At 38.9% G+C, this 70657-nt stretch overlaps 7 protein-coding genes, 1 long non-coding RNA gene and 1 other non-coding gene across 18 annotated transcripts; 5 read left to right on the plus strand and 4 right to left on the minus strand.

The window, feature by feature from the left end:
* Positions 1-64: 64 nt before the first annotated feature.
* Positions 65-2344, minus strand: LOC135628627 (uncharacterized). Its single transcript, XM_065135413.1, has 6 exons — positions 1653-2344; positions 1324-1477; positions 964-1248; positions 714-885; positions 354-435; positions 65-254 (listed from the first exon to the last, which is right to left on the minus strand). Exons 1-6 carry the CDS (start codon positions 2189-2191, stop codon positions 65-67), a joined length of 1422 nt encoding a protein of 473 aa, XP_064991485.1. The 5' UTR covers positions 2192-2344.
* An 18195-nt stretch (positions 2345-20539) lies between these two features.
* Positions 20540-26454, plus strand: LOC103999876 (ubiquitin-conjugating enzyme E2 36). Of its 2 annotated transcripts, XM_009421775.3 has the most exons (8): positions 20546-20775; positions 20960-20987; positions 21087-21173; positions 23920-23978; positions 24892-24933; positions 25002-25075; positions 26007-26104; positions 26254-26454. In XM_009421775.3, the coding sequence occupies exons 1-8, from the start codon at positions 20560-20562 to the stop codon at positions 26289-26291; spliced, it is 642 nt and encodes a 213-aa protein (XP_009420050.2). In that variant the 5' UTR covers positions 20546-20559; the 3' UTR covers positions 26292-26454. The 2 variants fall into 2 exon arrangements, with proteins under 2 accessions (XP_064990807.1, XP_009420050.2); XM_065134735.1 differs by lacking the exon at positions 20960-20987 and having other exon boundaries at positions 20540-20775.
* Positions 26455-29260: 2806 nt separating this feature from the next.
* On the plus strand, positions 29261-34100 carry LOC103999849 (interactor of constitutive active ROPs 4). Of its 7 annotated transcripts, none has more exons than XM_065137012.1 (6): positions 29261-29518; positions 29600-29692; positions 31016-31108; positions 32423-32496; positions 32583-32730; positions 32810-34100. In XM_065137012.1, the coding sequence occupies exons 4-6, from the start codon at positions 32483-32485 to the stop codon at positions 33812-33814; spliced, it is 1167 nt and encodes a 388-aa protein (XP_064993084.1). In that variant the 5' UTR covers positions 29261-29518; positions 29600-29692; positions 31016-31108; positions 32423-32482; the 3' UTR covers positions 33815-34100. The 7 variants fall into 7 exon arrangements, with proteins under 7 accessions (XP_064993084.1, XP_064993083.1, XP_009420022.2 ...); XM_065137011.1 differs by having other exon boundaries at positions 32435-32496; XM_009421747.3 differs by lacking the exon at positions 31016-31108.
* A 1918-nt stretch (positions 34101-36018) lies between these two features.
* On the plus strand, positions 36019-38145 carry LOC135628314 (pentatricopeptide repeat-containing protein At3g58590-like). Its single transcript, XM_065134921.1, has one exon. It carries the CDS (start codon positions 36065-36067, stop codon positions 38048-38050), a length of 1986 nt encoding a protein of 661 aa, XP_064990993.1. The 5' UTR covers positions 36019-36064; the 3' UTR covers positions 38051-38145.
* Positions 38146-38978: 833 nt separating this feature from the next.
* LOC135629433 (uncharacterized) lies at positions 38979-40282 on the minus strand. 2 transcript variants are annotated; one of them, XR_010493224.1, is made up of 2 exons: positions 40011-40282; positions 38979-39940 (listed from the first exon to the last, which is right to left on the minus strand). It is a non-coding gene; the product is annotated as an uncharacterized LOC135629433 (long non-coding RNA). The 2 variants fall into 2 exon arrangements; XR_010493223.1 differs by having other exon boundaries at positions 38979-39943.
* LOC135629432 (callose synthase 12-like) lies at positions 39541-48068 on the plus strand. Of its 2 annotated transcripts, none has more exons than XM_065136774.1 (3): positions 39541-39921; positions 40508-45997; positions 47782-48068. In XM_065136774.1, exon 2 carries the CDS (start codon positions 40617-40619, stop codon positions 45993-45995), a length of 5379 nt encoding a protein of 1792 aa, XP_064992846.1. In that variant the 5' UTR covers positions 39541-39921; positions 40508-40616; the 3' UTR covers positions 45996-45997; positions 47782-48068. The 2 variants fall into 2 exon arrangements, with proteins under 2 accessions (XP_064992846.1, XP_064992845.1); XM_065136773.1 differs by having other exon boundaries at positions 40533-45997.
* Positions 43621-43701, plus strand: LOC135630097 (small nucleolar RNA J33). The gene has a single exon (XR_010493622.1). It is a non-coding gene; the product is annotated as a small nucleolar RNA J33 (small nucleolar RNA).
* Positions 48069-49388: 1320 nt separating the features above from the next.
* On the minus strand, positions 49389-52408 carry LOC135628236 (protein DEHYDRATION-INDUCED 19-like). The gene is made up of 5 exons (XM_065134819.1): positions 52144-52408; positions 51858-52018; positions 50836-50913; positions 50469-50746; positions 49389-49711 (listed from the first exon to the last, which is right to left on the minus strand). The coding sequence occupies exons 1-5, from the start codon at positions 52223-52225 to the stop codon at positions 49600-49602; spliced, it is 711 nt and encodes a 236-aa protein (XP_064990891.1). The 5' UTR covers positions 52226-52408; the 3' UTR covers positions 49389-49599.
* A 1417-nt stretch (positions 52409-53825) lies between these two features.
* LOC135628985 (protein NUCLEAR FUSION DEFECTIVE 6, mitochondrial-like) lies at positions 53826-57025 on the minus strand. Its single transcript, XM_065136036.1, has 3 exons — positions 56754-57025; positions 56533-56654; positions 53826-54186 (listed from the first exon to the last, which is right to left on the minus strand). Exons 1-3 carry the CDS (start codon positions 56894-56896, stop codon positions 54179-54181), a joined length of 273 nt encoding a protein of 90 aa, XP_064992108.1. The 5' UTR covers positions 56897-57025; the 3' UTR covers positions 53826-54178.
* Between the last annotated feature and the right edge of the window lie 13632 nt (positions 57026-70657).

Here is a 70657-nt window from a genome sequence, read left to right on the forward strand (position 1 = left end):
TCGTGGTTATACAAATTATGACAATTTTAGTTACTTGACTACTAAATCTCAACATACAATTGTGTTAGCAGATCACCTCTCTACTTATATCTGCTCCCAGGTTGAGAAGCTTCGCTTCAAAGTTCTCATAGCCTCTATCCATATGATGGACACCCACAACTTCTGTGACTCCTCTCGCGGCCATTCCCGCTAGAACCAGGGCAGCTCCACCCCTCAAATCAGCTGCTTCAACTTTTGAACCAGAAAGAGCAACACTGGAAGGGAAGAGGCGAACCGTAAGCAACATATGTTCCAGGTGCATTCTCAGCATAAGTTTATGAACATGGACATTAAAATGCTGGAATCAAACATACTTCCTTTGTGTTGTTCTCCCTTTAACAAAGGCTGACCTCCCATGAACTTCTATTCTGGCACCCAGCTTTTGCAACTCCTTCACTGCAAAATGAGAACCAAAGAAAAGGAAAGCCAAATTTGTAGGTAACAACAAGCCATTTTAACTGCATTATAGAGTTTTTTTTCTTCGATATGAAGTTGGTTAAACAGAGAAAATAAATCAAATTTGGAATTCAAGAACAAACCAATTGGATTGACAAGAGAAGAAATCCAAGTGGTAAGATGAGAACGGAGACGCTCAAGATACACCATGCGCTACATGAAAGGTGTGTGAATTTAATGCTGGTAAAACGAAGAGAACAATGCAAGAATAAGCATACCGTGGTGCATTCGGTTCTCAAAAACAGATTCTTCGACGATGCTTGGTCCACCACAAGTCGTCAACAAGGCCATGAACTGAGGTTGAAGATCCGTAGGAAAGCCTGGATAAGGCAATGTCTTGAGATACAACCCTCGAAGATCACCACCGGCGGTTGCCGTCGCAGCTGAAACCTGCAAGTAGTTATGACTCAAAACATCAGGCATAAGCATGGAGAGAGACGAGCAGCAGCAGACCCAGATTTCCCCAACCTCAAGAATGCCATCTCCCTTCTGCGAAATCCTACAGCCAACCGCAGAGAGCTTGTCGATGATGCTGGTTAGATGACAAGGGATGACAGGGGACAACGAAACACAAGATCGGGTAATTGCTGCTGCAACCATGAAAGTGCCGGTTTCTATTCTGTCCGGTATCACGGTGAACTGAGCTCCATGCAACGACCTTCTACCGTCGATGACAAGCGTGCGAGTGCCAACCCCTTTGATCTGCGCCCCGCAGACGACGAGGAACCGAGCGAGGTCTGCCACTTCGGGTTCCTGGAGAAGGAACGAGTAGTAGCCTATTTTAGTCGGGAGATACAACGAAAACTTGATGTGTTTGAGAGTTGGAACCTGAGCTACGTTGGTGAGCACGGACACTCCCTCTGCCATTGAAGCCGCCATCATGAGGGTTTCACTTGCGCCAACACTCGGGTAATCGAGATGGAACCGTCCTCCGGTGAGTCCTCTGCCATTTGCTGCCTTCACATGCACTTTCCCATGCCTGTTCAAGTGCAAAAACGCATGTCAGATGCTTAATGGCTTAGAAATGGTTTGGGATTTCGTTCTTGATTTCATATATTTTCTTGTTGATGTGAATTGTGGCAATCCTCCCTCGAAGTGCTATGAAACACAGCAGCTATAGGTAATCACGAAGGCAAAGCCAAGAATTGACTTAACTCAGTTCCACGACAGCGCCGAGAGCGGAGAGGCCACGGAGGTAGAGATCAACAGGGCGCGCTCCGATGCGGCACCCGCCCGGCAGAGCGACTGCCGCCTCCCCAAGCCGCGCGACCAGGGGGCCCAGCACAAAGAACCCCGCCCGGATCTTCCTGACCTCGTCCGCTGCCGGCTCCGCCGAGCTCAGCGCGGTGGAGTCCACCGCCAACTCCCCGCCGCCCCTTTCCTGCACCTGCGCCCCCAGGGAGCGGAGGATCGCCACCATCGCGCGGGCGTCGGAGATGTCGGGCACGCCCCGGACCACCACGGCGCCACCGGAGCAGCAGAGGGCGCCGGCCAGCACGGCGAGGGCGGAGTTCTTGGAGCCGCTGATGGGGACGTGGCCGGAGAGGTGGCCACCCCCCGAGATGACGAGCTTGTGGTGGTGGTGGTCGGTCGAGCGGGGGAGGACGGGGACGGCGGGCGCGTCCGCGGCCAAATGCGAGGGCATTGGGTGGAGGGAGACGGGGGAGGGGATGGAATGGGAGAAGGGGAGCGCCATTGGACAGGATCGACGTGGTTTAGGGTTTGAGTTCCTCGATGATGATAATGATGGTAAGGTGATTTGGAGGCAAAATAAGTTCGAATTAGGCGGCAAGCATAGAAATCGGTTAATGGGATTTATTGTTCGGCCTTTTCAAGTAAAAAACTCTTATTTAGTTTGGTACGTTTTTTATACTGGAAATTGCTGCTATTCGCAACTTTTCTCTTTTTTTTTCTGTTTACGATCCATTGCTTCATATAATTATTTTAAAAATAATAAAATATAATTTTATTAAATAATTTTTTATTACTAATCATATATTTATTTTTCACAACCTCTCGATTGGTCCAGACGTCCGTCTTTTAGGTTTATACAGATTGATCCAAAAGATTACATCTTTCTGAAAATATTAGGAATATTATCTTTTTGAATCTAAATCTGACGTCTTAAATCTAAAAAATATTAAATCGATCTAACAAACATAAAAAATTATTTCTGACATTCTCATCTATATTCAAATTGTTCTATTTGATTATCCATATTTTTCTATCATTTTAATCATAAAAAATGAAAGATATTCGACTGATATAAGTTTGTTGGAATTAAATGATAAGTTCAGAGTATTTAGAGGAATATTTTATAATTATTAAAAGTTTTTAGAATGTGATTATAAATAGTAAAAAAATTTATCAATAAAATTCTCCTTCCATATTTTCTAAGGGGGTATATTCATCTTTTTATAATTTTTAAAATACTTCCAACATGATCAATTATATTTTTCTATCCCAACACTCTATGATACAGGTCGATGAACCCTAATATCTTATGTAATTTTGATATGTTTTTTAATACATATATATTTTTCTATTTGAACACCTTATATGTATATTTCTATTTGAACACCCTATGACATATTTTTGAATAGGATTATAGTAATTTTGATATCTCCACCAAAACACTATAAGTTTATTTAAAACTATTATAAGTGAGACAAATTGATTCAAAACCTGATATAAACTAGCTTATATATAAAAATAAAATTTCAACTAATCATCCTTATTGATTTAGGAATAACAACAATCAAATAGGGAGACTTTTGTATCATTTATTTTTTAATATTTTTTTGACACCAAATAATGTAAACTTATCTCAAAACCAAATAGAGACCAATTTATATGAAAAAAAATATGATTTCAAATAATTATTGTTTGAAGAATATATTGACAATTCTTTTTTTTGCTATCTATAATCTAATTTTAAATTTTTTAAATATTTCTAGGATACTCGTATGCAAATATATGTAAATGTCCTCAACCTATTACTTAATTCAACTAGAAGATGATATTTAAAATATTTCTACAATAGCTCGAAATATATTATCTTCTATGTCAATCTAGGTTGACTCAAAAGATATCTTATTATGAGTGAGTCAATTAAATAAGGATATGATTAGTAATTAAAAAAATTATTTTTAATAAAATTATATTTTATTATTTTTAGATGATTTTACAAAATAAGATGATTGTCAATAGTAATCCCCTTATCCTTATTAGTTATTAGTTTATGAACATGAACAACCAAATAAGGAAGACTTCTATGTGATATTTTTTTTAAATATGCTTAAAGTATTATTGGTATCTCCATCAAAATATTATAAAAATATTATAAGTATATTCAAAAATATTATAACTAAAATAAATGGACTCAAAACCCAATAAAATTTAACTCATATAAAAAAATAGATTCCAAATACATATCCTTATTAGTTTAGAAAGAAACATAAACAAATATAGAAACTTCCATTCGATTAGAGTATTTTTGAACAGATTTATAGTGTTTTGGAAAGTATTATATGTCTATTTAAGAGCACTATAATAAAAGAATTGGATCGATTCTGATCGGCCTAAAATCGATGACCTGATTTACTCTATGATCACTCTAATGACAAGAGTATTCCTAGGGTTTATAAAAATGTGGGGGATCACTTGCCGTTTATATCCATAAAAAATTTCAAAAAGAGAGTTTTCTCATTATTGCTACCATTTTTGTTTATATATACAGGTGAAGTTTACGTAAGGAAGATTTGACGTGACTTGTATGTCAGTTATGATTATTTATTAAATAAGTTTATAGTATTCTCGGCATCTCCAATAAAATATTATAAAATAAAATTAAGATATATTTTAACTCTTATGATTTTGGACATGAACCCAAACTCTTATGATTTAGTTATATCTAAAATAAATTTTATATTTTAAAAATATAATATATAGGCTTCTCTCGTCAAGTCTAAGTTAATAGACTTTACAGTCTACTTACATGATATGTTAGCTCATAATAAATTATTAATATAATGATATACTTAATTTAAGTTTAAAAAAAAAAAATTGAGACCCTCATCAATGGCGGGAGGAGACATCGTCATGGAAGCAATCACCAACAACAGCACCATGTCGCTACTATCTAGCAGGGCATAATACGCATGCAACCTCTCCCACGCCGATGACGAGCTCAAGAGTCTCCGGCCATGTCTAAGGTGAATGTGCGTCGACTAGTCCGACATTAGGCATGCAGTGATCTCTTGATCCCTCTTCCTCCTCCTAGGTGCCTTCGTCCCCACCTCCTCTCACTTTGTCATCTCGTGTGCCCCCTCCTGTCGTGCCTACAATGTGGTAATTCAGCTCTCCCTCACCTCCACCTCCAACCTCTCCTAGCTCTACCTCTCCGCCTTCATCCGTCACTATGGCCTCCATCGCTTGCTCTTCCTTGACAAGCTGGTCGAGGAGAGCGAGTGGGTGTAGGAGGGCTACATGGACCAATTCAACCATTCTTTTCTGCTCGATCTCTGTCTTTGTAATGTTATGCTTCACGGGAGAGATGGCTTATAAGGTATGGTAGTACTTGTCGGAATCGAAGCAAGTGACATTCACAGTGGCATGCAGCGCTATGGTTGGCGAAGTGGATGTTGAATCTTGAATTTTGATGATAAAATCAATTGATAAGTTTATGATCTAATATGCGTTTTGAGTGACGCAGGACTAGCTTCGATCATGAAGAGACAATTTAATTAAAGTAGAAAGAATCAATGTTTGGCCGAAGTGAAACATGTCAAAAGATTGGATGTCGAGCCGAAGGATCGGTCGACGTGTCGGCATAAGGCTTCATGCCATGAGTTTGGGCATCGTGTCACGAACGGTCATTGCGCACTCGCAACAACTTCATTCAACGAACCGTTCGTCACTTTTGCATGCTTAAATAGAGACATGACAGCATGTTTTGCCTTGGTTTTGTGTGTTTTGCTTGTAAAAATATATATTCGAACAGGTTGCAGCGCTGTAGTGCGACCGCTCACCGTGCCAAGCCAAAAAGCCCCAAAATGGCTCCATTTTCGTTTGTCGTGGGCTATTTTCTGTAGCCCGCTGCAGTGCCCAAAATGTTAGCCATCTCAACACCCTGGAAACCCCCGGGTGGCATAGGGCAAGATAGGGCACCCGGTGAGAAGTTGTTTGTGGACTTGCAACTGTTCGTTCTACCTTCTAAAGTCCTTGTTTTCCTCCTTCCTCTCTTTTCTCCTCTATACACAAGGTGTTTGTTGAATTGCTTATAAAGCTTCCTTCTTCGCGAGATGTCAGGACTTGTCCATCGCTCATTTTCAATCTAATCAACTTTCTGTTTTACAGGTCCTTTGGGACCTGTACAAGGTTGCAACTAGGATGAACTTTGCGGATACATATGTCCCAAGGGCGCCCCATGACTTAGGCAATCCCAGCTAAGTCCAAGAAGTTAGCGCAAGGGTGCATCGTGACTTAGGCAACTCAAGCTAAGTTCGTGTCTTTGCCGCAAGGGTGCCTCATGACTTAGGAAATTCTAGCTAAGTCCGTGACATTATGGTATCAAAGTGAGCAAGCAGCGAAGGAACTTTACAATTTTTCCATGGCAAAGCATCATGGCGAATCGAGTAAGGCGGAGCAAGCCAGACCTTTGCCCCAAGCTACCACAGGTGGGCTGTAATGCAAACTCGCTCTCATGTCGTTGGAGCCACTTTGGAGGATTGTGATAGCGAACATGATGAGCGAGAAATTGGCTACTCTTCATGAGCGGACGAGGCACAATCTAGAGCGCCAACCGGGAAGAAGAGCCATAAGGAGAGACTCGCAACGGCAGAAACCCGCTTGGATGTTCTTAAAGTGAGCTTGGAGGAACTCTACCAAGGCCAGCAAAGGCTTCTTGGGGTAGAGAGCTTGCAAGAAGAAACTGAATCCCGAATCGACAAGGTCGAGGCCCTAGTCGATCAACTGTCGGATGATACCAAAGACTCCACGCAACATCTACAGGAAGTCGTGACAGAACTCACTTCTAGGGTGACCATCCTCATAAGGGCACTGAATGCAGGAGGAAGCAACACCTGCGTTGCGTCACCACAAAACTTAAGGGCACTCGAGCTGTATTATTATGGAGGTGTCCGAGATACTAAATAGCTCAAGAATTTTCTGTTTGACATAGAACAATACTTTCGAGCTATGAGGCCTGAATTTGAAGAGACTAAAGTTTCAATAGCAACCATGTATTTAAATGGGGATGCAACAAGGTCGTTGTTGGGTGGACACATGGGAGGACTTAAAGCGAGAGTTGAGAACTCAGTTTCTACTTGAGAACAAAGAGTTCATTGTAAAGAGGAAACTAAGACAACTCCGCCTTCATCCGTCGCTATGGCCTCCACCGCTTCCTCTTTCTCGATAAGCTGGTCGGAGAGAGCGAGTGGGTGCAGGAGGGCTACATGGACCAGTTCAACCACTTTTATATGCTTGCTCTCCATCTTTGTGATGTTGTGTTTCATGTGAGAGATGGCTTACAAGGTATGGTAGTACTTGTCGAAATCGGAGCGAGTGTCGATGTGCTGAAACGCGCTATGGTAGCATGTGTTGAATATCAGATTTTGATGATGAAATTTATTATAAATTATTTAATATAATCTATACGTTGAGAAAAGTGTGTAGGATTAACTATGATAGCAGTAAGACATAAAGCAAATGTTGTGCTAGAGTCAAGATCGAGACTTCATTAGGAGTTCAAGAGTTCGTCGGAAGTTCGGACATTCATCGAAAGTTCCATCGGAACTGACCGAAAAGTCTGGGAGCTTGCCAAAGAAGCTTGTCAGAACTCGCCAAGAAGATCATCGTAAAATCCAAGAGCTTGTCGGGAGTCCACCGAAACATTGCCGAGAGATCGTCGGAAGTTTGCCGGAAGCTCGCCGGAAGAACAATTGACATACCGGAACAAGAATGCTTTATTAAATGTCTTAATTATTATAGTTAGACCTTAAGTTGAGTTAGGATTGGGAGGTAATCCCAATAACTCAGTTAAGGGTCTATTGGGCCCTTAACAGGGCTGAATTGGGCTAGTTGAAATAGCTCATTCGGCACCTGAAGTCACGAGTGGCGGTAGCACCGCCTGGTGACCCAATCTCCAGGTGGTCTAAGCGATGGTACCACCCAGACTAGGTGGCGGTACTGTTGGCAGTTAATACTGCCACTATGGTTGGCGACATAGTGGCATATGTTGAATCTCGGATTTTGATGATGAAATCAATTATAAATTGTTTGATCTAATCTATATGTTGAGAAAAGTGTGTAAGATTAACTACGATAGCGGTAAGATATAAAGCAAATGTTGTGCCGGAGTCAAGATCGAGACTTCGTTGGGAGTTAATGTTTGTCGGAAGTTCGGACATTCATCGAAAGTTCTGTCGGAACTGACCGAGAAGTCCAGGAGCTTGCCAAAGAAGCTCGTCGGAACTCGCCAAGAAAATCATTCGTCGGAAGTTCTGTCAAAACTGATCGAGAAGTCCAGGAGCTTGCCAAAGAACCTTATCGAAACTCACCAAGAAGATTATCGACATATCGGAAGCTTGCTGGAAGAACAATTAACGTACCGGATCGTCGAGTGGTGGTACCGCCAACAGTTAATGTTGCCACTATGGTTGGCGACATGGTGGCATGTGTTGAATCTTATATTTTGATGATGAAATCAATTATAAATTATTTAATCTAATCTATATATTGAGAAAAGTGTGTAGGATTAACTACAATAGTAGTAAGACATAAAGCAAATGTTGTGCCAGAGTCAAGATCGAGACTTCGTTTGGAGTTCGAGAGTTCATCGGAAATTCGGATGTTCATCGAAAGTTATGCCTGAATTGACCGAGAAGTCCAGGAGCTTGCCAAAGAAGCTTGTTGGAACTCACCAAGAAAATCATCGTAAAGTCTAGGAGCTTGTCGGAAGTCCGTCGAAATATTGCCGAGAGATCGTCGGAAGTTCACCGGAAGCTCACTAGAAGAACAATTGACATACTGGAACAAAAATGTTTTGTTAAATGTCTTAATTATTATAGTTAGAACTTAAGTTGAGTTAGGATTGAGAGATAATCCCACTAACTCAGTTGGGGGTCAATTGGGCCCTTAACAGAGCTGAATTGAGCCAATTGAAATAGCTTATTCAGCACATGAAGTCACGGCCGGCGATGGCATCGCTTGGTGACCTAGTCTCCTAGGTGGTCTGGGCGGTGGTACCGCCGGTAGTTAATGCTGCTAACTATGGTACCACCCCTATCAAGCGGTGGTACCGTTAGAGCTTGGTCTCCGAGCTTTGTCAGGCGATAGTACTGCCCAACAATGGTGGTGGTACTGCCAGTACCCCGAAATCCAAGGATGTGACACTTTTTGGCTCCAATTTTGAAGTCATTGGGGCCTATAAATACCTCACCCTTTTTGCATAAAAGGGCACAAAAGTAAAAATATAATCTTGAATTCTTGGGGTGTTAAAGTGTTGTAAAAGTACAAGAGTCCTCCTCCTACCTTTATAAGAGTTGAGATCATTCAAGAGAGGTGTGAGGCTTGTAAGGGTTATCTCCTAAACCCATAAAAAGGAGAAAGCACTGTAAAGAGATGGTTGGTCTTCGCCTACTGAAGGAAGACTATTAATAGACACTAGTGACCTTGATAGAGGAGGAATCAAAAGTGGATGTAGATCACACGAACAGAACCACTATAAATTCTGATGTGTTCTTTCCTTACTACAAACTCTCTTTATTGCATTCAATTTTATTACATTGCAAACTACCTAACATTTTTTTCTCTATTTATTCAAAGAGAAACAAACGATTTGAGTCGAAACCGATTTTTATCGTATGAAGTCTTTCGAATTGACGTAATTTTTTCGCTGTACTAATTCACCTCTAACAATTGGTATCAGAGCAATATCACTCTCATTTAGTTTGAAACCCAAGAGAGATGATATTTGTCGATAACCAAGAGGATCATTCAATCACATATCCTCCAATGTTCACTGAGATAGATTACACATATTGGAAAACTAGAATGAGGATCTTTCTGATTTCTATGGATTTTAAGCTGAAATATTATCGAAAATAATTTTCAAAAGTCTTCTCTTCCAATGAACGATTGGAATGAGTTGGAGAAGAAGACTTTTGCTTTAAATGCCAAGGCTATGAATGCTTTGTTTTATGCTTTAGATAAAAATGAGTTCAATCGAGTGTCTATTCGTGAAACTACTTTTGATATTTGGCATACTCTCGAAATAACTCACGAAGGAACTAGTAGAGTAAATGACTCAAAGATAAATCTTTTAGTTCATACTTATGAATTATTTCGGATGAAACCGAGCGAGACTATTATAGACATATACACCCATTTTACAGATGTAGTCAATAGTCTAAAGGCTCTTGGTAAATATTTTTCGAATTTTGAACTTGTTAATAAAATCTTGAGATCCCTTCCTAAGAGTTGGGACCCTAAAGTAACGGTCATTCAAGAGGCTAATGATTTAAATAACTTTCCTCTCGAAGAACTAATCTGGTCACTAATAACCTATGAGATGACTTACAATACTCATGAAGAGCTTGAGAACAACTTTCCGATTAATAGGAAGGATATGACACTAAGAACTCATGAAGACCACTTAAAAGAAAATTCAAGTGATGAGGACTATGATGATGACTTGGCACTCTTGACAAGAAAGTTCAAAAAATTTATAAAAAATAAATAAATTTAAAAATGACACTAAAAATAAAATTGAACCCAAGAAAAAACAAGTTATATGCTATGAGTGCAAGAAGCCGTGACATTTCAAAAATGAATGTCTCCAAGAAAAGAAGAAGCAACAAAAAAAAAAGAAGGCTCTTAAAGTAACTTGGGATGATTCAAGTGCATCCGAAAAAGAGGAGCCAACCAACACAGAGCAAGTTGCTCACTATGCACTAATGGCTATTGGAGATGAGGTAAGCAATTCATTATATGCAAATTTATCTTTTGATGAATTACTAAGTACTTTTTATGATTTATTTGATGAATGCATATTAGTTAGTAAAAAATATAAATTATTGAAAAAGGAGCATGCTTCTCTTGTTAGCGATTTTGAGAGGCTAAAAATTGAGCATGGTGATAGTTTAGCTCCTTGCACAAAATGTAATGAATTAGAAGCGTTTAAAACGGAAAATTGCTACTTAAAGAAACCTTAGAAAAGTTTGAGGTTGGTAGCAACTCCTTGAACATGATCTTTACTAATAAGGGTTAAGTTCATAGAAGAGACGAAATCAGATTTGTGAGTAGCTCTCACCAAAATCCAACCACCTTTATTAAAGGCCCTACCTTGCATGTATCACCCTACACTAAATGTAACTTTTGTTACAAACTTGGACATATTGCCTATAAATATCCACTTAAAAGATATAGTCCACACAAATTGATTTAGGTTCCTAAAGGAACCATAAAGAACTCTATGCAAAATGAGAAGTTAAGTCAATCGATTTTTGAGACACCCAAGGTCAAATGGGTAACTAAAAATCATCCTTTTTTTAAGAAATATTTACAATCACAAGCTAGGAGCAAGAGATGGTAACTTGACGGTGGATGCTCAAAGCATATGACTGAAGATCCATCTCAATTCGCTAAGCTCAATAACCTAGACGAAGGGTATATCACATTTGGAGACAACAACAAAGGTAAAATCATTGGCAAAGGAACCATAGGTAACAAATCCAACTTTTTGATTGAAGATGTATTGTTAGTTGATGATTTAAAGCATAATCTTTTGAACATTAGTCAATTATGTGATAAAGGATATATCATTAGATTTAAATCCAATGCTTGTATTATTGAAAAATTATACAAAAATACATCTATAATTGCCCTAAAATAAAATAATGTATACACTATCGACATTGATGATCTTTATAATAAAATGTGTTTTTCAGTTTTGAGTGACGATGCTTGCCTTTAGCATAGAAGATTAGGTCATGCTAGCATGAAACTAATCTCTCAAATCTCATCTAAAGAACTTGTAAGAGGTATTCTTCACATTAGTTTGTTAAAGATAATGTGTGTAATGCATGTCAACTAGGAAAACAAATAAAAGATAGTTTCAAACCAAAGAATTAAATAAGCACATCTAGACCATTGCAATTGATCCATATGGATTTGTTTGAACCAATTGATACATTAAGCCTAAGAGATAGCAAATATGTCTTTATAATTGTGGACGATTATAGTAAATACACTTGGACATACTTCTTGGCACACAAAAGTTATTACTTTAGGTATTTTTTAAAGTTTTGTAAACTTGTTTAAAATGAAAAAGACTTTATGATTTGATCAATTCGGAGTGATCACGGTGGCAAATTTTAAAACTATGATTTCTAAAATTTTTGTGAATCAAATGAATATAATCACAAATTCTCTACTCTAAGAAATCTTCAACAAAATGGAGTAGTAGAAAGAAAAAATAGAAATACAAGAAATGACAAGAACCATATTAAATGAATATAGCCTACCAAAATATTTTTGGGCCGAAGCCGTTAATATGACATACTATGTTATGAATAGGATTTTAGTAAGACCATTACTTTCCAAAACTCCTTATGAATTATGGAATAACAAAAAAATCCAATGTTTTATATTTTAAAATTTTTTATTGTAAATATTTTATCTTGAATGAAAAAGATGCCTTAGGAAAGATTGATGTAAAATCTGATAAAGGAATTTTTCTTGGCTATTCTTATATTTTCAAAGCCTTTCGTATCTTTAATAAAAGAATTTTGGTTATAGAAGAATCTATTTATGTTGTCTTTAATGAAGTTTTCGAATTTAAGAAAAATGAGTTTGATGATGATCTTAATTTTGATGTTTTGAATTCAAATGAACATTCTTCTTCAACTAGTAACTTGGATGCATCTTCTTTCGAAACATCCTTACTCAAGGAATGAAAGTATGTAGATGCTTATTCTAAGGAGCTAATCATAGGAGACACATTAAAAGGGGTTCAAACTCATTCTTTTCTTAAAAATTTTTGTGCCAACGCTGCTTTTCTTTCTCAAATTGAACCTAAGTGCATTGATGATGCCTTAAAAGATGATTCATAGGTTATCACAATGTAAGAAGAGTTGAATCAATTCGAGAGAAATAAGATATGGAAGATTATTTTGAGGCCAAATGACCATTTAGTTATTAGTACTGAATGGGTCTTTAGAAACAAGCAAGATGAATTTGGTATCGTGGTTAGAAACAAGGCTAGATTAGTGATCAAGGGTTTCGATCAAGAAGAATATATCGATTATAAAGAAACCTTCGCCCCTGTGGCATGATTTGAAGTCATAAGGATACTCTTTGCCTATACTAGTAGTAATAAGTTTAAGTTATTTTAAATGGATGTCAAAAGTTTTTTTCTTAATGAATTTATTTCTGAAGAAGTTTATGTTAAACAACCTCTCGGATTTAAGAATGATAATCTTCCTAATCATGTGTTTAAATTGACTAAAGCTCTCTATGGATTGAAACAAGCCTCAAAGGCTTGGTATGCGGGACTTAGCTCATTTCTTATCCAAAATAATTTCTCTAAAGGCAATGTCGATACTATATTGTTTATTATAAATTTTGAAAATAATTTTCTTGTTATTCAAATTTACATTGATGATATTATTTTTAGTTCTACAAATGAATCTTCATGTGAATCGTTTGCCAAGAGTATGAGCCAAGAGTTTGAAATGAGCTTAAAAGATAAACTAATCTTCTTTTTAGGCTTACAAATCAAATAAATTAGTAATTATATTTTTCTTAGTCAAATAAAATATGCATTAGACTTACTAAAATAGTTTAAAATAGATAGTTCAAAGGCTATCAATACACATATGAGTACCTCCACTAAGTTAGACATTGACTAAAGCAGAGATGACCAATTGATATGCAGCATGATTACTTATAAATATTTTATTCTTAGTATCATGATTTCATATCAAAATGACAAATTTCTATCATTATAATGAAATATCGAAATTACCATGCTTTATTTTGTATTGGAATCATGCCTCGGATCGATGAATCGTCATTTTTTGAAATTTGAATCTTGAAAAGTTTCACATTTGAAATTTCTATCATATGTAAAAATGATGATTGTTTATTATCTTTCTATATTGAACTTGAAAATAGATGTCATGCCTCGACATCATTTTTATTGATAAATACGTGGTATCATATTTTGAAATCGGTAAATCATGATAAGTATCATGATATGCATGTTGATAAGTTTAAAATGAATACAACTTATCGGTTTGATGCTTGAATTCAAAGGCCTTGAATTCAAGAATGTATTTTCTCAAGTATGGCATATAGATAGGGGAAGTTAAGGTTAACTCCATCATCAATTGATTGCCAGCATTAAAAAGAGGGAGATTGTTAAATCTCGGATTTTGATGATGAAATCAATTATAAATTATTTGATCTAATCTATATGTTGAGAAATTTGTGTAGGATTAACTATGATAGCGATAAGACATAAAGCAAATGTTGTGCCGAAGTCAAGATCGAGACTTCATTGGGAGTTCGAGAGTTCATCGGAAGTTTGGACGTTCGTCGGAAGTTTTACCGGAACTGACTGAGAAGTCTAGGAGCTTGCCAAAAAAGCTCATCGAAACTCACCAAGAAGATCATCATAAAGTCCAGGAGCTTGCCAAGGGTCCGCTGAAACATTACCAAGAGATCGTCGGAAGTTCACCGAAAGGTCGTTGGAAGAACAATTAACGTACCGGAATAAGAATGCTTTGTTAAATATCTTAATTATTATAATTAGAACTTAAATTAAGTTAGGATTAAGAGGTAATCCCACTAACTCAATTAGGGGTCAACTAGTTCTTTAAAAGGGCTGAATTGGGCTAGTTGAAACAGCTCATTCAACACCTAAAGTCACGGCCGGTGGTGGCATCACCTGGTGACCCAATCTCCTAGGTGGTCTGGGTGATAGTATCGTCTGCAGTTAATGCTACCAATGGTGGTACCACCGCCCCTATCAAGCGGTGGTACCGCTAGAGCTCGGTCTCCGAGCTTTATCAAGCGATAGTATCGCCCAGTAATGGTGGTGGTATCATCAATACCCCGAAATCCAGAGCTATGACACTTTTTGGCTATAATTTTGAACCCATTGGGGCCTATAAATACCCCCACCCTTTTCTGCATGAAAAGGCACAAAAGTAAAAACATAATCTTGAATTCTTGGGGTGTTAAAAGTGTTGTAAAGGTACAAGAGTCCTCCTCCTCCCTTTCTAAGAGTTGAGATCATTCAAGAGAGATGTGAGGCTTGTAAGGGTTATTTCCTAAATATGTGAAAAAAAGAAAGTGATGTAAAGAGGTGGTTGGTCTTCACCTATTGAAGGAAAACCATTAGTGGATGCCGATGACCTCGATGGAGGAGGAATCAGAAGTTGATGTAGGTCACACCGACCGAACCACTATAAATTCCAATATGTTCTTTCCTTACTGCAAACTCTCTTTACTGCATTCAACTTTGCTACATTACAAACTGCCCAACCTTTTCTTCTCTACTTATTCAAAGTGAAATAAATGATTTGAGTCTAAATCGATTTTTATCATACGAAGTATTTCGAATTGACGTAATTTTTTCGCTACACTAATTCATCCACCCCCCCCCCCTTTCTTAGTGCCGCTCATGATTCTAACAGCATGTGCCCCGAAGCTGATGAGTTGGATATACCGGATATCACTCGCTAGCTCCAAGGTGTATTCCACCACGGCGCTGCCCACCATCGCAAATGACACCCACTCTTATCCTGATGAGTACCACTATATCTTGAAAGACACCTCTCCCACGAAGAGGCAAAGGTAGGAGAGGCCAGAGGTAAGGAAGAGCTAGACCACCATATTGTAGGCGCGATGAGTGGAGACACAGGAGAGAATGAAGTGGGAGACAGTAGGGATGAAGATGCCCAAGAGAGGGAAAATGGATCAAGAGACTACTAAGTGCTTAGTGTCGAACTGGTTGACACACATCCACTTGAGACAGGACCGGAAGCTCCAGAGCTCGTCGTCAGTGTGGAAAAGGCTGCATGCGTATGACGCCTTGCTATGCAATAGCAATAACAGCTCAATGCTGATGTTAGTGGTCACTTCCACGATAACGCCTCCTTCCGCCATTTATAATAGTCTTAATTGTTTATTAATAAAATTATACGTATCATTATATTAATAATTTATTATAAATCAGTATGTTATGTAAACAGACTTTGTTAACTCAGACTTGATAAGAGAGACTTATATGCTATGTTTTAAAAAATATAAGGATCATTTTAGATACGAATAAACTATAAAGGGCTTAAGAGGTTCACTGAAACCAATAAAACTTAACTATATAAAATATTATAAATCTATTCAAAAATATTATAACTAAAACAAATAGACTCAAAAAGGTATGAAATTTGACTCATATAAAAAAAATAGATTTCAAATACATATCTTTATTAGTTTAGAAATAAAAAAATAAATAAATATAAAAACTTCCACATTGATTACAGTATTTTTGAACGGATCTATATTATTTTGAAATGTATTGTATGTCCATTTAAGAGTGCTATAATAAAGGAATTGGATCAATTCATTGTATGATCGGTCTAAAATCATTGACCCGATTTACTCTATGATCACTTGACGCGGAGTTACTCTTACGTAATGTAGTCACCACCAGCTAAATATGAAAACTGGGATCACTGTTGTTTATATCCTTAAAAATAATTCAAATCATTGTTGTTTATATATTCTCATAAAGTTTACATAATTTTTTGCATATTCATTTTAGGTATAAAAATACTAGAGTTTTCTCATGATTGTATCATTGTTTATCTCTTGATTTTCCAAGAAACAAAATTCAGTTTTACTATCTACAACCGAAGCTGAGTATATAGCAGCAGGTGTATATTATGCATAAGTTATATAGATGAAAAATATTTTAGAAGATTATAAAATTTACTTGAAAATATCCCTATAAAAAATGATAATACTAGTACAATATGCTTAATAAAAAATCTCATTCAACACTTTAGAACTAAGCATATTAATATTAGATATTATTTTATTAGAGATCATGTTAATAACCATAATATATCTTTAGAATTTATTGATACAAAATATTAATTAGCTGATATTTTTATAAAACCATTAAATGAGGAACAATTTGATTTTATAAAAAGAGAATTAGGCATGTTAAATCTTCCTAATACATGAATTACTATTGTACATTTTTCATATTTCTCATTTTCGTAACTTGAGTCTCTTTTAAATCATTCATTCTTCTCACTATTTACAAAAGAAGAGATTTGATTCATGAATCCTTCCCTTTTCTATTTGTAAAAGTAGTGCTTTGATTCATGGACTTTCAAATTCATGACTTAATCTCTCTTTTATTCATGTGATGATTGTAATATTTGCACCATTGGATGTTTGAACCATGTGATGTTTGTTCATCTAAAAGAAGAAGCAAGACTACTTGCTTGCTAGCATCATAAAAGAGAAGCAAAAATGCTAGAAAAAAAGAAAGTCTAGCACACAAGAGGTTAGCTTACACAATTCATAAAACAAATTGTACTGACTTGAATGTTTAAATATAGGATAAAGTGAATGTTGAGTGATTGTTGCAATGAGGTGAAAATAGTGCCCCAACGGTGGCACTGTTGGACTGGCGGTAGCACCACTAGAAAGCACTGCTTATAGGCGGTAGCATCGCCTAGTTGACGGTAGCACTGCCCAGTTGGCAATACCACCGCCCAGTTTGCGGTACCACCGCCCGTAACCCTCCACTATAAAAACCCTAGTTAGGGCTGACGTTAGAACCACCCCCAACCTTCTCTACACCCCTCTAAACTGCTCTTCACCCCTCATTCCTCTTGCTCTATCTCTAGAAACTCAAGAAAACCCCTCTTTTACAAAGCTAAGGATCAATCTCAATGGTGATCACAAGAAGATTAACTACAAGAGTAACCCTTCAACTTTTCTCTCATTCTCAATTTATTGTTTGATCTTACCTTTTATTATTGGTAATATATATAGTTCCCATGATACCTAGAAGATCTTAAAGAGATAAAGGAAAGAGGAGATTAGATGAAACCTTTGAGTCCACATTGTTTGACTCATATGATCATGCCCTAAAATTCCCAACTTTTGAGTCAAAAATATGCATAAGGGAAAATATGTAGATCTAGAAGAGTTGAGTGGTTTGGAAATAATTCAATAGTTTGCTAACTTGGATGTTTTTTAAATTATTCAAATTAGTGAATCTATCTATCCTAGACTTGTTCGATTGTTTTACAATAACTTGCATGTACATAAGCATGATAATTTATCCATATCTTTTGAGGCATCATATACCTATTACGGATAGCATAATTTGTAATCTTATAGGAATTCCTAAAAAAAGAAGATGTTGCTACTTTATAGGACAATAGGACACTGAATCGGTTAGGGTTACATATTCTGAGGCATTAGCCACTATCTTTGAAAATCCTAATATGTCTATTGTTTTGAAAAGTTGTAAGCATACGCTACCATTCAACACAAAACTACTTTATTATATCATGATTATTATTCTATTTACCAAACAATACCATCATGACGAAGTTAATCAAATAAAATTATTTACAATGTATTGGATTATGAAAGGTCATGACAACTGCTTTGGATATTTGATATATCAAAACATGATTGAGTTGTTAATGAAAGACATGATGCTTCCATATGGTAGGTTAATTACTCAACTAATATATGCATATGATATAGTCATTTCACAAGATGAAGAAACTATAGAACTAGACAGATTCAACATTATTAATAGAAACATATTAAGAAGATTAAGATGTATAGTAATGAACCATGTTTGGCCCAGATTACTTAGGAGAACTGATCCTCGCCCACCTGAGCCAAAACCAGAAATACTTATATATAGGAGAAGTCAATCTCCTCCTACTAGTCCTTTGAAGCAACAGCTCCAACACCCTCCTCATCTGTTGATTTCATAGAAACTCAACTGGATCGAATTAAACTTTGTCAGGATCAAATTTTAACTGAGATACAGTACATTAATGCTCAATTTCATACTCTATTTAGGCATTTTGGATTACCACCACTTGAGTAGCTTGTATATTTCTCTTTTTTTACTGATGACAAAGGGGGAGAAGTCAATAGCTTTCTTGATGTGTTCCTTACACACTTTGGTATTATAATATACTTTGTAATGTTTTGGCACTCTTTTTTTTTTTTTTGCATAATATGAGGCACTTTATGATGATATTATGTTAATGCAAATGAAGTATGAAATGATGAATACGTTAATATTATGTATGTTATGCCCAAAGTGATGTTGATTTATTTTTGGTACGATGAATTGTAATGTTTTAAAATTGTGCATGTTATATTTTAATAATTTGAAACAATAATAATGCGTATGAAATTTTGATATGATATATTGCATTTGATCACTATGATCGAAATTATTTCACTTGAATTCAAAGGTTATGATTCCTTTTGAATTCAAGTTTGCCTTATCTCAATATGACATATAGATAGAGAGAGTTAAGGTTAACTCCTTCATTAATTGGTTATCATCATCAAAAGAGGGAGATTGTTGAATCTCGAATTTTGATGATGAAATCAATTGATAAATTGATGATCTAATACATGTGTTGAGATAAGTGATACAGGACTAATTACCATCGTTAAAAAGGTAAAACAATTAAAGAAGAATCAAATGTTAGGCCAGAGTCAATGATCGAGTATCGGGCCGGATGAATCAGGAAATACGATGAAGGTTCGGACGATGCATCAGAAACTCACCAAGAGTTCGTCGGAAGATTACCGAGAGTATGCCGGAAGTTTCGTTAGGAGTTCAGATGAATAATTAACGTACCAGACAACTAGGATTACTTATATTGTAATTGTTTAACCTTAACTATCATAGTTAGAACTTTAGTTTGAGTTAGTTTTGGGAGAAATCCTACTTACTCGATTAGGGACCAATTGAGCCCAAAACGAGACTAAATTGGGCTGGTTAGATGGCCTATTCAACCACTTAGAGCCACGTCAAGCGGTGGCACTACTTAGACTGGGCGGTGGAAACGCTTGAGGCTCGGCCTCCTAAGTGGTTTGGGTGGTGGTACTGCTAGAGCCCAATCTCCGATGCTCTGTTAAGCAATCCTACCACCCAGATTGGGCGATGGTACCGCTAGTGTTAGTCTGCAGGCGATGGTACCGTTAGTATCCAAAAAATCGATGATGAAACACTTTTTGACTCTATTTTTTAAAACATTGGGACCTATAAGTATCTCACTTTTTTCTATATGAAAGAGCACAAAAGTATGAACAAAAGTCTTAAGATTTTGGATTGTAATAGTATTAAAAAAGTGCTAAGTGTCCTCCTCTTTCTTTAGCTTTGTGATCATTTTAAGAAAGGTATTAGGTTTGTAAAAGTTATCTTCTAAACCTATGAAAAGGAAAAAGAGTTGTAAGAGGATAGTTGGTCTTTGCTCGTTGAAGGAAGATCATTAGTGGATATTGGTGATCTCAACGGAGAAGGAATCAAGAGTAGATGTAGGTTACGACGATCGAATCCCTATAAATCTGATTTGCACTTTCTTTCTATGTTTCATTGCTATTATATTCTGAGTTAATTGCTTAGTTTACTTACTCTAAGTCAAACATTCTTTCACTATCATTTTCATCAAACGAAAATTTTCTAAAATTAATGTTTTTATCGAAAATACCAATTCACCCCTTTCTTACTATCCATTTTGGTCCAAACAAAATATTCTTCCAAATAAGTTTGAGCCAACAATCACTATTAATGAAGATTAACTTTATATTTTTAATATTTTTATTATCATAAAAATGTTTTACGTCGCAAATAATCAAATAATAATCTGATAAATTTTAATTATAAGCACGTGTATACAAATAATATATGTACGCGAGATTAGGGGCTTTCTCTTCGTGTGGGTATGCAAATGCGGGTACACGAGGAAAATAAAAAGCCAAGGAACCAATATGCCACTCGTACGGGTTGCGTCCTCCGAAAGCGGTCGCTCTTTTGGAAGAACAAAAAGCCCTCTCCTGACAGTTTTAGGTGCCTTCCTCTCGACTCCATCTCCTCCTCCGTTCGTCGCCCCCGGTGGTTCTTCGTCTCCTCTTCCCTCTCCGCCTTCGTTCGATCGAGAATCGGCTGGGATGGCCAACAGCAATCTCCCTCGTAGGATCATCAAGGTAACCAATTCTTCCCTCTCAATCTTCTCTGATCTCTACCTGCTCTCCCATCCCTTATTTAGATCTCGAGGAGAGCGGGACTCTTTTGGTGGATCTATTACCAGATCTTTAGGGTTTCGATGCTTATGATCCCTCGAAATGTTCTTTTGCTGATCCTGGCTTGCTGATTCCGTCGTTCCAACAGGAGACGCAGCGGCTTCTTAGCGAACCAGGTCCGATCTGACCTTATGCTGGTCTCTGCTGATGATAGATTAGGGTGATGCCTTCTAGCGTGTAGGGTTTTGGTTTACGTATGTCATCGTGTGTTGCAGCTCCGGGGATAAGCGCGTCTCCCTCCGAAGACAACATGCGCTACTTCAACGTAATGATTCTTGGGCCGTCGCAATCTCCATATGAAGGTGAGGCTTGTGACTCTGTGATGTTAATAGTTCTTGCTACCAAACTCGTCTATAGCATATGCTTGGAGCTGCAAATAGGCTTCTTCTATTATGAATAGTTGGAACTTGGTTCGTAACAGTATGACCGACCATTTATGCATCATTTGGTGCTATGGATTTCACAAACATTTTTCAAGACGATTAAGATTTACATTTGTCTTAGCTCTTTGTGGTTTGATTTGTAATTGCTTTTATCAGCCTAGTTCAGGTATTGTTCCCTGGATACAAGAATCATCACCTCTGAGGCTAGTTTTTTCTGTAGTCTCCTTCCCTTAGTTGCATGGAAGCCATGACCTGTGCATAAGGTTTCTTCCAGTGTGGGGTTCGGGGAGGGCCAACATATGGAGGCTTAGTTTTTGACTGATTGTGTATCCATATTTCTACTTTTCAGTTGACTTTCTTATTTTTGCCATTTGAACTTGCTGAGTGACTAGCCACAACAACAACAAACCGTAAGATCTGAATTATTGGGATCAACCACATAAATATCTTCTGGCCAACGAGCATTGTGGAGTGCAATTATACAACTCAAAGAAAGAATGGTTAAATATTATTGTTTCTAATGAAGTTCTTCTACGTGTTCCTGTACATTTTTTAGCAGTGGCGGTCATCATCGACTCACCTTGTATTACAAGTCAAATCGGTGCATTTATAGATCTCTCTTCATTATGTCCATACCACTTTAAGTTTTTTTTTCTCATTTAACTACCCTAACTGTACAAATGTGACTTTCTTTTTCTTCCCTAATGATTTTACATATTCATATCAACATTATCATTTTAATAAAATTAACTATTGTATATGTTTCATAATTTCCTACATTTTGATCTATAAATCATAATTGAAAATGCAATTGTTCAATAAAATTTTGGACCAAGGGGTACATATTGATGACGTACATTATTGAGCCCCTTCTCTAGTGCTGTCTAATTTCAATCTTATAAATTCGTCTTCATCAATCTCACTTATTGCTGAAGACTAGATTGAATTTATTTGAGTTTTTTAGTTTTGGAATTTTCTTGTCCATTGTATGATTAAAGTTGCACTTCGTCTATTCAGTCTTATCCCACTTAGTTAAGAAATGTCATCTCCATAGATAAATTTTACAATTAGTCTCTCGGGATCCCATCATTCAAACTAATATCACAATATCATTAACAAACAATATGCACCATGAAAGTTTATTATATAACTGTCTGGTGAGCTTGTTTATTATTAATGTGAAAGGGCAAGAACTTGAATCTGATCCTTTATGTACACTAGTAAGAAACTCCTTAATGGGTTCATGGGGAACTAGCAAGAGGCTCCTGATGGTCTTGATGCTAGTGAGCACTCCGCCATAGATATCTTTTAATAGGATGACATAAAACCTAAAAATTAATGTCTGGCTTTGTTGAAACATTGGTGATTATAAAGATATGGATTACCTCTATTATGTTCCATTTGTGTTTTGAGGCAAAGCATACTGAATCTTTTTCATTTACATAGTAATTTAGCTGGATAGGTTCATACTGGTCATCTAATTGTGATTTTAATGAGTGGACTAATATAGTTAACCAGTTTTAGCACATCAAAATGCCAATAAATTATGATTTACCATTCCTGCTGAATCTAAATATACTAGAATGAAATAGAAATCATAGTTAGAACCAAAACTGCTTGACTAATTGAGCAAAAAACATGCATATTCTTGACCTATGTGGGTTCCCCAAATCTTATGGAAACCCTGTTCCCTTGTGTTGAAGCAATGCCAGTATCCGAAAAACACAATCATATAAGGATTAGAATTATCTAGTTGTTATCTTGATTTTTGAAAGAAGATCTCAAGCACTACTTATGATGGAGATGTCAATCTTTAAAGTTTCATGAAAATCTGAAGTCAATTTGAGCCATAGGTAACTAAAATCAATGTAAGAAATGTGTTGTGATAAAACATGTAGCTCTAAATTTACCTTCAGGCATGATCAAATTATCTAATTGCAGTTCATATCTTGCATGTTTCCAGTCCAAATTTGTATCTGGTTATGTAGTTCTTGAGCGGACGATAGAATTCACTAGAAAAATTATTGTCACTTAAACAATATTTCTGACAAGGAATCTTGCAGAACTAGCTAAACACAGAAGAGGAATCCATTGAAGTTCATGATCGTTTGACCATCCAATAAGAACTAAATGCAAATTTTTTATTCCTGCTTTTACCTGCAAGAGATGAAGCCCAAACAGAAGAATCATGATCATCTTAATTTTACTGAGCCTTATCTAGAATGTTCCTGCATTTGGTAAGCTGTATCTGTTTGTTGGTATATCGAAGTATTTGATGCATATAATTCAGCGTCTTCTCTAAGTTCTGTATCTCTTGGATTTTAGTTTCAGGTTCTATAAATGATTTTTATCATATGTTTTATTTATTGTCTTTAGTAGCACCTTTAAAGTAATCTTTATAGTGTGTCTTTATTTGAAACTTGGATTGAATTATAACAAAAGGTTGGTCTCTGAAGTATAATAGAATATTAGTTATGTCTCAAGATCTGTTGCAGGAGATTATTGTATGTATGATAATTCATTTTATTTTAAGGATGGTCTATGTTTTAGAAAGATATTTGTCGAAACAGTGTAAACAGTCAAAAGCTTCTGGAATGTTGTGGTCTTTCAAAATATACTTGAAGTATCCTTATCTGTTTCCCTCTTGTTGGACCTCTTATATTAGGAGGAGTATTCAAGCTTGAGCTGTTTCTACCTGAAGAATATCCAATGGCTGCTCCAAAGGTATGATGACTCCTAGTCATATGTTTTGTTTGCATCTACAGTAAGATGTTTTTAAGCAGACTGAAACAGCTGGCATTAGGTCATCACAGTGCAATAACAAGATTTCCTTTTTTCCTTTAAACTTTTTATACATTGATAGTTATCTTCTCGCATCATATCTGATCAGTTGGGAATTAATAATCATCTTTAAGATGAAATGCAGGTCAATTGTCTTCTCCTTAGGTTAATCCTCAAAAATTGAAAACATTACTAGGGATCTTCCAAGTTCTGCACATGTCATGTCTGTGATATCTTGTTGTCATAACACCTTGCAGGAGAAGGCTTAGGTTCCGAGTCTCAACTCTGTATTTTGATGTACTGATCTTAACTTCACTATATGTAATTCACCAGTCATGCTTTTTCTATTTTGACATACATAGCTTTTGGTAACCTCAGCATGCTTGTCATGCTTCTTCTTATTCATTGAGCTTTTATAACCTAATGATATTCAATTTATTATATCATCTGGGCCATAATTTATACTTGATGTCTCTGTACTGTTTTAGTTGTGATATTTTAAATCAAAGCCTACACATCATTCTCACAAGATGTTCGATTTTTTGTTTACTCTTGCTTGTACTGTGGAGATATAGGGCACTGATGTATAGTATTTCTTTTTTGGAGCTTGCACTTCTTTTTCTTTTTCTTTTTTTAATTTCTTTGTGGCTCTTCATCTTAAACTGCAAGCATATGTTACCTTTTGATATCTGAGCCTTCAGTTTCTCCCTCCCACTGCAAGTTAGAACAGGAATATCACTGATTGTATTTGTTTTTAATCTTCTGCTGCCCTTGGAGTTTGTCTTCTTTGAATCATGCCCAGTCTTACTGCATCTTGAGTTAGCTACCAATTCTGTTTTAATTGTCCCTGAAACAGGTCCGCTTTCTGACCAAAATCTATCATCCAAACATTGACAAGGTAAGCAAATTGTCTCTCGTTGTCTTTATGCAGGCAGTGTAATTTCATCAATAGTTTGATTTTTGCAGCTTGGAAGAATATGCCTAGACATTCTGAAAGACAAATGGAGTCCAGCTCTCCAAATTAGAACTGTGCTCCTCAGGTGACATGATCATTTTCTTGGCTATTCTGTTTGCATTGTGGAACAATGCACTCCTGTGCATGTGCTACTCAGTTCTACTCAGTTCAGGTTCTTGCATATGCATTCCTGTGAATAATGTGTTTGCTTTGATACTTCTAACTTGCTTTCTATCCGATGGTGTGCTCCTTTTTTTTTTTTTTATCTTTTTGCATTCTTGCTGCTCAGATAATTTATTTTAAATAAAAAATATCTTATTAAAGGCAAATAATTTAAATGGTTACTTTAGCCATTGTTTTCTTATTAAAGGACTAACTTTGGTTCACAAATTGTCAATGGCGAGAATTGCCTTTGCTGTTAATGACCCTAAGAAATAACAAAGCATGTCATTTTCCTTATTGTTCAAACTATTTATTAGACATGTACCACTCATTTAAGCATGACAATACAGTTGCATGATAATTACTTGTATATATATGTATACATAATATGCCTCTTTTTTAATGTTCATTCTAAGGATCATTATGATAATTACTTTTACCTTCATCCATAGTCACAAATGCAGTTACTTGAAATTTGGGAAGTAGTAATAAAATTTGAAATGAGTACTGGATAATGAATACTAAAAAAGAATAGATATTTGGTACATTAACATACCGAAATAATAATTTTTCTCATGACAAACATCAGATATCAATATAGTCTAGTTAATTCAAGAATGAATACTATGTGAACATGCAAGTAAATCTCAGATCTATTTAGCTGGGGGAAAAAAGCATGTTTGGTTATGTAAGTCTTTAACAGATTTGATGAATGTTACGACCATGCTTTCATTGACTGAACTTTTATGAGCTCATTCTAAATCAGCTGTTGGATAATAGCTTCTTGAGTTTGTAAGAGTTTCATTTCTTGAGCCTGACATTTGATCTTTGATCCTTCACATACTCTTCTATAGTATTCAAGCTCTTCTCAGTGCCCCAAACCCAGACGATCCACTATCGGACAACATTGCAAGGCACTGGAAGACAAATGAAGCAGAAGCTGTGGAAACAGGTAATAGGCCCAGTCATGCTTGTTTCAGCTCTGCCTTTGCTTTCTGCACGAATCAACAACTTTTGAAGATGGTACCAATTTTTTCTTGAGTTCATGATCGTTTTGTTGAAATTTCTTATTGTATTTCTTTCAATTTCAATTTCCTGCAGCCAAAGAATGGACCCGTCTATATGCTACTGGGGCATGAAAGCGAAGGTGGCATTCTGCATGTAATAACATCTTTACTACTGAACTTCAATTGTTCCAAGCTTTAATTAGTTCAAGCTCCTGCTGTTATACTATATGGTGTACATTGGTTGAAACCCCCTCTTTTTTATACAATCTCATCCCTCTGAGCAAGTTTCATTGTCTGCAAGAGAATAAAGAAAAAAATTATGTAGCAAACATGGTTGGAGTGAATTTTCTTCTATGTCACAACACTTCTCCAATGAAAAAGCTTAGGAACATTTTTGGAGGACAAAATAATCCTTTTATCAGTCTTTAGGGCCTATTGGTATTTAGATTAATTGTTCTGTATGTTATTTAAATTCATTAATTTTGTATTTATTATACAGGTTTTGGATGCATAAATAATAAAAAAATCATCAGTTTAACCGTAGGTTGACTTGCACCTTTTGCGATATTGACTTTGATTTCTGGTCCCTCCAAACATTGGATATATTCATCCATAGGGAGCATGATCTTATCGCATTACCGGAAACACGCTATAATCTTTTTATGTTATTTTGTTCTTTATATGCATGTGCATTTGTGTGTGATGCATTATTAAAATAAGCCTTGGTTAAGTGACTCGAGAGCTTCCAACTGCCTGAGATAAGGTAGGGTGTTTACAAATATACACACGCGTTGCTTACATATTATACAATCATATTCAAGGGGTGAAGGTTAAATTTCTTCTATCTTAAACTGGCCTTAGGCTTGTAATTTTTTATTCGCTTTTATGTTTTCTGTACCATCCATCTATTGCATGGTCTTCATCTGCGCTTGGGTGTATTATGAAGATCCTTTACAATTTTTTGTTAATATATAACCATCTAAAATCCTCATGTTAATCACTTGTACGATAGCTAGTTTAAGTTACTACCCACCGTCGTTAGATTTGCTCAGAGATGGACGTCCACGGTGATCTCTTATTTGTGTTGGCAATGCAATGGATAATACGGCTGCAATAACCGAGCCGCTGCAATTGTACTTGTTCTTTTTACCTGAGACCACTGAGTTATCCCGGACAAAACATGGAACCATGGCAGTCCCTTGGTGATGTACTCCTGGACCATCAACTCTTGTCCATATCTGAACTGGATGTAGGCGAGAGAAGAAAAGATCAAGCCTGTGTTGGATGGATGGATGGATTTATGCGAGTCATATGACAACAACAATGCATGGGGACCTCCATTTGTTTTTCTGAACACATTAGAAAGTGTTAAGAAGAAGAAGAAGAAATCTAATGACAGTAGTTCATAAAATGCACAACCAGACACTGCATTCTGAGCAGATTCAACACCCAACACCACCTGCTGAGGATATCTTTCTGCAATGACAGTGATGGTGGTCTCCCACCAGTTGGTGATAGTTGTCGCTGCGTTATTGGTTTGGGTGGGAGGTTTGTGGGATTATAGAGACAGTGAGGTCACATGTAATGTTTGTCCACAACCAAAAAGATCTCTCGGCTTTCACATGCCCATGGCTGCGCCTCATCCCCTTTTCCTTTAATTAAGAGCATCATTGCGTGGCTGCTCGAACACCATTTGATTTTGTCAGTGGACATTTGTGTGAGGCAAGGAATCTTCTGTTGCAGAATGGTCTTGATTGATTACCTTCAGCTTCCAGGTAATTAACCCTGTACATCTGCATTGATCTTGGCTTGTGTTGCTGTAGAATTTCATAACTTGAGCAGACTTGAATTGCTCAGAAATTGTTGCACGAGGACAGCATCTTCAAAGATGGTTATCTTGTCTTGCTATGGAACAACAGCATGTGCAAATTCTGTGTGTTGCACAAGGGGCCACCCTGAAGTTTCATAGTGTTGTTTTTTTTTGTTCCAAAGCAAAACTTAATTGTATTCCTCTAAAAAAACGTCATTTTACCATCTCCTCTTCTACCAGAAGAGATCAAAGTTTCTAAAATTATAACACATAGAAAAAAAAAGAATGTTAACAATGGCTCAAAGTCTTTAGTATTCGATAGATGGATTAAAGCAGCAGCATCACTTCCGATATGAATATTTTATATGTCCATACTCCAAGCTTCAAATAAGCCATTCCGTATAGTCATAGCTTCATTACGAATGCTAGATCTGTCCACACAACCTGCAAAAACAACAGCACCATGATTCTCATATCCATCTGACATTCGTATCAAATTCACTCGAATGATTAACATTTATAATAAGACTAACAGATTTAACAAATATTTTAAATTCATCTTTCTCTATAGCTACATCACCCTGAATAAAGTCATGATGAGAAATTAACCACAGATTGCTATTAGAAATTTTGACTTGCAATCTCTGTGTTTTTCTATTATTAAAAAATAAAATATTTTCAATTGTTACAGAATTGTTGTTGTTTTGAATAATACATGTGCATGAGCCTTTAAATTTGATTGTTTGATTAAATTGCTTCTAAAATTAATCTTTTTTAGAATATATATATATATATAATCTTTTTCTTATATCTTGAATGACTAATAGTAAATTTTCTTCTTCTAAAATGTTCTTGCAACAATCTTGGATTAATGAGAATTTTTACTATATTCAAAACTAAATCTTGGCTTATTTTTTACTCTCCAACATTAAAATACATAATATGTAAGTGGCAAGTAGTTGTGTCTCAAGATAGAGCTTAGAATTATGCTTTATCTAGCACCCAATCTTTTATTAGCACAAAATGACATAAAAGTTTGGCTTCCTAGTAATATTATTTAAGTTAGAAAATATTTTCTTTGTCTATAAAATAAGACTGTATAATAATAATAATAATAATAATAATAATAATATTATTATTATTATTATTATTATTATTATTATTATTTATACAGAGGACAAACTCATAATAAAGGTAAATGGGTATTGGACCTGTGCATGCACCTCAGAATAAACAGCTCACTTCACTTGTGCCAAGTACTAACTACATATCTCAACCTTCTTGTTCCATGGTTTGTTCTCCTCAGGACCACCATTTCCGAAGCCGCGAGAGGAAGAAAGGCTGAGGCGAGCCATTTCGACTCCCTCGTGAACGAGACCGGCCGCCTCCATTTATTGGTCACACGGATTCTCCATCTCTTTCACCTCTTGACTTCATGCGCAGACACCACCAGGATCCGTCCTCCCTCTTTCTCTCCCATGGCGGCATTCATCGTCGTCACTCTGATAGCAACCACTGCGTCACGGGGACTCGTCATGTGCGCTCACAGGTGATGCTTGTTTCAATCCCATCCATCGGCTTGGATTTTGCTGGCAGCATAGCGTATCAATCATTTTCCCCTTCGGTTTAGGTTTGCCATTCGTTGTCCTCTATTTAGGGCAGAGTAATGGAATCGCTCTGCCGCAACGTATTCAAGAATCCCTGACACCGGCAAACGCGTAAGGTATGCTATGCTATTTATTACTTCTCTAGTCTTTTCTTAGCTTTTTTTCCTCCATCGCTTCACCTCCCTACGTCAGTCTTTTGGTTATAGAGGTTCGTTCATAATACAGTGTGTGACGACAATCATAACCGATGCACAAACTAAGCATCGCATAGTTTGATTCGATCATTTAAAGTTGATACAACTAATTGTGTTTAGCTGGTAATTTCAATGGAATGCTTTGGGAGCAAATCAAACAACCTAATATATCTAGTAGGATATGGATTCACAATAATACTATCGACTCCAAGTATAGTATTTAATCTCTTAATCATGCAAAACTAATCGGTATTAGGTTGTAATAGATTATTTGATGATGTTATTACGTATGTAGCTTTGTTCCAACATTGTTAGAATTCTTTTAACCAACCAATTATTTTTGTTTCATATTGTTCATAATCATGGTAAAAGTATTTATAATAATGTTACAGGCTTATAAGGGTTTGTAAAGGATAGTCGTCGACTTGGACTTAATTATTTTGTATCAATAATTCGCTCTTAGGGCTTAGCATATCAAAAAAATTATGAATGAATGATTTAGGGAAGATCTATTTGTTGACATTCTAAAAAGCATATACACAATGACATCTCAAGGCTAATCTTCCATCACACTAAGGTAAAACTTCAATCAAAGAAAATGGCATCAGCAGCAATAAATAATAAAAGAAAAAACAGAATTAAACCTTCAGGGATTTTGAGAGGAGATTTGCAGATGTTATAGTATTTTTCAATTAAACAGGATATGTCATCCTTAGGTCATAACAGGATATTGGGTTCAGTCATCCAAAGCTCATGCAACCACAAAAATCTATAAAGCCATCCACAAAACATGCATGTAAGGAGTAATACAATGTATAATATTAATATTACACACCTTCTTACACATGAGGAGGCCTGTGAGAGTCAGCCTTCCCAAGATGAAAAGGACAACTGCTGCAGTGGTAATGATAACAAGATAACACCACCCCCCCAAAGGCAAAAGAAACATGGGAGAAGGTGCCAGTCTTTGCAGATGGATCCTTTTGTCCTCTTGCAATCCTTCCTAAGCTGTAGCTTCTTTTTACAAAGCACTAAATTAAACCACTTTATCTCACTGTATTTCAAATGCTGCTACCATCCTTATCCTAATGATGAGATATATTTGTCTTGGCAACAAGGAAACATTTCCCTTAGCTTTTCTTTTGGAGCTTCCAACCCCATTCTAGAGTAATAATATGCATACCTTCCCTATCCCTTCTTTCCCAATTTTCTACTCTATTTTATCCTTTCTCTCCCTCTGCGAAGGGGACTGAGGAGTTCCCAGAGCGTGGTGGCTGTGGAGGAACTCTCGGATAAACAAATAAGTTGAGGCGTATGAGCATAGATACTGTTACAGAGGTGAGATTCCACTCTTTTTATCTCCTCAGTTGGATCTCTGTGTTTCTTTGACAAATCCAGTCTCTGCTATCTTCTTCTTTGCATGTTAGGCAACAGTAAATGCACATTGCTGTAGGGGGAGACTCCTGCTGACCTATTACTTAATATTATTTTTCATGTTGTTCACCCATTTAATAATCCCTAGCCATATGAAAGTAGCTTTTTTATGTTGATTCACAAAAAGGTGGTCTCGTTTCTACTTTTATGAATGCATATTTGCAAATGTTTATCTTTCATGCAAAGTTTGTCAATTTTACAGATCCACATGTTCTAGTATTAAATGCTCCTACAGAGCATGTCCTCCTCCTTTTTCTCATGCCTAGAAAGCTTGGAAAAGTAGTATAATCCTATAGTTCCCTTTGCAAAATCCACAATTTTTTTGGCTGGTCACTCTTTATTTCTGCATGGATAGAGATTGTTGCTATGATTCATACACTTGTTTCCGTTTGGGAGAATTACAAGGGGATGTTCTGCTTACTGCTTTGGTAAAGATTGTTGCTAAAACACTGAGAATGCCAGTTGAAACTTGAGCACCATTAATTCTGTCCTTGTTTCTTATCATCCACTCATCTGCAAAGATGAAATAAAGATGGAAGTACTGCTGTTCCCAAAGCTGTCTCCTCCTCCAGCTTCTACATCATTTATTGACGACGTGAACCATTCCACCATCTCTCGCTCTCTCTCTCTCTCTCTCTATCTTTTTCCTGTGCACACAATATTTTTCACATTGCTATGGATCTACAGCTCATGTACATGCATTGCCATGGCAAAAGAATTGCACAGATGAAATAAAGTTGGAAGTATTGCTGTTCCCAAAGCTGTCTCTTCCTCCAGCTTCTACATCATTTATTGACCTGAACCATTCCACCATCTCTCTCTATCTTTCTCCTTTGCACGCAATGTTTTTCACATTGCTATGGATCTACAGCTCATGTACATGTATTGCCATGGTAAAAAAATTGTAGAGAGAGCAGCCATGTGGGAGTACAGAACAGTTCTGTATGCACAAGCTCTACTATTCCTATTCCTCTCTCTCTCTCTCTCTCTCTCTCTCTCTCTCTCTCTCTCTCTCTCTCTACTCACGGTTTGCTCACTTCTTTAGCTAATTCAGTATCTGCTGTTGTGCTTCTCACCACCACCTCTCCTTCCTTCCTCCATGGAGAGAGTTTGAAATTTGAAGTGGGGCTTGGAAATGTGTGCCTCCATCTGTGCGGTGTTGCTTCTATTTAATTGTACCGTTGTCCACCATCTCTTTGGTTCTGAAGCATAGTTTAGGCATCTGAGCAGGTGAAGCCAAGTGTTGGGGTGTGGGTTTGAGCTTTAAGATTCGATCCAATGCCGAGATCAAGGTAAGGACTTTCGTCGAACACTTTTGTTTCGTGAGCTCTCTCTTTGAGGCCACCAAGTTGGTGAGAGGTGTTCTGATGGGGAGCAGAGGGTCGTCAGATGCGCCGCAGAGGCAGTCGCCGCGGGCGCCGCTCCACCTGAGGGCCACCGCCTGCTCCGAGGCCAACAGCGTGCACCACCGCCCCGTGGCCGCCGACCGCAGCCCCAGGGTGTCCCCTCGTGGTGTCTTACAAGAGGTAAGCGAGGAGCGTCCTGCTCTTGTTGGCCACCAGTTCATGCACTGATTCAACTCCGTGGCTGATGGCTTCGATGCAGCAGAGGAAGCGGGGCACGAGGGTAACCGACCTGGAGACCAAGCTGAAGAAGGCGCAGGAGGAGCTCAAGCGGCTGAGAGACCAGGTGGCCTCGGCGGAAGCCGCGAAGACCGAGGCGGAGCAAGCTCTCGTGAAGGCCAAGAAGCGGATCACGGCCACAGCCCCGACGGCGAAAGGAGAAGACGTCAAGCGTCATGTTCCTCAGGAGTCTCGAAAGGAGGGCGGTCCACCGCAGGAGAACAAGTCCGAGGAGGAGAGCGTCACTTCTCCCGCGACGATGGATGTCTTCGAAGTAGTAGTGCCGACTGAGCCCATCCACAGAGAGAACGAAGACGTCAGCATGCAGAAGAAAGAAGAGAGTGCGGTGGAGAGGGAAAAGGAGGAGACAAAGACAATGATCAGCGATGCAGTAGTTGCTGAGACAGAGGAGAAAAAGAAGGAAGAAGAGGAAGACGAGAGAGAGCCGGTGGTGATACCTGATAGCCCACAGGTGGACGCTCTCAAGGCCAAGCTCTCGGAGAAGGAGAAGGAAGTGGAGATACTCCTCGAGGAGAACGTCATCTTCAAGACCAGAGCCGACGAGGAAGCGAGGCAGATCGCAGACGCTGCTCGGGCCAAGGAAGAAGAGCTGACGGCGAGGCTGAACTCCACGGAGGAAGAGCTCAAAGAAAGCAGAGCTAAAGCGGGTCGCCTGGCGGAGCAGCTGGAGGCAGCAGAAGGAGCGAAGGCGGCGTTAGAGGCGGAGATGAAGCGGCTGAGGGTGCAGACAGAGCAATGGCGGAAGGCGGCAGAGGCCGCTGCCGCGGTACTGGCAACGGGGGACGCAACGGCCGAGGACACGACGGGGAGAAGGGTAGCGGAGCGGTGTGGGTCGATGGACAAGCACCTCGGCTGGGGGTCGCCGCTGGTGGCCGGGGACATGGATGAAGACGGCAGCGGGAGGAGAAAGAGCGCCGGGATTCGAGTGCTCGGGGAGCTGTGGAAGAAGAAGGGTCAGCGGAAATGAGCTGATCGAAACAGAGGAAGGAGGTGAGTAGCTCAGCCTCATCCGTCCCTCGTTATGCTTACTCTGTTCGATTATTACTACTGTTGTAGTTGTCGGTAATAGGCAATCTTTTGGTGTCTGCATCTCTCTGCTTTGGATTTGAATCATAATGGAGGGAAGTTGTATGAGTTCTTCTTGGTAGACATGGGATTTTTTTTGGCACACTATTTTAGCACACAAATCATTGGCTATGTAACTTTTAATCATGTTGGATTAGGTTTAAATATCAACATTCTTGGTTTAAGCACGAGTAATTATCCTTCCCCATTTTAATTACGTTGCTAAACTCACACTAATCTGTCATGAATTTTCTTTTAAATTGAATGGAGTTTTTTTTTATTACGAAAAGTGATTAATAATTTACTTTTATGTCTTGCTATTTGATTGTTCAATTTGATTGAATGGAATTTGATTGTTTAATAATTTACGAAAAGTGATTAATTATTAGAGCATATTATGCGTTTGAATTTGATTGTTTATTCTTGATCTTTCTTGAGAGAAGTCAACCGTAATAAAATGTTATATAAGGTGAAAAAGAGCAAAAATGGTCTTTTAAAACATCTTTAAGAATAAGAATTGATGTTACCAGAAAAAAAGGGGATTAGGATGGAAATTTGTTCTTTAGAGTTCCTTCAAACCATTTGTGTGTGTTTGCATAGTGATCAACGTATTAATTTATCATCCATGAAAGGTCAATGTATAATTGCAATTTATATGAAATTGAGACCTAAAAGGACCCTTTGGCTTCAACCCTTTGTTGGTTGTATGCATGTGTAGAACTGACACAACTACATCCAAATATATTCTTTTAATACATATACAATTATATGAATGAAATTGACTTTGATGTTGACTCTGATACCTGAACCGAGTCTGATGAGCCAACTGACCAATAACTTCATTTTGATCCTTCAATCACGGACCGAAATGCTTAAACAAGAGTTAATGTAGTCCACTCATCAGGCCCTTATAAATTAATCATACACATTATCCACTTTCGATGTTGGATTAATGGGATGTTACAAGGTAGGTCAAAATCTGAATGCTTGCAATATCTGGAAACCATATATGAACTTGGATTTTATATATATATATATATATATATATATTTGAAGAATACATACAATTGTTAGTCTGTAATCCCAAGTATAGCATATGCTGATTCATGGCTTAAAATTTGATTTTGCCTCTCTAAAGCTGCAAGTAGTAGTGAAGATATTTAATGCAGTTTTTTCTGCTTAATTATGAGACCAAAAGGTCAACGAATTCCTTGGAATCACACAATGTGAATTGTTGATTACCTTCTTAAATTATTGCTGCTAGAACTTGAACTCAATCTTAGAGACACAGTCAGGCACTTCAACAGTCCATGTCTGCTGTGCTTTCAGCCATACATTGTTGTCCTCAACAGCTTCGAAGCTTTGGAGTGTAAGAAAACCCTAATCATAGTGACTAAGCTTAGCAAAACCAAAGGATGGAGCTACTTCGCTGTTGTTCTCAGAAATGCTTCACCATGATAAATTACATATGGCCAAATAACATTTGAGACTTTAATCAATAAACCACTGGAAACATTCAACATCTAACTAGGAATAGCATGGAGGCTAAATTTTTGGCTGATGGAACCTCTTCACCTTTCTCTTATAATGTGTGGACTAACCTCACAAGATGACATTTTATTGAAGAAAGAAGGATGCCACCAACCTTTGCACACTTTGTAATCAAGTTTTGGTGTTGACCTTTTCCAAGGAATCTGTAAAATGATGTGATGCTTCTTTCTGTGTCAAACATATGTTTGCATTCAGTCATCGTCAATGGCAGAATGCAAAGAGGCAATAAGACAAACCTTTCCATCTTTGTGTTCGCCAAGAAGTCTACAGCTTCAAGGTAAAACAAAACAAGAGAAGAAAGCACTCCTCTCGGATTGCAGAATCCACCTTTCATGACTGCAATGCAATAATGTGTGTCAGAAAGTTTCATTATTAAACAATGTATTGATGTTTAGTGCATGTCATTTCTCTATTGAGAAAATTATTAGGGTTTTTTTCTTTTAATGAATGAACTATATATATATATATATATATATATATATATATATATATATATATATATATATATATATATATATATATACACACACACAGTTGTCTTAAACCCAATAAAAGTATACGCACCATTTTGAACCGAGATGACCTCCCTGATGCTCTCCGTATGTTCGACCGGATCTCTGCCTCCTACAATTCCCTCGTCGCCGTCTACGCTCACCGGAACCACGCGCGCGAGGCGCTCGCGGTGCTCTCCCGGATGTTGGCTGCCGGCCTCAGACCCACTCGCTTCGCCTTTGCACCCCTTCTCTCCCTCCCTTCGCTTGATCTCGACCGTGGCATTCAACTGCACTCTCTGATACTCAAGTCCGGGTTTCTCCACGCCGACCCTTTCTCCGGCACCGCTTTGCTTGGTCTGTACGCGAGGAACTGGAGACTGGATGATGCGTTCGGTCTGTTCGAGGAAATGCCCACCAAGACTGTCGTCACTTGGAACTCCACCATCGCGGCGTTCTCCCGGCGCGGCTTCGTCGAGGAGTCCATGTTCTTGTTCCGACGGCTGTTGGGAACTGGAATGGGTCTGACGGAATGCTCTTTTCTGGGCATCTTGTGCTCTCTCCGCTCATCGGACAGCTTGCGGTATGTGGAGCAAATTCATGGGCTCGCTGTGAAGACCGCGATGGATTCCTTCCTTGTCGTCGCAAATGCTTTGCTTAATGCACTCTCCACTTGCTCGGGAGTGCTCGCAGCTGAGCGGTTCTTCAACAGTTTGCAGACTCGGGACGTGGTTTCTTGGAACACGATGATGACAGGGTTCGCGAAGAGTAGTATCCCGGAGAGAGCCTTGGAGCTCTTCTTCGCGATGCATGTCGATGAAGTATCACCCAGCGGGGCTACGATCGCCACCGTGATCAATGCTTGCACCTGCTTCGACTCCGCAGAGTACGGCGAGCTCATCCATGCCAAAGCAATCAAGCGCAATCTTGACAACGACATGTTCGTCGCCAGTTCGCTGATCGACTACTATGCAAATTGGAAGAGGCTGCAGGATGCGCACAAAGTGTTCGACGAACTTCCCGTGAAGAATGTAGTTTGTTGGAATGCTCTCATCTCAGGCTATTCAAAGGATGATCCACCTACCTGCCTACTTCTTCTCAAGTCGATGTTGCGATCGGAGAACAGACCAAACGAGCTGTCCTTCTCTTCTATGCTCACGCGACTGTCTCCGGCCCAACTCCAGCAGCTGCATTCATTGATCATAAGAATGGGATACGACAACAACGAGTATGTTTCCAGTGCCCTCATTGCCTCATATGATTCTCCTGGCATTTCATCTGATGCCTCCTCCTCTGTCAAGGATGCTGATCCAGTGGCTACCTCTACTGCTCGATCAAATGCTACAGCTAGTGTTCACAACAGAGCCGGTCGATACCAAGAGGCACAGGAGCTGCTTCTCCGGCTGCAAACTCCTGACACCATGTCATGGAACATCTTGCTGAATGCCTGTGCTCGAAATCGCGGCTACTCCGAAGCCTTGTTGTCGTTCAAACGCATGCAATCCTCTGGTCATTCGATCGATAACTACTCCGCGGTGAGCTTGGTAAGCATCTGTTCAAGGATCAACAGCCTGGAGCTCGGGAGGTCAGTCCATGGGCTTATCGTCAAGACCATCTCTGGTTGCATGGACACCTTCGTCTGCAACGTGTTGCTGGATATGTACGCAAAATGCGGCAGCCTGGACGGTTGTCTGAAGGTGTTCGATGAAATGGGTGATAAGAAGAACCTCGTTTCATGGACGGCGCTGATCTCAGGATTAGGACTCCATGGCTGCCCTCATGAAGCGCTTGCGCGGTTTAAGCAGATGGAGTCCGAAGGGTTCGAGCCCGACCGAGTCGCTTTCCTCGCAGTGCTTTCAGCATGCAGGCATGGAGGACTTGTGGAAGAGGGGATGCTGATGTTGGAAAGCATGAAGAGTGACTATGGCATTGAACCAGAGATGGATCACTATGTGTGTGTGGTTGATTTGCTGTGCAAATGTGGGCATCTAAAGAAAGCAGAGCTTGTGATCAGTGGCATGCCCTTTCAGCCAAATGCTGTCTTATGGCGCACCTTCCTTCGAGGATGCAAGACATTTGGTGGTCTGTTGACATGATCATACTTAAGGATGGAACTATGTCTAAAGTGCAACTGAAGTAGGACAATAGACAACTACGATTCATTCTTTTGGAAGCATGGTTTCAAATTTCATTCCATGTATCACCAGTATGCCCAGTATGGGGGTCAAGATCTTTCATCCGATTCAACCAATATATATATATATATATATATATATATATATATATAGGCCCTTCCACAGACCCAACGTTGTTGATGTATCTATAAACCCCATATTTATATAATAATAGTAGTGGTGATTTTTATTAAAAAAAACTTTTCTTTTTAGATTTTTCTAGGAAGGTATCTTAGTTTTCAATTTTCATATTTGGTGTCCCTTTCTTCTCTGGTACCTAAATGCCCATCATCACTCTCACCTTTTTCTTTGTATGAATATTATGGATTGTCTTGATAGTCTTCATCCTATTGCTGTTGTTTCTACATTATCATATATGTCTTCACTCAATCATGATCACCTTTAATCTCAACTCCTCAACTTATATTTAATAAAAAATTTAAGAAGATAAAAGACATGCCTCATACTCAGAGAATAAGATGATAGTGAAAGATAGGATTAAGGTGACGATCGACAATGTCCATCCGAAGGAGATGGTAACGATAAGAGGGTATTAAAGAAAAAAAAATCAAATAGAAAAATTAAAACTGAAAAAAAAAATTAAAAAAAATCATCCGAATATTAGACTATATTTAATAAAAATTATTACGTACAAGTACAATTCCAATCATAAGAACAAGCCAAGAGGCTTTTGGCATTACAATCCAACGTATCAGATCTCGGCACATGCCTCACGCCTGCAGTGCTGGTGTGGAACAGTTTTTTAAACCTGGAATCTGAAAATTATTATTATTTTTTACCTTTTGAATATTAATGTGCTAAGTACTAACAATTATCTACAACACGAGTGTCAGGTAAAGGATGACACCAACTATTTCATCAATTTATCCCATAAATGTAACTCAATCATCCAACATGATGGACCACATATATAATATTCTCCCCAACGCATGAGAATATTTTACATGACATGGCTCCATCAGGCCCCTCGGCCCATGTGTCTCTCATAGGGGAAGAGATTTATACGTGGGGCGATTTGACGATACCCGAAAGACTGCGGTCTTCGGCCCCACATACGGGTTCACTGATTGCCACCCGCCACGTGCATGGCACGTGTGAGATAATTTTTCCGCGGCCCACCTCGAGAGTAGTGCTGCAGTCACCACGTGGGACTCGTCCGCTCGTCCATCAACGGTAGCCTCTCGCGGGTCGGATTCAGAAAAGCACAAGCAGCCGTAAGATACTGAAACGACGCCATTACCAAGTCCAAATTAACAACTCACCGTTTCCTACCCATTCGCGTGCCTGGCAGCCACGAGGAAGCCGTGGAATCCACTTACCAAGGTCGACTAGTAGCGCGGGTAGGCGAGACACGTACCCTTCGATCGCCTGACGACAAAGCTCCTCAATTGCCAAACTCGAGAGCACCGCGAAAACCTTTCACACCGCGTCACACCGTTCGCTAGGATCACACGCATCGCCCCCCGCGGGACCCAATGACCTGCTGAGTCAGGATAACGTACGGGGGTCGGCGGGTACGGAATCATCTGGTAGAAGAGACCTCTTCTCATTGCGTCGTCGGAGAAAAGATACACAAAAGAGGGGCTCCGCCCATATCTCACGCCGAGGGTTTCCAACCTCAGCGAAGCCGTCCACGCAAGCTTCATTGCACCCGAAAGCCACCGCTGCCCTTCCTCTCCTCTCGTCACCACATTCCACTCGCCCGTTGCCCCATCGCCGTCACTGGATCGGCAGCAGATTGCCTCCTTCCTCTCGTCTCGCTCTGTTCGCAGGTACATGATCGCTTCCTTTCTACTGTTTGTGCTCTTAGCAAAGTTGTAGAGAAGAGAAAGAGAGAAGAGAACCGTCGAGAGGTACTTGCCTGCTCTTCCTCTTATTATCGTCCTTTCTTCGCCTCTTTTCCTCTTGCTTCCCGGCCAAGCAACAGTCGCCGTTTGTTCCGCGTCGTCCCGTCATTACCTCGTTCCAGAAACCGCCATAGGGGGAGAAGCCGTTGTAACCGCAGAGTAATTTTCTACGCGATAAGCTCCTCCATCGAACGACGCCATGGTTGGTGATTTGGTGAAAATAATTGGGGCGTGAGATTGGCAGCAGAGCGAGTGAGACACACACAAGAGAAAATGAACCTCGTTACACGCGTCCCGCACTTGTTTCCCCAAAATTGTCTCCTTCTCATCCTGCGTCTGGGTCCCACAGAAGTATGTGGCTTGGGAGTTTTCGACTCACGAGCGCTAAAAAGGAGAATAAGAAAAAGAAAAGAAGAGGAGAGAAGAAGGAAACTTGCATTTTTCACTTAAATCTCTCTATTTTACATGTCAGCTGACACTTTTGTACGTATTTTATTCCCCCGCTCCGAAGCTACGAGTTTCTCCTCTCTCTACAGCTCAAAAAGATTCGAAAAGGAGAAGAAGACACAGCAGAGCGGGAGAGGGAAAGGTACAGACGTTCGCCCAGATCTGATGCGGCCATGAACCTTCGCCAGCGCCCCACCCGGACCGGCCCGGGCGCCGTCTATGGCCCCGGCCCGACGGCGCCGCCTCGCAACATGGTTGGACCGCCCGGTGCCGGCGGCCCGGGGGAGGATGTCTACAACATCATCCCCATCCACAACCTCCTCGCCGACCACCCCTGCCTCCGCTTCCCCGAGGTTCGCGCCGCCATGGATGCCCTCCGCGACATGGTCGGGATCCCGACGCCGCTCTTCGTCCCTTGGCATTCCGGCCTCGACCTCCTCGACTGGCTTGGTATCTCCTTCGGCTTCCAACGAGACAACGTCCGCAACCAGCGGGAACACCTCGTCCTCCTCCTCGCCAACGCGCAGATGCGCCTCCAGCCCCCGCCGGACAACGCGGACGTCCTCGACCCCTCCGTCGTCCGCCATGTCCGCAAGAAGCTCCTCCACAACTACACCACCTGGTGCACCTTTCTCGGCCGCAAGCCCCACGTATCTCTCCCCGACTCCGGCCTCCGCCGCGCCAGTCCGGACCCCCGCCGCGAGCTCCTCTACGTTTCCCTCTACCTCCTCGTCTGGGGCGAGGCCGCCAACCTCCGCTTCCTCCCCGAGTGCCTCTCCTACATCTTCCACAACATGGCCATGGACCTCAACCGCGTCCTCGAGGGCTACATTGATGACGCCACGGGGCAGCGCGCCCTACCCGTCACCTCCGGCGAGAACGGCTTTCTCACCCGCGTCGTCACCCCGATCTACCTGACCATCCAGGGCGAGGTCGAGGCCAGCCGCAATGGCACCGCCCCCAACTCCGCCTGGCGCAACTATGACGACATCAACGAGTACTTCTGGAGCAACCATTGCTTCGAGCGCCTCCGCTGGCCCCTTGACCGGTCCAAGGACTTCTTCCTGACGCCGCCCAACAAGAACCGCATTGGGAAGACGGGCTTCGTGGAGCAGCGCTCCTTTTGGAACCTCTTCCGCAGCTTCGACCGCTTGTGGGTCATGCTCATTCTCTTCCTACAGGCGGCCATCATCGTGGCATGGCGTGGGGAGACATACCCGTGGCAGAATCTCCAGACCCGCGATGACCAGGTCCGGGTCTTGACCATCTTCATCACCTGGGCTGGCCTCCGGTTGCTCCAGTCCATCCTTGACGCCGGCACCCAGTACAGCCTCGTGTCATCCGAGACCAAGCTGCTCGGGGTTCGCATGGTGCTCAAGAGCCTCGTCGCCATCACGTGGACGGTTGCATTCTCGGTTCTCTACTCCCAGATATGGGAGCAGAGGAACCGTGACAGGCGGTGGTCACAGGCCGCAAACCAGCAGCTGGTGAACTTTCTCGAGGCGGCTGCTGTATTCATCCTCCCAGAGCTGCTCGCCATCATCCTCTTCATCCTGCCCTGGCTCCGGAACTTCCTCGAGAAGACCAATTGGAGAATCTTCTACATGCTCACTTGGTGGTTCCAGAGCCGAATATTCATCGGTAGAGGGCTCAGGGAGGGCTTGTTGGACAACCTCAAGTATGCCATCTTCTGGATTGCACTCCTTTCTGCCAAGTTCTCCTTCAGTTACTTCCTCCAGATCAAGCCGATGGTTGCCCCTACCAAGGCTATGCTCGAACTTCGAAACATTGAGTATGAGTGGCATGAGTTCTTTTCTCGCACCAACAGGTTCGGCGTGGTTATCTTGTGGCTTCCTGTCATCCTGATCTATCTGATGGATATCCAGATTTGGTACTCAATCTTCTCTTCATTTGTTGGTGCGCTAGTGGGCCTGTTCTCGCACCTGGGTGAGATTCGTGATGTCCAGCAGTTGAGACTGAGGTTCCAGTTCTTTGCTAGTGCAATGAAGTTCAATCTGATGCCAGAGGAGCAACTAACCGAGGAACATGACTCGCTGAGGAGTAAATTCAGAGATGCTGTCAACCGGCTAAAGCTGAGGTATGGCTTGGGGCGCCCATACAAGAAGATTGAATCGAATCAGGTTGGTCCCAGCAGGTTTGCATTGATATGGAATGAGATAATTCAAACGTTCAGGGAGGAGGATATTTTAAGTGACCGCGAAGTAGAGCTTCTTGAGCTGCCACCCTATACATGGAAGATCCGGGTGATTAGGTGGCCATGCATTTTACTCTGCAATGAGCTGTTGCTTGCTCTCAGCCAGGTAAACGAATACAAGGCTAATGACAGAAAACACTGGAGAATGATTTGCAAGAATGAATACAGGCGATGTGCAGTAATCGAGGTATATGACAGCATCAAGTCCTTGCTTCTGGATATCATCAATAAAGGAACCGAAGAGCATTCCATTGTTGCCCGGGTATATGAGGAGTTTGATAATTGGATTAGGGTGGAGAAGTTTTCGGTGGAATATAATATGTTCATTCTGCAGAGTATATATGATAAACTGGTTATCCTCCTGGGCACATTGGTCAAGCCAAACAAGGACAGGAACAAAGTGGTCCACACATTGCAGACCCTCTATGACATTGTTACCCGTGACTTCCCCAATAACAAGAAGAGCATCAAGCAACTTAAAGAAGCAGGGTTGGCACCGAGGGGATCAAGTGATCTGCTCTTTGAGAATGCCATTGAATTGCCCAATGCAGACAATGAGAACTTCTACAGGCAGGTAAGACGGCTGCACACAATTCTTACATCGAAAGATTCAATGAACAATGTACCGAAAAATCTGGAGGCCCGAAGGCGTATTGCTTTCTTCAGCAACTCATTGTTCATGAACATGCCCAGAGCTCCCAAGGTGGAAAAGATGAGGGCCTTTAGTGTCTTGACTCCATATTACAATGAGGAAGTTCTGTACAGCAAGGAGCAGCTTCACTCAGAAAATGAAGATGGCATCTCTATCATATTCTATCTGCAGAAGATTTATGAAGATGACTGGGCAAACTTTTTGGAACGTATGCATAGAGAAGGCATGGTTGATGAGGAAGAGCTATGGAACAAACGGTCGAGAGATCTTCGCCTTTGGGCCTCATATAGGGGTCAGACACTGTCACGCACGGTGAGAGGAATGATGTACTATTACAGGGCTCTCAAAATGCTTACCTTTCTTGATAATGCTTCTGAGATTGACATCAGCGATGGTTCAAGGGAGCTAGCTTCTGTTGGTTTGTCAAGGAGACGAATAAATGATATAGATGGCTTGGAAGATGGGGGCAAGTCACTATCACGAGACCGTAACAGAGCTAGCAGTGGTATCAGCTTGTTGTTTAAAGGCCATGAACATGGGACTGCCATGATGAAGTACACTTATGTGCTGGCCTGCCAGATTTATGGAAACCAGAAAGCCAAGAATGATGCACGTGCCAGTGATATTTTGTATCTAATGAAGAACAATGAAGCCCTTCGTGTGGCTTATGTTGATGAAAAGAAGTCCGGGAGGGATGAAGTGGAATATTACTCTGTTCTTGTGAGATATGATCAGCAACTGGAGAAAGAGGTAGAGATATACCGGGTCCGTTTGCCAGGGCCACTGAAGCTTGGAGAAGGCAAACCAGAGAACCAGAACCATGCCCTCATCTTCACAAGGGGTGATGCAGTGCAGACTATTGACATGAATCAAGACAATTATTTTGAAGAGGCCCTCAAAATGCGCAACCTGTTAGAGGAGTACTCCTATAATTATGGTGCTCGAAAACCAACAATCTTGGGAGTTCGTGAACATGTTTTTACTGGTTCAGTGTCCTCCCTCGCATGGTTCATGTCTGCACAGGAGACAAGCTTTGTCACACTTGGACAACGGGTTTTGGCAAATCCTTTGAAGGTCCGAATGCACTATGGCCATCCTGATGTCTTTGATCGCCTTTGGTTTCTGAGCCGAGGTGGCATTAGTAAGGCATCCAGAGTCATCAATATCAGTGAGGACATATTTGCAGGCTTTAATTGCACGCTTCGTGGTGGCAATGTCACCCACCATGAATACATCCAGGTGGGGAAAGGACGGGATGTAGGCCTGAATCAGATATCTATGTTTGAAGCCAAGGTTGCTAGTGGCAATGGTGAACAGACCTTAAGCAGAGATGTTTATAGGTTGGGTCATAGGTTGGATTTCTTCCGAATGCTCTCCTTCTTTTACACAACTGTGGGCTTCTACTTTAACACCATGATGGTGGTGCTGACTGTTTATGCATATATTTGGGGACATGTTTATCTGGCACTTAGTGGTCTAGAAAGTTCCATCAAAAACATTGCTGACTCTACTGACAATGCAGCTCTGGGTACTGTTATCAACCAGCAGTTCATTATCCAGCTTGGCCTTTTCACTGCCTTGCCAATGGTTATTGAAAACTCTATTGAGCATGGCTTTCTTCCTGCGATTTGGGATTTCTTGACAATGCAGCTCCAGCTTGCATCGATGTTCTATACCTTCTCCTTGGGAACTAAGGCCCATTATTATGGGCGCACAATCCTCCATGGCGGTGCAAAATATAGAGCAACAGGACGTGGTTTTGTGGTTGAACACAAGAAATTTGCAGAGAATTATAGACTGTTTTCACGTAGCCACTTCATAAAAGCAATAGAGATTGGCGTGATATTGACTGTGTATGCTTCCTACAGTCCTCTTGCGAAGAATACTTTTGTTTACGTAGTAATGACAATCTCTAGCTGGTTTCTGGTGGTATCATGGATCATGGCTCCCTTTGCATTCAACCCATCTGGTTTTGATTGGTTAAAAACTGTCTATGACTTTGATGATTTCATGACCTGGATTTGGTATCCTAGTTATATTTCTGCTACATCTGACCTGTCCTGGGAGAAATGGTGGAATGAAGAAAATGATCATCTTCGGACAACTGGCCTCTGGGGAAAGCTATTGGAGATCATATTAGATCTCCGGTATTTCTTATTCCAATATGGGATTGTGTACCAGCTAAAAATTGCTGATGGGAGCCACAGTGTTGCTGTGTACCTACTTTCTTGGATATGTATTGTTGCAGCTGTAGGGATTTTTGTCTATGTGAATTATGCTCGAGACAAGTATGCTGCAAAGGAACACATAACATATCGAGCCATCCAGTCCTTCATAATAATCTTCGTGATATTTGTGACCGTTCTATTACTGGAGGTTACTTCCTTTGAGATTGTTGATATCTTTACAAGCCTGTTGGCATTTATTCCAACTGGTTGGGGTTTAATTTCGATTGCTCAAGTGATCAAACCATTCATTGAATCCACTGTGCTATGGGAAACTGTGGTTGCCGTGGCTCGGCTCTATGACATAATGTTTGGATTGGTTGTAATGGCTCCAGTGGCATTTTTGTCCTGGATGCCTGGGTTCCAGGAAATGCAGACAAGGATTCTCTTCAATGAAGCATTCAGTCGAGGTCTCCAGATATCGCGTATTCTCACTGGGAAAAAATCTGAAACCATTTAGAGGTATGTCTTTCATATAATTCATCATGTTATACATTACTTTGAGCTGTTGCATCTTACTTTTCTATGATGCATATGTCTGAATGTGTATAGATATGATTCTTTGATGGAATTCTATAATTGACATTGAGTCTTCCCCGAGTGCTTTCTGCAAATTGGTTGGTTGCCTTAATTTATGTATTTCTCTGATATAAGAACTTAGGCACATTTTATACCTAGAACAAGGCAAAAAACTTTCTGTCTTTTGGTCCAAGTTTTTATTTGACTTGATCAGATGTCTATGTCACTACTCAGTCCACTGAGACTGGGTCTTGACTCTTTCAAGACAAGATTTATATCACTCTGCTGAGTTCTTCAAAGTTTATTTTCAGCAATTCATGGCTGATTCACCAAGTTGAACCAGCTGGCAAAAATATCTTCTGTCGACTCTCTTTTCTTTACTTAAACTATAGAGTTCACCTTGATTACTTTTGTTGCTTCATGATTGTGTACTGTACGGGGCTGTTTCTTGTTGGTAATTATCCAGCCCAACCTGGAAATTTTAAAAATAAATGATTTAACCAGCATGACACCAACTGACAGACACAGGTCCAATTTCTGATTGGTAAATGCTGTCTGGTGCCAACCATACTTGGGAAATTTAGAATCTTGTTCCCAACAATGCAGATCAAATATAGATGATCTCCTCAGGAGAAAAAAAAATCTCTTGGGAGAAACAGAAAACTACAATATTGCTTGCAGTTCAAGTTCATGCAATGGTGGAGCAACTGTCAACTTGGAGGATTCTAAAAGGGGAAACTTCAAAATTTGCTGTAGATCGATGTTTATCTCAAAAGATAAATTAAGCCATGCTGATGATGACAATTTGGTACTTTTTTTATAATAATCATTAAGTTTAACATATTTACACCATATTCACTCTTCAGATTGCTTATCAACCTAGATTGATGGAGCTCCCTTGTGTCACTTTTAGAAAGCGATGTTTGATGTGGTTGCCCACAGGACAAGTATTGTTCTTCTCTGTCATAACTAGCTTAGAGAAGTCAACTGGTGTGCTCCCATGAGAACTTGATATGCACTTTATAGTTGATCAATAATTTGAATTGCAAGTCTTATCTTCCACCTTCATACACAATTTGAGAGCTGAAGGATCATCTTTTTTATGTTGATTGGTTAGGTTCACTCACAATAATTTATTCTAGACCATTTGATGATTACATGCAACGAAGGACATGCAATAAATGAAGTTGGTTGGATCAGATCGTTGGATTAGTCACTCAAGCTAAACTTAGATGCTGCGTTTAGCTGATTATTGAAGTAGTTTCTATTAACTTAGTACTGTTGATGCATCTATCAAGTAATTATTTCTGCATTTGTCAACTTATGAGCTTCAAAAGAACACAACACTTTAGTTTGGCACACTTCAATTTATAGTTGTATTATATCTCTGTTTGCTTGTGTCATGCTCATATGGAACTATGTCTCTCCATATTAATGCCAATGATCAATGTGCTGATGCTTGTAAAACATTCACATGGTTGGAGGATATGTCACATTCCTCTTTGAAATTCTTCACCTAACCAGTTTTATATGAATTTTGTCACTGGATCTCCTTAGATTATGGTATACTGTCGTGCTTATTCGAGCTTGAAGGTGTCAAATTGTTATGAAACATGGTCTCTTACACTAAATTACTTTCATCAACCATTGAAATCACATAAAGCTTCTGGATGATCTTGCAGTCTTGATACATCATTTGTTACTGATATGGAAAGGATTTTTTGCAGGTAAGACTAATAATCAACCTCGGTTTTTGGAGGTATTCGCGTTCTGTATGGCTAGCATTTTCTCTGCTACTTCCTGGCGGGAATACCTATGTCTTAGTAATTTTCTTTGCTTTTGTATCTTCTTGAGTTGGTACTCCTTTGCAAGTCAAATGGTATGTAAGTATCTCATTTTGGAACTTGATTCTCTCTGTTCTATTTAGGTTTTTGGCATAGACTCAGGAAAGTTTGAGATTACTTATAATTTTGAAGTTATGAGTTGGGTGTGTTGATATTTTTAGTATCTCTGACATCCTTAGTTTTAGTAAACCAAGATGCCTGTGTTCTCCAAAGGAACTCAATATCAGCATTCAAAAGAAAAAAACAACAACAAATGAGGTGATCGAGATGATGGTTGTTCAATGTTCAAGAATGTTTGTGTAGTTCGTTTGGGCCTTCCGTGTGAAGCAAAGTGCTTCATGTATGTGAGGAGAGGTGCCTCGATAGATGACCTTAAGCGAAAAAAGCTTCAGCAAGGAGGTTTTGGTGATTAGTCTAGCTTGCAACTCTATTTTATATTGTGAGTTTGTAGATAATAGTAATTATGGATATGATATTTCTAATGCAATTGATTACTTACAAATGTTGAGTTTCTTGAAAGCTGTTGAAACAGGTTGTTGTTGTTGTTTCTGTCTAGTTCAGACTGTTTCTTCATGGTGCCCTTCTTCTTCGACGGACAAAAGGGAGGTGTGAAAGGTATCACCTAAACTCGTCTTCACCAAATCTGTTTAACTTTGGCATAGAGAGAGAGAGAGAGAGAGAGAGAGAGAGAGAGAGAGAGAGCTTATCTAAAAGAAAAAGAGTTAAAATAATGTTTACATCCTTCTCTGTTGATGCAGGATTTGTAATCAAATTAGAGATCCTCGTATCTCTATGTATCTTGTTTTTGCATTTAGTCTTCCTTTTCTTCTCTCCGTTCTCAGAACAATATAATTGCATCATCATCAAGTCTAAGCAAACATGTTATATAAAAGGTCTGATGGATATCTCAAGTATGTCATTCTTCATTTTGCAGATCATGCTGTGGCGGCTCTAATGCTGTGGCGGCTCTAATCAAACAAGAGTAATCACATTGTTAACAGTCTAAAATAAGATTATTAGTTTTGGTCCAATATACGTTTTGATAATCTGAAAACTATATATATATATATATATATATATATATATATATATATATATATATATATATATATATACTGAAGAAATTATTAAAAGTTTAAGTACCAATTGGTACCTACCAACCGATATTTGAAATCATGACCTAAAAAGGTTGGGAGTATAATATAATCGCGGTTTACTAAACTGGTCTTTTTGGCATGTTTCTACGGGTATTTATTGGTCCAACCGTTGATTTAGTATGCAAACCGTCCTAATTGGGTAGTATGCAAACACGTTGATCCGACCATAAGACTACTAACACGGGTCTCATAATAATTGAAATTGTAGTAAGGCTATTCTAATGTTTGTCGTTTAACATAATTCTCTTTAGAGATTCAGTTATGTTTGCAAATACAGTCCTCCAAGCACTAATCATCAAACTCAGTGCATAAGAATAGCATGCACATCTGATGTTTCTGAAATAAGTATGCTGCATCATTACTACGTATAGCATTGTTAAAACTGATTAATACATATGATGCATCATATTCTGCAAAGTGGGCGGTTGCACTGTAAACATAATCTAAGGTAGTTTACATACGCCAAACTTAACCTTGCATCTAAAAGGCAGGAAGATGAAACCAACATGGCCTCCATGTAGCAACAACATGTCCCCCAGCTTTCTTAATCACCAAAAAGAGTGGAGACAAGTAGATCCTGCACAAAATCTGCTCTACCTGTGGCCTGTTTTTGCCTTTGTTCCTTTTGCTCGCATGCCAATGAAGAAGCATTCAAACTGTTATGAAAGAAAGTTTCTCAGATGAGAAATAGGTGCCATTAAGCAATGATGACGAGATCATTTCTCAAAGGAGTTTTTTCATGCGACTACTGAGAACCGCATAGACAGATCAGACATGTCAGAGCATGAATATAATCAGAACATTAAGTCCAATATCCACCCAAGTAGTCGCACATGCAATTATTTTGAAGATCTACTGCAATTTGGTCCTGTTTCCCGTTGATGGTTGGATACATGTGTGTATGCCTTCTAATATGTACAAAGAATCGATGCTCATATAATTGTAACTCATAAACCTAACAGTCCAATGATACGTCTCACCAGTTAAGAAGAACAAGAAGAAACAGATGACAAGGTGTTTGCAGTAATAATACGAATGAGGACAAAGCATTCAGGCAATCAAAGCCACCAATAACAATCCTAAACATCCCTAGACCCTGCATTGGCGGACGAGGGGGGGCCTCATGCATTAACATCAACTGAGCCTCTCATTCGATACGACTCCATTGTTCTTCCAACCAGGTTAGCATGGAAGATGGAATATTCTCACATTCAAATACCAATTATCGCTTACATTTAGCATTAAGCCACTAAGTTGATTATAATATCCAAAATCAAGTCCGAGTTTTACTTTTTGTGATCCTCTTGTTAAATGTCTTAAGCACCAAACATTACCAATTTACAACCTTTTATGCTAAGACCATATATCGGCAGAAATCAATGCTTATTTAAGGAAAAAAAAAACATAAATTACCTTAATTTTGAATAAGGTAAAATTGATTCCTTTTTCCTATAAGAATTCTCATCGGGGGAAGGTTTTGAAGCTTCTTCTGCCCCAGATGTTGGAAAGTTCATCAGAAGTGTCGAAAGAAATGGATCAGCTGCGATATTTGACTCATCGATGTGGTTTGATCCGTAACCAGCACTTCCCGAAAGCACCTGCAAATGAGACTCATACAAATCCCTCCCCAAAAGAGAGAGTGTGTGACCGCTAGGGATCCCAAATCTGCGTAATCTTCGATGTCTTTGCAGGTAATCCTTTGTCAAAGAAAACAAGTGATAAGATCTTTACGATCACATGACAGCATGATTTATAAGTTGTAACACAGTGTAAAGGATATCTTGAATATGTGCCCATGTTGGAAGATGATGTGGTTCAGCATATCTTTTGTAACCTTTATAGTGCAGATAGGGCAAACCTGTCAAAAGAAAACCGAGCAAATATAATTTTCTGGAATAGATGGTGTCATGATTTAGCTCGATGGGATAATTAACTCATTAACTTGATGACCACTAAAATATACGAATAATAGAAGACACATCTAATTCTACGAAAAACTCATTCTCCCTTTGTCTAATTTACACGTATTGCTAGATCTCTCATGTTTGATTATCAAAGAAAGTGGATATTTCATGGCAAGAGAAACTATAAGAGCTTCAAATCTACCACAAAAGAGACAATAATCCCTAGTTTGGAATCTAAAGGATCCGAGACATCTACATGAGAATATAAGCGGGGATTTGTGCAAATAAAGAGAAAGATAAGACTAGCATTCAATTCTACTTATCAAACTTCTTTGGCGATAGTTTATACTCTAGAAATTTCTTTTGAATAAGGTTAGGAAGTTTCCCTAATAGAGGAAGCTTACGATCTTTAGCATCCAAGCCAAGGAAATCCTAAAATCATATTTTCTAGATTATAATTTTTTATTTTAAATTTTAAAATTTATTTATTAATGCTATTACATCCAAGAGCTTAAGCTATCAGATGAGATACAATCTTAATTTATATTTTTTTAATGCTTCCCATAGAGTGTGAGGGCAAACTGCTCAACTCAACACGGAAAATTAATCAAAAAATATTTTTTTTACAAGCGTGATCCCGATAAATTTTGAACAAAGGACCTTTCGTGTCGTGTCGATACAAAATTAAACTTATAATCAATATCATTGCATCTATAAGGTTAAGTTGTTAGATGAGATATGATCTTTATATATATATATATATATATATATATATATATAAAAGCAAAGACAAATAAAAACTAATACTATTAATTTTGGGTGAAAACTCATTTATTTTGACATTTATCATCATATTCATTCCTTAATATCATTAGATAGATAGGGTTTGTATGCTCACAGCGGCTTTGGACTCGAAAGCATGCTCTTCTTCAAGGTGGGAGCACAGCGACGTGATGTCGTGATCCTCGTAGCAGTAGGGGCAGGGGAAATCCGGCCGGACATCCTCCTCCTCCTCCTCCTCCTCCTCCTCCATCTCGAACTCATCGATGCTCAACCGATCTATCAAAATCCAATTTATAGCTCGGCAAACGGTACACAGGCAAAAGGATTCCAATCGAACTATGGAGTTCCACGGGAACAGCAAAGAGAAGGAAGGGCGGACGGAGGAGTGATCGGGGCATGACCTGATTGGAAGCTGTACTGATGCTGAATCGAGTAATGCCTCTTTGCGGCGGCGAGGCGAGAAATCCAGAGATCGGAATCCATCGACCGTGTGCGCCCCCGAGAAATCTCGATGGCGGCGACGTCGGACCTCGAAATCCGACAAAGAGGAGTCGGTTCCTTCTCGTCTCCTCCTGCTAGCTCAAATTTCTTCGATACTAAGACGACGGACTCGCGATCGAGAGAGAGAGAGAAGCGGGCGGGGTGGGGGGGGTTTGGGGTTGGGAAGAGGGAAGACGGAAGAGGAAGATGTCGAGATCGACCTAGAGAGGGGATAAAAAATGGTGGCTCGTTCTCCTCCTTTTGTTTGACCCGACCTCGGTGCTCCACGTGTCCCTAATAGCGGGCAACGGCGCGCCAGTTCTTGGGTGTCATTTGCTTTCGGCACACGTGCACGGTAAAGATGGAATCTTCAAGCTTGATTTTATTTAGTACCTTTCACTCGATCCCCATCCGTATGTTTAAGGATCCACTTCAAGTATGGTGACAAGAATAATTAAGCTACTGAACAAATGGTATATTGACACGTGCATGAGAGGACTAATAAGACTCATTAAGGGTGGATGCTGTGTTTGGCTGTTAGGAAGACAACTTAATTGCGACGGCTTGGTTTACATCCACGTGTCCATCCTTTTCCGAGGAGAAGAAAGCAGTCGGAACCTTCCAAGTCAGCCGAGCTTGACTGGACTTTTTTTATCTCCATCACTTCAATCCACTTTCCCATAAATCATGAAAACATTCTTCAGAGATGTGATGACGCCGCTAATAACGTTAATGCATTTTTGTATGAATGATGCTTTAGAACGAGTGTATTCGAGAAAATAAATATGGTTATAAGTACATGAATATACATGTAGCAAAAGCAAATACTAAACTCAACTTTTGTATTAATAGTCTTTTCTAAAATAAAAAAAAACTGTGTCAGCTATACAATCCTTGACAATTTATCGAAAATCCTGAACCCAAATTCCCACTTCTTCATTTTCTTTACGTAAAAAATAAATAAATAAATAAATTTTTACACCTAACTCACTTAAATTGAAGATTCAAAACACTTTAAAAATTAATTAAATTAAAGATTCAAACAGTCATTGTACAAAAATATATTTAAAACATTAACAATTATAGTATATATAATTTATGAAGATTTAAAATCTCATTCCATATTATTTTCTAATATACTAACTAGTTAGGTAGTAAATTGCTTTATAATATTATTGCAACATCTCTAAGATCAAAACCCACATTCACCACTTATCATTTGCACCCCCCACTTATCCGGTTTAGGTAACCATGAATGAGAGCTAGTATGACAACCAATAATACCCTAAGCACTCTAAACTGGCTGGCCATGTAGAGAATATAAAGAAAGCCTGTCACACGTACAGCCTAGCATACCACTTCAAATAATGGAAACTTGGACTTTTTAAGTGCTGATGATATCAATAGCAAATCTTTTAATCCTTGAATGGAATAAACCAGTCTTTTTAAGTATCATCTTGCCCCAAACCTAACATGCCTTCTACTACAATGCCTATATGTCTAGCTCCAATCGTAAAACTGATTCAGACACGGGAAAAAGGCAATGCAAGTAAATAAAAATTGAGAAAAATGGCTTCAGCAACAGCATGTAACAAAAGCAACAAGCAAAAGAGCAGTTGGGCCTCTTACTACTTTTGCTTCAACCATGAAACAGGTGTGCATTTCTCACTTTGCTCGAGACAGTACAGTAGTAGCCCATCATAAGCTTAACGCAGACAGCCAGCTAATCCATGCCGGTGATGTCTCAACTGTTTAAGAAAACAATCTACATTTCTGTTTCGAGAAATAAGAAAGAAATGGGCAACAGAAACCAATAGTCTCAACAAGCATGGTTTTATTTGTACCATCCACTGGTCTCCAGCAGCTATACCTACAGTAAATTGCTTCCAGAAAACTTTTCATTATCAAGAAATCTGTGGCTCCATGATCAGTGCAGTGTCCTCGAAAATCTACCACTCATCCATCTGCAACACAAGGGCCAAGTATCTAAGATACAACTTCAAATGGTGATCAATCATAATAGTCACAGTAAACAACAAATACCAAAATTTCCTCTATGACAAAACTTCTAGTCAGAAAACATCAGATATAGCATTAATAAACCAAAATGTTAAAGAGGGATGACAGTTTCAATTCAAAGACCTTCCATTATAAGAAATCACAGAGTTTAACAAATGAGAAATCAACAAGTTTGCACATATCAGACACGTATTAACCAGAAAAAATCAAAATATGACACCTTTTAAAACATCAGTCTAAAATACAGCTAGCAAATACAAGATAATAGGTGACTAGCTTCAAATAACACAACTCGTAAGTCCCACGAACAACATAAGCAAAACATAAACATATGGGTTTAACTTAAAATTGATGTTAAACAAAAAAAGGAGGCATTTCTAATGCTTCCAGAATCGTTCAATTATTCTAACATTTCCAGAAACTAAGCTACTAATACTAATGAACTCATCACTAACAACATACCAGCATGACAAATTAGAAAGAAAGAATGACATTCGTTTTATTTTGTGGGTGGAAGCATGCCAACATAATTTTTTATCACACTTTTCACTTTTGAGCTCCACAAAGCTCTAAGAATACATGGAAAATGTGTTGAGACCATACAACATATAAGGGAACAAAGAAAAAATGTACTGGTTCATCTAGCTGAAGTTCACAACACCAATGTGAATCAATTTCTACCATGATTTAACAAGCCACCTCTGTCTCAACATATTAGGAGTTTCATGACCAAAATACTGCATGGATACACTCAATATCATAACACATCAACATTAGCAAGTACTGTAAACACAATATATCATATATCTGTTCATTTTGGTGACATTGTATAAAGAGTGCAAAAGTATAGTGCTTTCCTCACCTAAATGCAAAATGTTCTTGGTATTCTAGTTAATAAAATGAGTCATCTTGTTATCGAAAAGTCAGTAGAAAGTACATGGAGAAATCACATGACAAGCATACATAAACAGGCAGCACCAATGACATAAACTGAAAGCAGTATTTAAGGAAAACAAGGATGTTACTAGTCTGAAGCCCAAGTCACCTAGTCAAGGGAAACAAGAAATATTCAGTGCAAATGGCATTTCAAATAACTGAATAGCAATTTCATGTTTTCATGAAACCACACTACTTCGTTTGAAAATTGTGGTAAGTCACTAACATGGTTATTTAAAGCTGTTGTTCTGAACCGGAGCAATAGTTGCTTAATTCTCTCAAAAATTGCCTTGATAAACATATCAAGTCAATCAGAACATGAATGATATAACCAGATATTTAACCAAGAAAAAGATGAATTTTCATTATGCCAACCTGTATTTTTGAGAAGATCAGATAACTTATTTGCTAGATTGCACCTAGTATTTGTCACACGTCATCATTTCCAGCTGGTTGAATGCAAAAAAAAAATCAGTATTACTTTCGGTTTTACACCAAAATGCAAAAAAGAAATCCAGATCATGACACCAACAAAAAATTATAGTCTGAAGGACAAATATACCAGGGATGAACAAAAAGGGATCTGCTGATGTAAAATACTGTTAGAAGCCCTATACTCTTTTCTGCTGTAGCAGTCTTCACATGGACATTCATATATCTTAATTCTTTGTTAAGGTTATTTCTACACTGTTATCAGTTCACATGGATCCCCACATACCGAAGCCACATTAAGCCTACAGTCAGGCCATGCACCATGTAGATACCCATGGACATCTTAATTTTCAAGTATCTATTGTATCTTGGATGACTTCATTGCTATCACTTTATCTTCTACAAAATCTCTTCATTTTTAATCCTTTAAGTCCATACACAACCATAAATTCCATGGTATACACCATTCATGTGACTTTGTAAATCTCATCCTTATGAACAATAAGAAAGAAGCATCATTAAAAAAGTGAAAAACTAATCGTAAGGTGTAAGTAAAAGAAACCCCTTCTGGGAATCAAAGTGCAGCTCTTAGCACTGTGTTCAACTTAAAGTACAAGAGGCAAGCCTCAAAAGAAGCATTATTAGGTGAAAATCCCTCGAAACTGTGATCAGTCATTTTATTGCTTTCTCTCGAAGACTAAAGGTTTACGTATCTTTTTCAAGTATCTTAATTGCATGCTAAAATCCACGATAAACCTTGATAATATCATGGAAAGAAACGCAACAGCAAGAGCTAAAACACGCAATTTTACATAATTCATTACAAGAAGATCAGAATTAACAGGTCCAAATAAACAAATTGCTGAAAGTAGTTATACGTAACCCATAGAGAAATGCAGTCAAATAAGGGTTTTGGAGTTCACCTTCAGAAAGCCACCCATAACCCCTGCGCGAAACGGCGAGCATTGATGTCATCAGTGCCGACGCCGTGGCACTGTGCATCGGCAGCAGGGACTCCACACAGAAGATCGTCTCAACTGGAGACCTAATAGGTTCTGAAGATGATAAGCGTCATCGACGAAAAAGACGAGGATCGAGAAGGGAACAGATCAAATCAAAGCCAGGCACTTGGAACAACAAATACCTTAAGATACGGGAGGGAGTGGCGGCAGGCCTCAACATCGGAGGCGAGCGTAGAGAAGCGCGCGAGGCTCCGATTCTAGCTGCGGCGGCGCTCCGCAGGGAAGACGAGCGCATGAGCGACCTACGGGCGGCGGCGACGATCATGGCGGTCAAAGCGAGTGGACTACAGTTTAGATCTCGAAACGGGACGGGGAAGGCGGAGCGAGCGGCGAGGGTTTTGGGGGTTCCGCGTGAGAAGTTTGGAAATATCGAATTGTCCTTCAAATTTTATTACCCCTCGTTATTTTTGAATGACAAAATTTGTACTGCTTATATCTATGACAAGAAAAAAAAACAAACAAACAAATATGTTTATGAAAGACACTTAATATATGTTTAATCAGTTATGAAAGTCACTTAATATTTTCGTAATTGATTATAATCACTAAAACGATATTATATAACTTATACTTTTTAATTATGTCTTTATTCTGAATCAATCAAATTAAATTTAAATAATCAAATTCCATAAATGAAAAAAAAAAAGAGTAATATGTGACTCTATCTAATTAGATAATCTATATTAGATATTTGATTAAATTCTAATTATGATTATCGATAAAAGAAAATTTAATTATAATAAAAAATTTTTAGGAGATAATTTTTATGGGAAAGACTCTCCTAATTATCATCTTGAAACATCTGCTCATGCCTATAAAAAGATAGGACTTCATAATAGTGACAAACTAACCAGTGATTAAGATTACAGATCTATTCTCAATCTTTCTTGGTCCTTATTCATCGCTTATAGCGGTCAAACAAAGAATAGAAAGAGAGTAAAAAGCATGTCAAGTTCTCCTTGTAGATCATCATTATTTTTACTTTTGGATTTGACGATAGTATATTTGTAGATCAGATAAAACTTTTCGAATAACAGTGATAGGTATGTATTAAATATTTGATATATTGTTATTTGATTTTAATTTACATTCAACTTTTTCACATGTAGCGATATGAATCATGAATTTTTATGCTTACCATTAGTATCTGAGCCATATATTAAAATCAAATACTTTAAATTGTAAAAGTATTTCAAATTTATTTAGATCTATTTATTAGTATCGTTTACTTGTAAAAAGATATTATTTAATTTTGATTTACGATGGTTAAACGATCCAATTGTGTTGTTTATTTGCTTTTTCTATCTAGTTCATCCTATTGCCTACTTGCAAGCAATTTGAGGCTCCTCATGTTTGACCGATGGTTCACTATCGATAACTTACTATTGGCAACAATATTATTATGGGTGGTAGCCTTCGGTGGTCGCCAACCTAATCGCAAGTAGTAGAAGCGTCATGGGGTGCAACAATCGACGATGATTGCATGCACGACTACCTGTGTATAGTAAGCCTTATGATAGTTACGGCGATTGTAATAGTGTCGCTATGTGCAATGGCTACCTTTGACCGACGGCTATAGCAACACTACTGTGGCATTTGCCAGTTGCTAACGATATCGATTATCATTGAAGGCCACGATACCCAATGGTTGCACAGCGAACTTGAGAGCACAACTGTGTGTTGTAGCAATTGTGGTGGTTGCTAGTTGACATACAACTGTCCGTGGGCACGATAGTATAACGCAACAATGATGTGATTACTAATCGATGCACAACCGTGTGTGGGCGAGATGGCTGCTAGTCATAAGTGTCCTACAAGCTAGTCACGTGAATGATGACATGAGTGACATACTGCATAGTCTTTTGCTCATTATTATTATTGACATTTTCTCACTTTATGATTGTATGTTGCATATATTGTGATATCATGGATCTGTACAATGAGAATCAGATCGTGATACGATCATGATAATGAGATCGACTTGCCTTTAAACACAAACCTTAAATAATCTCGATCATAAGTTACTCGAGAGGGATATCAAGATAACTGGATAGATTGGTGCACTATATATATGTCCATATGATAAAGACAACTTGTCTCATAACTGCTTATGTGGGAACACTACTAATCATAAGTGTCATACAAGCCAATTACGTGAGTGATGACACGTGTGATACGATACACATTCTTTTTGCTTATTATTATTTATTATTATTTTCTTACTTTATCTTACATGTTGCATATATTGTGATATCCATGGATCTATGCACTGAGAATCGGATCGTGATGAGATCACGATAATGAGACCGATTCACCTTTAAACACAAACTTTAAATAATCACAATCATAAGTTACTTAAGAAAGACATCGACATAACCGAATAGACTGGTGTATACCCATCCTTATGATAGAGGCTATTGTTCTCATGGTTGCTCATATGGGGACACCAGGGATACAGTGCAGGTGCTCATTGGAGAATGAGTTCACTGATTAATCCGCTCACAAAATGTTGGATGGTTGTGTCAGGATCAAGTCGACACTAAGAGGGGGGGGGGGGGGGGGGGGGGTGAATTAGTGCAGCGGTAAAAATGTCGGTTTTGAAAACTCATTCGATGAAATTCGATATCCGACAAAACCCATGTAGGAAATAATTTAACTTGAAAGCGTACGGAAGCGTAGTGAAAGTAAAGCAATTTGCAGTAAAGGTAAATTGCACAAAAGAAATGTAAACCAGATTTTTATAGTGCTTCGGTCGTTATGACCTACATCCACTCCCGATTCCTCTTCACTCGAGTTCACCAGCTTCCACTATCGATCTTCCTTCAATGGGCGAAGGACAACTATCCTTTTACACTTTTTCTCCTTTTCACGGGTTTAAGAGACAACCCTTACAAGCCTCTCTTTCTTAGACCTCACTTCTCCCTTTAGATGAACTTCTAAATACTAGGAAGAAGTGATCCTAAATCTTAAGAGAGTTTTCCATTTTTTTTTAAGTTTTCTTTCCCCCTTTTTCAACTTACTTTCGTGCTCAATACTTGCTATTCTATGTAGGAATAGCTGAGGTATCTATAGACCCCAAATTGTTGAATCTCGGATTTTGATGATGAAATCAATTGATGAGTTTGTGATCTAATCTATGTTTTGAGTGACGCAGGACTAGCTTCGATCAAGGAGAGGCAAATTGATTAAAGCAGGAGGAATTAGACATTGGGCCAGAGTGAACATGTTAGAAGATTAGACGTCGGGCTGGAGGATCGGTCGACATATCGGCAGAAGGCTTCGTGTCATGAGTTCAAGCATCGAGCCAAGAAGATCGAATATTGTGCCAAGGAGATCGGATATTGCAGGAAGACAATATGCCGATTGGGCATTATGCCGAAGGAGAGGACGATGCGTCGAAGGATCGGACGAAGTGCCAAATGAACTAATGACATGCCGGACAATATAAGATTCATGCTTGTAATAATTTGTCTAGATCGAGTTAGTTTGGGTCTAATTAAGTTGGTATTGGAGTGAAACAATGCCAACTCAATTAAGGGCCAATTGGGCCTGAATCAGGGCTGAATTGGGCTTATTGTTAGGGTCATTTAGTGTTCTGTAGCAAGGTTTGGCGGTGGTACCGCCCAGACACAATCTTTAAGATTGTGTCAAGCGGTGGTAACGCCAAATTGGGCGATGGTACCGCCCAGACACAATTTTCAAGATTGTGTTAAGCAGTGGTAACGCTATACTGGGCGGTGGTACTGCCTAGACAATCTCCCAGACTATATCAGGTGGTAGTATCGCTAGACTGAGCGGGGGTACCACCCAGTGTCAATATTGTAGGCGGTGGTATCGACCAACATAGGCGGTGTTACTGCCAGGACTCGGGAAACCCATGATAAGATTTTTTTTGGCTCCATTTTTGAAGACATTTGGGGTCTATAAATACCCTAACTATTCTTGCATGGAGCAGTAAGAATGGGTAGAAAGGGGGAAAGAAACATTGATGAAAAAGAGTTGAAAAAGCTTGAAATGTGTTGAGTGTTCCCCTCCACCTCTTAGAGTTTAGAGTTCATTCTAAGAGAGGTGTGAAACTTATAAAGGTTTTCTCCTAAGCTTGTCAAAAGGAGAATAGAGTTGTAAGGGTAGTTGGTCTTCGTCTATTGAAAGAAGACCATTAGTGGATGTTGGTGGCTTCGATGGAAGAGGAATCAGGAGTGGATATAGGTCACGATGACCAAACCACTATAAAACTAGGTTTACATTCCCTTACTGCAAACTGCCTTACTTGCTTATTGCTTTCATTACACTTACATACACTTTCAAAGTTAAACACTTTTCCGATATGTTTTCATCAAACAAGATTTTTGAACCAACGTGGTTTTTATCACATCACTAATCCAACCCCACCGCCCGCCCTATTATTGTTCTTGATCTCATTCTTAATCCTAACACAAATGACTTTAAAATTGGAGCCAAAAAGGTCTCATCCTAAGTTTTCTGAGTCCTAGCGGTACCACCGCTTATGCTGGGCAATACCACCGCCTATAGCATTGACACTAGATGGTACCATCGCCTAGTCTAGCGGTACCATCGCATGGGACACTATGTCTGGGAGGTATCATCGCCTGACATAGTCTCAGAGACTGTGCCACCAACGGTTCCACCTGTTGGGTCACTGTTTGAGCCTTTCACTTAGCCCAACACAGCCCAAACTTAGGATCAATTGGCCCCTAATTGAGTTGGCCCAATTCCAACCCAATTACACTTAAAACCTACTTTGATATAGACAATTATTATAAAGCTAAATCAAATGTTGTCTAGCATGTCATTGGTTTATTGGTGCTTCATTCGAATCTTCGGCGCATCGTCCTCTCTTGTGGCCTATTGCCTAATCGGCCAGTTGACCTCCGTAACTCCGATTTTCTTAGTGTAATTTCCGCTCTTCTTGGCTCGATGCTTGATCCCATGACACGAAGCCTTCTACCGATACGTCGATCGATCCTATGGCTTGACGTCCAATCTTCCGACATATTCTACTCCGGCCCAACATGATTCTTCCTACTTTATTTGTCTTTCCTAATCGAAGCTAATCTTGCATCACTCAAAACACAGATTAGATCACAAATACATCAATTGAAATATGAGATTCAATAATCTCCCCCTTTTTGATGATGACAACTAATTGATGATAGAGTTAACCTTAACTCCCCCTATCAATATGCTATATTGGTATAATCTTGAATTCAAATTGAATTAAAGTCAAAACAAATTTAATTTTGAAATCATTATGAGTCCAAGCAATATGTCATCATAAAATCATACATAATCAAAATATCCAATGCATCATTCCATGCATGATTATCATTATAATTTATAATTATCATTTTAGGCATAATATGTATAATTATCATCATATCTTCTTCCCCTTTGTCATCAACAAAAAGGAGATGTGCAACTAACAAATTTTTAGATATGCAAGCTAGTAAGATAGTAAGTTAGAACATACAAGCTAGCAAGTTTTAGAGATGTGCAAGTTTAGCAATTCTTTGCTTCTTGAGATGGGCAAATTTAAAGATAGGCAAGATAGCACTTTTGCTTCTCTTGAGATTGCAAGCTAGCAATTATTGATGATGTTCAAGATAGCAAGTTCTTTCTTCTCTTTTGAAAAGTGCAAGCTAGCAATTTAGCTTCATAGCAAGTTTTTCTCCTTGCAATTTGTAAGCTAGCAGATTTAGCAAGTGTTACATCATATTAGAATATGTAAGATAGCAAATTTTATATCATGTTAGAGCATGTAAGCTAGCAAATTTTACACATGAAAGTTAGTAAAATTTTACATCTTTTGAGATATGCAAGATAGCCTATTTTAGCATCTTCTTGAAATGTATAACTTAGCAAACATTGCTTCTCTTGAGATTTGCAAAATAGCACTTCTTGCTTCTCTTTTGAGATGAGCAAGCTAACAAGATTTACTCCCCCTTTGTCATTGTCAAATGGAAGGGAAGAATACAATATTGTAATTCTTTTCCTGTTACGTCTATTTTCACATCATGACAAAGATAAATAATAAGGATAAATTTATATCATTATTTCAATAAAAAATAAAGTCATGAATGTCAAAAAGGTCATATATCATTTTTGACAAATTTCTTCTTTTGTAAATAGAAAGAATGATAGAAAATGATCTTAACTTAAAAAGAACACTCAAGTCATAACAATCAAGAAATCAATATCAGTATCTGAAAAATGTATAAGAAAAATTTATGCATTTGTGAGATTTAAGTTTATTATTCAAGCTAGCACTTTTTGTTTGTTCTCTTTTTGTGATGCACAAGCTAGTAAGACAATCTCCCTTAGATGTGTAAGCTTGCAAGTTTTGCCTTTCTTTGCAAGCTAATAATATGCTTTTCTTGAGAGATGTGCATGCACACTAGCAATTCTTTCTTTCCTTTTGTCATAGGCAAAAAGAGGGGAATAACACAAACGTGTAAATATTCAAGTCATCACATGAAAAATATCAAGAACAATTTGGTGATGAGATATATTTCACGAATACAAGGAATTATAAAAAAAATAATATCATGAAGGATAAAATCATGTGAATATCAAAAGACATGATTTATTTTGATAAATAATCTCTTTAATAAAATACAATAATTCATTCAAGAATAAAAAGTAAGGGATCTTGATTTACATAAAGAAAATATCAAGTTTTGATTCCAAGAATTTAAGATCATGATTTCAATAATGCTTCTCTTTAATATATAGCAAATAAAATCATAGGAGAATAATGAAAAATCTTGATTCATATAAAGAAAATCTCAACTTATCATGATTTGATAAATATTCTCTTAAAAGAGTGAATCATACGTGCATCAAGAAAGATATTTCATGTTGAATATATCACAAGTCATAAATACGATAAATGATTTAGTTGGATATATCATCTCATTAGTAAAATGAGTCATATGAAAATAAATCCAAAATCATTATCAAAATCACTTTTCAAAAAATTCAATAAAGGCAACATAGATAGATTCACACGAGCACTTGATTCATGCATAATGTCTCAATTCATCATGATTCACAAAAATTTAGAGTATCAAGTGAAAAAATCATGATTCATATGATAAGAAGATTGTTGATTTATGTATTTGTGTAAATATTTTCTAAACTATCATTACTTCAACTCATCATGCATAATTTTAAAATGTAAAACCATGAAAAAAACATTTATTTTCAAAACATTCATCATTATTTTCAATTCATTCAATTTGTCAAATTATCAAAATCACTTTCAAGGGATTCTAAATGACATAAATAGATTTATCAATTTCTTATTAAAAAACCGATAAGATAGAGATAGAGAAATTTTCAAAATGTATTCCCTTTTTATTTGTTTTAATTTAAATGATTTGATTTCTTACAAGTATGCCTAAGTTTTTATGCCAAATCAAAACATGTATCATCATTTAAAACCAAAAGACAAAGACAAGATTTATCATAAAAATTATCATGACTAAATATATTGTTAGGATCAAGAGCGACACTAGAGGAGGGGGGGTGTTGAATTAATGTAGTGAAAAAATCATCGATTTTGTAAGATATTCGTTCGTTGAAAACCAATTTCGAAAAGTGCTTGACTTTAGAGTAAATGAACTAACAATCAACTTAGAAAGTAATAGAAGTAATGAAAAGTAGAATGAAAATGAGCACACCGAAATTTATAGTGGTTCGGTCATTGTAACATATATCTACTTCTGATTCCTCCTCCGTCGAGGTCACTAGTGTCCACTAATGGTCTTCCTTCAATGGGCGAAGACAAATCACCCTTTTTCAGCTCTCTTCTCCATTTCACGAGTTTAGGAGACAACCCTTACAAGCCTCACACCTCTCTTGAATGATCATAATACTAGAAAGAGAGAAGGACTTTTTACACTTTTACAATACTTTCACACCCCAAGACTTTAATATTTTGTTCACACTTTCATTCACTTTCATGTAGAAAAGGGTGAGATATTTATAGGCCCCAATGACTTTAGAATTGGAGCAAAAAGTATTACATCCCTAGATTTTGAGGTACTGGCGGTACCACTACTCAGTCTAGGCGATACCACCACCTGACAGAGCCCGGAGACTGAGCTCTAGCAGTACCATCGCTTGGCAGGTAATAATTGCCGACGGTACCACCACCCAAACCACCTAAGAGACCATTCCCTGGGTGGTTCCATCGCCCCAATCTGGCGATACCATCGCCAAACAAGGTCTAGCAACTTGGTTGGGCCTTGAGTCCGGCCCAAACCAGTCCAAGTACGAGCCCAGTTGACCCCTAATAGAGTTAGTAAGATTACCTCCCAAATGTAACCCTAATTATGTGCTAACCATGATTCTTAAGGCATATACCAAGCGAATCAAGTCCGGTTAGTCTAGGATTCTTCCAGCGAGCTTCCGGCGAACTTTTGACAATCTCTTGGTAATGCTCCAACGAACTCCGTGCAAGCTCTTGGACTTCACAAACATCTTCTTAGCGAGTTCCAATGAGTTTCTTTGGCAAGCTCCTGGACTTCTCAATCATTTCTAGTAGAATTTCTGATGAACGTCTGGATTTCCAACGAACTCTCGAACTCCCTACGAAATCTCGATCTTGACTCCAACACTTCATTTATTTCTTCATTGCTATTGTAGTTAATAATGCACACTTTTCTTAACTTATATATTTGATCAAATAATTTACCAATTGATTTCATCATCAAAATATGAGATTTAACACTATCGACACTTAATAGTCCTTGTAAGGTTGGCTGCCACTCTCGATGACCGATTGTACTAGATTTGGAACTTCCAAACCTTTAAGTTCAGTATCAAAGAGTAGAGTACTCATACAAGACATCATTGGTATCTCAAGTATAAGAACCAGGTAAACCATTGGAATGACATAATCATTGTCTGACAATGAGGTATCATCAACCATCCAACATTCCGTAAACGAATAAATCAGTGAACTCATTCTCCAAGGAGCACCTGCACTATAGCCCTATTGTCCTCATATGAGCAGCTATAAGACCAGCCACCTCCATCATATGGATGGGTATATAGCACATTAGTTTGTCCGATTATCTCGATGTCCCTCTCGAGTAACCTATGACTAGGATTATTTAGGGTCTGTGTTTAGAGGTGAATCAATCTTATTATCATGATCTCATCATGATTCGATTCTTATTGCACAGATTCATGGATATCACAAAATATTTATGCATCAAGTAATATAAAGTGAGAAAATATCATAATAATAATAAGTAAAAAAACTACGTGTCATGTCACACGAGTCATCACTCATGTGAGTGGCTTGTAATGCATCTATGACTAGCATACCCAAGCTTCTTGGATTAGTGGATCTCTACCCAATAATCTCTCATTGCCTCTTATTGGATCTTATACACAAGATCCAATAATTCAGGGGCTTATTGGATATCCAATAAGATAAGGGCTCCAGCGGATATCTCATATCTGAACCTTTACTCATTGTAACACCTACCATATGTATGTGATCCTTTAGGCTCAATATCGAGCCGGCCGTGAGTTGTATCTGTTAGAACTCTTTCTGACTTAGTGAATTATTATCTTCATAATAATTCACTCGACTCATCGACTACAAACGTACTATGCCACTACGTCGTGGTCCCCAAATGATACAGGGGAATCCAATCCATCGAACCCGTCTGTTCCAAGTAATAGATTGAGTTGAGGTACAACGGGCTAGATAGAGGAGCAACGATGTGTCTAATGCCAATCGCATAGTTGGGCAGTCTTAACTTCATGGACTAAGCTAAGTCTTATTCATAAGTTGAGCTGAGCCTTACCACTGAACTAGGTCATGCTTGGTTCGTGAGTTGGTCGTACCTAGATACATGAGTTGGGGTCATATTTGACCACATGGACTGAGTCGTACCTAGTCGCATGAGCTGTGACATATATAGCAACATAGACTGGATCATACCTGGCTACATATATGTTGGGACATATATAGCCACATGGATTTGTTAGGATCGAGAGCACTAAGAGGGGGGGGGGGGTGAATTAGTGCAGCGGATATCTTTCAGCGATTAAAAATGAAAGCTGCGTTCGTTCGATAAGAACTGTTTCGATGCAAAAGCCGATTCTAAGATTACTTATGATTAAATGCAGTTTACGTCTAAACACAATTTGCATCTAAGCGCAGTTTACGCAGTTTGTGTCTAAATGCAGTTTGCGTCTAAGCGCAGTTTGCGTCTAAATGCAGTTTGCGTCTAAATGCAGATTGCATCTAAGCGCAGTTTGCATCTAAGCGCAGTTTGCGTCTAAGCTCAGATTGCGTCTAAGCGTAGTTATAAATGGAGTCAAAACGTAAACATAAACTGTAAAGAAACTCGTTTGTAAAAGCGCAGAAGATAGTTTGCAGTTATAAATAGAATAAAAACGTAAATGTAAACTGCAATATAAAGATCGTACGAAAACACCGATTTACGTCTGAATGCAGATTCGGAAAGATCAGAACTTAGAAACTTGTTCGTAAAAGCGCAGAGAGCAGTAGCTATGTAGGAGGTTTGCAGTAATGATAAAGTGCTCAAAATAAACGCAAACCAGAGATTTAGAGTGGTTCGGTCAGTCTTGACCTACTCCACTTTTGGCTTCCTCCACCGACGAGGTTACCGACGTCAACTAGAGGCCTTCCTTCAATAGGCGAAGGCCAATTGCCCTTTTACAGTTTCACTCCTTTTGACGGGCTCAAGAGACAACCCTTACAGAACCTTTCTCTCCTCTCTTTACAACTCAAGACTTGAAGAACAGAAAGAGGAGAACTTTTGGACTTAACACAAATTTGAGCTCTTAGAATCACAGAAAAGATCAAGAATTCGGTATAGTTCTCTATCTTTTTAGTGCTGAATGGGTGGGGTATTTATAGGCCCTAACCCAGTTTAAATTTGGAGCTCAAAACGATCAAATCCCGGAATTCCGGGATTAGGCGGTTGCACCTCCTGACTGGAGAGGTTGCACCGCTTGGCAGAGCTCGAAGACTGAGCCTCTGGGCGGTGCTACCTCTGTCAGGGGCGGTTGCACCTCTTTGCCAGAGCTCGAAGACTGAGCTCAGGTGGTTGCACCGCCTGACTGGAGAGGTTGCACCGCCTGGCAGAGCTCGAAACTTGAGTTCTGGCGGTGCTACCTCCTGACAGAGGAGGTTGCACCGCCCAGTCTCGCTCGGAGACTGAGCCCTGGGCGGTTGCACCTCTTGGCTGGAGCGGTTGCACCGCCCAGTCTCGCTGGGAGACATAGCCTGGGCGGTGCTACCTCCCTGCTTGGGCGGTTGCACCTCCCACAGCAACCTGGGTCCGAATGGGTTGAACCATTCGACCCAATTTGAGTTCTTCAGGGGCCCAATTGCCCCAGGATTAAGCTAATGGGATCACCTCCCATTTCTAACTTAATCAAAGTGCTAACTAAGATTATTTCCTAAGACATATTCTGCAGCTTGCTTCGGTGCGTCACTCGCTTCTTCCGGCGAGTTTCCGGCGAACTTCCGTCGATCATCCGATGAACCCTCGGTGATGCTCCTGCGGACTTCCGGCAAACTCCTGGACTGCGACGATCCACTTGGCAAGTTCCGACGAGCTCCTTTGGCAAGCTTCTGGACTTCTCGGATTTGTTCCCGTAGAACCTCCGACGATTGTCCGAACTTCCGTCGAGCTCTCGAACTCCCAACGTGATCATTGTCATGACTCCGGCGCAACTCCTGCTGCATGTCTTACTTTCATCGTAGTCAATCCTGCACACTCAAAACAAAAACTTCGATCAAGACAATTAATCCTAAGCAATTAACCAAGTTGTCCGGCATGTCATTGGTCCCTCGACGCTTCGTCCGATTCTTCGGTGCATCGTCCTTTCCTGCAGCCTATTGCCCAATCAGCCAGTTGACTCCGCAACTCCGATATCCTTGGCACAATACCCGCTCTTCTTGGCCCGATGCCCGAGTCCATGGCCCGAAGCCTTCTGTCGATACGTCGACCGATCCACCGGCCCGACGTCCAATCTTCTGACATGTTCCTCTGGCACAACATGATTTTCCTACTTTAATTGTCTCATCCTGATCGAAGCATCCTGCGTCACTCAAAACATAGATTAAATCATAAACATATATCAAGTGGTTTCATCATCAAAATACGAGATTCAACAGGATTATGTCGTACCTTATCACATAGGTTGGCTCTTACCTAGCTACATGGGCTGGGTCATGCCTAGACACATGGGTTAGGTTGTACTTAGCCACATGGGCTAAATCATATATGACCACATGGGCTGAGTCGATCTGGTCTAATAGATCAACCTAACTAAAGTCATACCTCAATTGAACTCCTCTTAAAATAATTATGTATATATATATATATATATATATATATATATATATATATATATATATATATATATATATATATATATATATATATATATATATATATATATATATATATATATATATATATATATATATATATATATATTTGTGTGTGTGTGTGTACATAAATAATTCTTGGATTAATGTGACTGTTGGCCGTAGGTTGTTAAGCCTCAGCTAAGGCTGCAAGCAGCCATTGGCCAACCTGCAAGGGTAGTAATAGTTGTTGCTCTCTCTCATCTTTTGCGTCAAAAATTTTGACGTCAAAAGTTTTTCTAAAGCACAACACATGCAGTTTAAAACCAATCTTTTGCATAAACAATTTGGCTCTAATACCACTATAGGAAAATTTAGGGGTAAAATCACATGTGCAGTGGAAAAACAAAAAATAAAAACTCTAAATTTTCCAAAAAAGTGTTCATCGTCGTGCGAAGATTGGTGCGCAAAAACCCGTGAAACTTAAATCCACGTGTGAGATTGTGTTTTACATAGGGAGATCGTATATCCCTAAATATCTGTAGATTTATATGAAATGATAAAGTAAAGTGCGCTACTCTCTAGCGGTGATCCACACAATAGAGCTGCGACGATGCTCCTTAAATCACTACCCAAATCTCCACACTTACTATATGAGAATGAAAAGGGAAAAGGAGAATAAGAGGTGGCAAATAAGAAACATCTAGCCTATGGGTGTCTAGTTCCCTCATATTTATATAGACCCCATGTCAACTTAACCATAATGAATCCTGCCCTATTGTGTATTGGATCTCTATCCAACTATCCAAACTTTTTAGATTAGTGGATCTTTATGCAATAATATCTCATTGACTCTTATTGGATCTCTTTCATAGGATCCAATAATTCAAGGGCTTATTTGATATCTAATAAGATAAAGGCTCCAACGGATATCTCATATCTAAACCTATACTTGTCGCAATGTCTACCGTATGTGTGTGACCCTCTAGACCCAATATCGAGCTAGTTGTGAGTCATACCTATTAGAACTAATTCTGGATTAGTGAATTATTATCTTCATAATAATTCACTCAACTTATCAACTACGAACATACTATATTAGGAAATCTAGGGGGCGACATCACATGCATAAGGGAAGAACATAAAACAAAATCCCCAATTTTTCAAAGATGTGTTCGTCATCATACGAAGATTAGTATGCAAAAATCCACAAAACTTAAAACTATGTATAAGATAGATTGTGTTACTTGGGGAGATCATGTATCCTTAAATCCTTATATATCTCTATGAGAGGGTGAAGGAGGTCAAGCGCCCTCCTCTCTAACAGTGATCAACACAGTAGGGCTGGGACAATGCTCCTCAAAACTCCAGTCCTACTATCTGAGGTAGAGAAAGGGAGGAGAATATGAGAGGCAACCAAGAAGTTCTAGCCTATCAACCATTAGTTTCCTCCTATTTATAGAGGTCCCTTATCAATTTAACCATAATGGATTCTACCATTTTGGGTATTGGATCTCCATCTAACTACCCAAGCCTCTTAGATTAGTGGATCTCTATCCAATAATCTCTTATTTGCTCTTATTGGATCTCATCCATAGAATCCAATAATTTAGGGGGCTTATTAGATATCCAATAAGA

Source organism: Musa acuminata, chromosome BXJ3-1 (genome assembly GCF_036884655.1).
Source record: "Musa acuminata AAA Group cultivar baxijiao chromosome BXJ3-1, Cavendish_Baxijiao_AAA, whole genome shotgun sequence".
Taxonomy (NCBI): domain Eukaryota; kingdom Viridiplantae; phylum Streptophyta; class Magnoliopsida; order Zingiberales; family Musaceae; genus Musa; species Musa acuminata.

What these genes read in the sequence shown, in the direction of transcription:
- LOC135628314 (XM_065134921.1), top strand. Translation starts at nt 36,065, where the DNA reads ATGTTCGACCGGATCTCTGCCTCCTACAATTCCCTCGTCGCCGTCTAC.
- LOC103999876 (XM_009421775.3), top strand. Translation starts at nt 20,560, where the DNA reads ATGCCACTCGTACGGGTTGCGTCCTCCGAAAGCGGTCGCTCTTTTGGA. An exon ending in TCCCTCGTAGGATCATCAAG is followed by an intron (nt 20,776 to 20,959) that starts GTAACCAATTCT and finishes TCGTTCCAACAG; the next exon opens with GAGACGCAGCGGCTTCTTAG. An exon ending in ATTAGAACTGTGCTCCTCAG is followed by an intron (nt 25,076 to 26,006) that starts GTGACATGATCA and finishes ACTCTTCTATAG; the next exon opens with TATTCAAGCTCTTCTCAGTG.
- LOC135628236 (XM_065134819.1), bottom strand. Translation starts at nt 52,225, where the DNA reads ATGGATTCCGATCTCTGGATTTCTCGCCTCGCCGCCGCAAAGAGGCAT. An exon ending in AACATGGGCACATATTCAAG is followed by an intron (nt 50,747 to 50,835) that starts ATATCCTTTACA and finishes ACAAAGGATTAC; the next exon opens with CTGCAAAGACATCGAAGATT. An exon ending in TTACCTTATTCAAAATTAAG is followed by an intron (nt 49,712 to 50,468) that starts GTAATTTATGTT and finishes CTTTCATAACAG; the next exon opens with TTTGAATGCTTCTTCATTGG.
- LOC135628627 (XM_065135413.1), bottom strand. Translation starts at nt 2,191, where the DNA reads ATGGCGCTCCCCTTCTCCCATTCCATCCCCTCCCCCGTCTCCCTCCAC. An exon ending in CTCGGCGCTGTCGTGGAACT is followed by an intron (nt 1,478 to 1,652) that starts GAGTTAAGTCAA and finishes TTTGCACTTGAA; the next exon opens with CAGGCATGGGAAAGTGCATG. An exon ending in AGGGAGATGGCATTCTTGAG is followed by an intron (nt 886 to 963) that starts GTTGGGGAAATC and finishes AACTACTTGCAG; the next exon opens with GTTTCAGCTGCGACGGCAAC.
- LOC103999849 (XM_065137012.1), top strand. An exon ending in CTCGTGGTGTCTTACAAGAG is followed by an intron (nt 32,731 to 32,809) that starts GTAAGCGAGGAG and finishes GCTTCGATGCAG; the next exon opens with CAGAGGAAGCGGGGCACGAG.
- LOC135628985 (XM_065136036.1), bottom strand. Translation starts at nt 56,896, where the DNA reads ATGATCGTCGCCGCCGCCCGTAGGTCGCTCATGCGCTCGTCTTCCCTG. An exon ending in ACTCCCTCCCGTATCTTAAG is followed by an intron (nt 56,655 to 56,753) that starts GTATTTGTTGTT and finishes AGAACCTATTAG; the next exon opens with GTCTCCAGTTGAGACGATCT.
- LOC135629432 (XM_065136774.1), top strand. Translation starts at nt 40,617, where the DNA reads ATGAACCTTCGCCAGCGCCCCACCCGGACCGGCCCGGGCGCCGTCTAT.